The 60,948-nt window shown below is 29.9% G+C and overlaps 1 protein-coding gene across 1 annotated transcript; it reads left to right on the forward strand.

The window, feature by feature from the left end:
• Positions 1–30,639: 30,639 nt before the first annotated feature.
• On the forward strand, positions 30,640–36,214 carry LOC129317556 (probable disease resistance protein At1g15890). Its single transcript, XM_054961867.1, has 4 exons — positions 30,640–30,911; positions 34,891–35,082; positions 35,262–35,465; positions 35,677–36,214. Exons 1-4 carry the CDS (start codon positions 30,640–30,642, stop codon positions 36,212–36,214), a joined length of 1,206 nt encoding a protein of 401 aa, XP_054817842.1.
• Positions 36,215–60,948: the final 24,734 nt, after the last annotated feature.

The raw sequence follows: 60,948 nt of genomic DNA on the forward strand, positions 1-60,948 counted from the left end.
CTGCTAGTGGGGACTCAAGAGATCACCCATATTGATGATACATGGCTTGAGACAATGGTTTAGAAGTCTCTATTTTAGCATTGAGCTTGCTCTACTAAGAGAAACTGAGAGTGTATGAGCATAGTGGATTGATGAGTATGAATTCATGTATATGTATATTTATTCTATTTTATTGAAATCTAGGATGCTTTATCTCTCATTTATGATTTTACTTGCTAATCAATAATTAGGATTTATCCAAGTTATTAGGACTATGTCTCACTTTGTTACCTTTGTACATAAGTGAAGAGAGTACAAGAAGGTTGGGAGAGGAGGTGAGGGAAGAGTAGCCTTACCTGGTAGTGGTATGACTACCATTGTATATAATGAATGTATAATACTGTTGTTAGAATTTAAGTTTCTAACTAGGATGCATGAATATATGTGATTGTGTATATGTGAACTTGCTGTTGAGAACTCGCTTGTGTATATGATGTTGCATCTCATCGAGTGTATCACAGTAATAAATATATGGGTAGGCCCAAATGCTATATAAGAAAGTTTATATTATGTTATATAACTTATTTAAATTGTATTGAATGTGAATGTGTTGTGAAAATATGTGTATCTAGATGGATCTTGACCAAATAGTAATATTTAGCGCCATTTGTATGAGTCAAATGTATTTATGGTTCCTGACTATATGGTGAGGCTTAGCCCCATATGTGAAAGTCAGATGTTTGAAACTGGAATAAGTATATATGTGTATGAGGTTGTATTTTTGTGCCTCATATAAGTTTACAAGAGTAAATATCACATTGAGAGGTCAAAATGAGTATTAGATGTAATATATGTGTTATAATGTGTCAATCAAGCATATATAGTCCTTTTGGACTTAGTTCAAGGCTCAAAGTAGTTTAATGAGGCAAGATGTGAGAATTGAACATTTAGGATGCTAGTTTTGAAAGAAAAAATAAATTTTTACACCTGGGTGTTCAATTTAAATCTGACTATTGGATCGTGTCCAAAATAATCTCATTAGATAGGAAATGTTAAAAGCTTCATGTGGGTGCTTGAATCACTCCAATTGAACATCGAGTGTGGAATTGACACATGGCAAAAGTTTACTTTTGTGAATTACCTTTTGACAGTAAAATTTCTATCATATGCACTGTAGCATATTGCGTGTCACACCATGATGCATGGCACAGTGAGGGGAGCCTATGGCTCTATGCCATGGTGCATGCTGCGGCGCATGACCCTCTTTGAGATAAAAGTTTGTGTATTATGATTGTTTGCTGGGCATAGTTATGCTTCTATTAGCCCTATTATTTGAACTTATTTTATATGAAGTTAGGATCCTGCATTTTGAAAATAATTAAGGGTTGTAACTTTGATATTGTATTGTAATGTGTGTAAATAGGATGGTAAAGTCCTAATAAGTTAAGGGACTTTACAGTTTGGTATCAACTTTCTTTGGTTTTGATATGTTTATGGATTGCATCATATTAGTTGGCAACTCTTATACATTCATTACTCTTTTCTAGCCTTTGACATCTGACTTTACTCCTTAGGAGGGGAGAAAGGCACGTAAAGCTACAATTGCATTATAGTATCTATGAGGGGGCTCGGTAGAAATCCATGACACACATGGGGTCAAAATGTCTAAGATGTGCAAAGTCTGGGGGTGTCGCTAGAACAACCCTAAGGGAATGACCTGATAATGGCCAGGATGCTAGAAGTGATGCTGGACATTCAGCAAAGTCTAGTTGGCTTTGATGCCTTGAACCGTAACAAGGGTCAGGAGGATTTGAGACTAGAGCAAGAAATGAGGCTTGAGGTTGAAATGAGAATAGAACCTGAGCAGCCACCTGAAGTATAGTTAAGTAGGCCAGCAACCTCCCATGCTTTAGGGAGTAAGCAGTAATCGGTAGGGAAGATTAGGAAATTTCTATAGACTGAGTTTGGAGGACTTTCTCATAGCTGAATCCGCCAACCTTCAATGGGAGTATGACAGAGGGAGATGCAAAGAATTGGGTTGAAAAGATGGAGACAATATTTGAAGTTACTCTGTGTTCCTCCGAGCAAAAGGTAGTATTAGCCACAATTTAGTTGATAGAAGATGCCAAGAATTGATGGCATTTTGTGAGGCTTTCTAATGGTAGCCGACTCAGCTAAGAGCAATTCAAGGAAAGATTCTTTAACTACCATTTCCCTGTGGCATTTTGAGATGAGAAAGAAGCCAAATTTTATGCTTTCTAGTAGGGAGATATGGATAAGGAAGCTTTTGTGAAGAAATTCAATCAACTTTTCAAGTTTGTGACCTATTTATATGAGCGGGATAGCAGTAAGTAGAAGGTAAAAAGGTTGATCGAAAAGATATACCTAGAGTATAGAAGGCAGATAGCACTACTGGGAGAATCTACTTATGAAGAGACATAGGTATAATTTCTACTCACAAGCAAAGAGTTAAGGCTTCATTTAACTCTGGAGCCACTCATTCCTTTGTATAGCATGATTGTATGAAAAAGCTAAAATTTCCTGTGTATGAATTACCTTATATAGTTAAGGTGTTTACGCCATCTGGGTTACTAGATAAGACCAGTAAGGTATATGAAGGGGTAGAATTGTGCTTTGAGGGCATGACTTTTATAGTAGATCTGATCCTGATCCTTGTGTAAGGGTTGGATGTGATCACTAAGATAGACTAGTTAGTAGGGAATAATACTACCCTAGATTATGCCAGAAAAATAGTGTTACCATCAGTGCATGTGACGCCTATTGTGATTACTACCAGTCAGCCAAGGTTATTGTCAGTATTACAGGCTGCAAGTTTAGTTTTTGAAGGTTGCTGGCATATGTGGTTTTCTTCACAGTGGAAGGCAGTGGTAATGGTAATGTTGATGAAATCCAAGTTGTGAGTGAGTTTTCAGAGGTATTTGCGGATGAGATTTCTAGTTTGCCACTAAAACGGGAAGTAGAGTTTTCCATCGATTTAGTATCGAGTACCGAACCTATTTCAAGAGCTCCATATCAAATGGCTCCTTTAGAATTAGTAGAACTTAAGAAGCAACTTGAGGAATTGCTAAAGAAGGGCTTTATATGCCCTAGTGTGTCGCCATGGGGTTCGCTAGTCTTATTTGTGAAGAAGAAGGATGAGAGCCTACGCTTGTGTATCAACTACAGTCAATTGAACAAGGTGACAGTAAAGAACAAATACCCACTTTTAAGGATAGATGATTTGTTGGACTAGTAAGTGCGAGTTTTAGTATTTTCTAAGATTGACTTGCGATCCAGGTACCATCAATTAAGGGTGAATGCAGAGGACGTACCTAAGACAGTGTTTCGTACTCGATATGGTCATTTTGAGTTTTTAGTAATGTCGTTCGGGTTGACGAATGCACCTGCAGTTTTCATGGACTACAAGAACTGTATATTCCATCCCTTCTTAGATCAATTTGTTGTCATGTTCTTAGACAACATACTGATATATTTAAAGGATGAGGAAGAACACGTGAGACATTTGAGGACTGTACTAAGGATTTTGAGAGATAACTACTTATATGTCAAGTTGAGTAAAGGTGAATTTTGGTTACGAGAGGTATGATTTCTTGGACATGTAGTGTCAACTGAGGGGATTTCAATGGATCCCCATAAAGTAGATGTGGTGTTACAATGGAAATTTCCAGGTTTAGTAACTGAGGTATGATGTTTTATGGGTTTGGCTGGATATTGTCAAAGATTTATTTAGAGATTTTCACATATTGCTATTCCTTTAACTTGGTTAACGAGAAAGGATTAGCCTTTGTGTGTTGATCCTATCCTAGGATTTCTACTACACAAACATCCAAATCGAGGATGTCATTGCCTTATGCAATCACAGCAGAGCACCAAGTATGAAGGAAAATAGAGTTCACATGATGATATTCTCATCAAGAACAAGTAGTAGATGTTAGAATTTTTGAATTAATTTCTGCCCATGATGAGTCATAACTCTGGTCATGATGAGTTGACCATAATCTAATATTAATGTGTGATTAATAGTTAGAAAAAGAAATAATCCTCTGTCATAATTGTGATTATTTCAATAAGCATATTCCCTCCATAATGAGGTGAACTACTGCATTTTGGATCTTCCTTTTATACAAAGGACTCGCTTCAATATAAATAATGATCAGAGACTAAAGGTAAATTCCATTCATAGGGCGAACGGTTCTCTAGTTCACTCTCCATCTCCCTCTTTTTCTCTTCAGTGAATCTACTATGCACCATAGTCTAGACTCTAATAGTCTACACTCATGTGGGTAGTTAAGTAGATTCTGCAATGCCAGGATCTAGTAAGACTCTAACCCAATTCCTTTATTTCAGCATATTATTTATTTTAATATTCCTTCAGCATGCAATATGAAAAGTCACTCAATATATTCCTTGGGGGTGCTATATACTTTTCTTCATGGTGAACAAGCAATATAAATTTCTAGAACTCTTGTTATGTCATGTATATGGTAAAGGAGAGCAAAGAAAACAAACTCAACAAGTGATATTAATTAGAAAAGAAGCAAAGAATATGGGTACAGTAATGAATTAGCGCATAGGAGATGGAACTTGTTGCTTTCCATCTCAATTGTATTTTCCCAACCACATTTTCTTACATGCTAGGTGGTGTAGAGAATATTGGGAAGAGCGGCCACTAGTCCGCCTCAATGAGTTTTTCAAAACACTGTTAGAGCTAAGAGTTTTGGTTCTTGAAGGCAAAATATATCCTTGGCTAAGTAGAGGACAAATTTCATTCTTCGATTTTCCAATTAATCTCCATTATTTGCACTTGGAAGGACGGGAATTAGGTGATATAACTTCTGTAGGGAGTTTGAATAATCTTCAAAGTCTTACATTAAAGGATTGCTCTTTCAATTGCTTACCACATGAAATATCTGAATTGGAAAGCTTCAAACTGATGGATTTGCGTGAATGTGGCATTAAAAGCAATCCCTATAAAGTGATGGGAAGATGCACGAAATTGGAGGAATTATTTTTTATTGAAAATAAAGGCCCATGGATTGATGAACAAGAACATTATGCTTCTGATATTTTTGGCACAAAAGGTGATGTTGCAAAATTGCAAAGATATGGCATACAAATTGGAAATTATTTTTGGTCTGAAATTAATGATGATTTCTGGACATCAAATAGAAGTATATGCATTGAACATTTTGATGTCTCCACCACGAATGAAATAATGAAGGATCTAGTGCGAAGGGCAGAGAGTCTTTGTTTGAAAGAAATTCATGGAGGAGCAAAGAATGTCATTCCTGAGATGATTCAAAGAATAGGGGGACCAGACGCAGATTTGAGTAACTTCATTCTGAGTGATTCTCAAGACTTGGAATTCTTTACTGACATTGCAAATGAAGGGACTGTTCATTTTCAAAATGTCTTGTGGAAATTGGTTCAATTAGAAATATACAATATGGGGAGTTTAAAAGCATTTTCAAAAGCATATCAGATGCTAAATATGTGGAATCTCAAGATATTCAAATTATACAACTACCTATTGTTGACTCATGTCTTCACATTTTCCTTTGCTCAAGGTCTGGTGATGCTGGAAGAGCTTGACGTCCGTTTATGTAATGGAATGAAATATATATTGGCAGATCAAGAAATGCAGCACAAGCAAGAGAAATCTAATTTAATGTTCCCGAAATTGAAACGACTCAGTTTTTCTGATTGTAGAGAAATGGAATTCTTAACAGCAGCCCAACATGCTCAGGGATTTGTTGAAGACTTAGAATATTTAAGGATAAATGGTGCTCCCATGATGAAATATGTGTTTGTTCAATCTAATCTTGATGACTACCATTGCATGGAGCTTCACAATCTAAAAGAGCTACGTCTTCGAGACTTGCACAATCTAATCAACATTTTTCCAGAGAATTATTATTCAAGATGCTATTCTTTGCGGTACTTGACATTGATTGGCTGCACAAGGTTAAACATAAAGTCATTAAGTGATCAACTTGTTGGTCGTGCTTCTTTAGAGGTATTGCTCCGTACCTGAATCATTTTTCTTCGTGATTAAAGTCTCCATTGTATATATCGAGAAATTAAACTAATTTCTTATTTAGGAAGCTGCAATATCTTTTTTCATGCTTTTTTTCTAGTCATATTATATGTTTATTATAAGATGTATATGTATACCATTTGCAACATTAATTATTTTCAATAATTTTTTTTGAATCCATTGAAACATTAAAATATAAAGTTGATGTTTTTTTCTCTTGTGGTTATTTGTTTAGTTAGAAAGTTTATCGTGACTGCATTTCTTAACTATTTCATTTTCCTTTAAAAAAGATTAAAATTAACTGTTTATATGGACATTCATATCCTTCAATTATTTTGGTAAATTACAGATAATTAATGTATTTAATTTTAATATTATATTTATCTATATACATATGCTCACATTGACCGGCCTACGTTTGAGCTAGTGGGGACAATTGCCCTCACAAGTCCGGAAAATTTTACATACTAAGGTGCAAAAAAATTGTATATGCCTCCCATATTAAAAATTTTCATTTGTAAAAAAAAAAATCACTTTACCGCCTTATAAAAATTCACTAATCCTATATAAATTTGTATGATCTAATGACTAAAAAAAATATCTCATTAAAATATAATTTTTAAATTTTATTATAATTTTATATTAGATGCATTGTTATTAGTATTTAATTTTATTATGTTATATCCTTAATATGATTTTATAAATATTTAATTTTATTATGTTATTTTATATTAGTATTTAATTTTATTATGTTATGTCCTTAATATAATTTTATGAATATTTAAAAATATTTTAATAAAAAATATAAATATTTATTTTAAATATAAATTATGCCTCCATTAACTTATTTTTCTGGGTCCATCACTATTTGCTTATTTTATTTGTTTAGTTCAAATAAGTGTATATATATATATATATATTAGGACTTATTCTTCTAGTGGACTGAGATGAAAATAATGGTTTTGTAATATATGAGGGTGAATTTCATATTATTTTAAGTTCAAGTAAAAAAAAAACAAGAACTAAAACACATTATTGTTTTAATTTGTTAATGTCATTGGTTTAAATTTCAAGTTCAAGTAATAATTGAACAAATATGACTTGAATAATGTGATTCTTTTTTAAATTTTTTTAAAAGCATTCTTTTTATGATCATTTGCACCTTTTGATAGGAACTGAAATCACTTTCCCTAATCACTTAAAGCACCCAAATGAGTTATGAAGCCACTCTTCTGCAAACTCTTGAAGTTATTAATGTTCAAGATTGTCAAGAGATGGAATATTTGTTTCAACTACAGGGATTTGCCCTCAATGAAGAGCCAACACCATTGGTATCATCAATCTTAACAATATTGCAATTACATAATCTTCCCAAGTTGAGATATATATGGAATGAGGGTCCCATGCAATGTATCAGTCTCCAAAGGCTTCATTTTTTAGAAATCAAGGGATGTAAAGAATTAAAAAGCATTTTCACAGAAAGTATCATGAGAAGCCTACCATGTTTGGGGACAATAACCATAGAAAAATGTGATGAGTTAGAGCAAATCATTGAGGAAGGGGAATCTTATTACCATTTGGAAAGCACTTCAACTTCTTCCGCTCTTCGTGTACATAGCTCCCAAAATAAAGGTAAAATTAATCACCTCTTATATTTTCTTATTGGGCTTTTAGTTTTTGGACTCATTAATTTTAATATTATATTATGAAAAATACTTTAAAAGACTATAAAGTAAAATTAAATATAGCAATGTAAAAAATTAAAAAAGAAGTAAATAATGAGATGGAGCAAAATAGGTGTGACCTTAAGTTTTTGAAAGTACTAAAATTTTGAAATTACTTATCTATGGATGAATATGGTTTCAGCAGGGACATCAAATTTGTGCCGTCTTTCTAGGTTGTTTGTGAGAGATTGTCCAAAGTTGAAATGGTTGTTCACACTACCCACAGCTCAAACCTTAACATCACTGCAAGAGTTGACAATTGAGACATGTGAAGGGTTGCAATATATTATGAAAGATGAGAGAGCTAAAGACAATCAGAAGATCACCGAGGAAGTAATTGATAATCATGATAGGCAAGACATCCTTCCACATCTCTCACACCAATTTTTGAAAGATCTACCAAATCTCATTGAAGTATACAAAAGGTTCCAGTTCCAATATGTGAGCTATCATGAAGTAGTGAATTGTCCAAAGCTAATTCCACAACCATCAATAATAGGTGCGCATTGTCCTTCATGTTTATGAATTCCCTTTTGCTAATTCCAATAATTATATATGATTATTGATGGAACAAACAAGATAAACAACTCAGACCAAGTATTACACTCACATACTTTTGTAAAGCTTTAAGCCTTCAACTTCTTGCAATCTCAAATCATGTATGCATTTACTAATTTCAATCATGACCTTTTCTAAGCTAAATGCATGGATACAACAACCGAAGATGAAAACCAGCAAGTCCGCAAGGACTTTGAGAAGGACAGAACAATTGAAGAAGAAGGAGAAAACAAATTAGTTCCATATGACCTCAATAAGGCTGCAAAAAACATCATTTTAGAATTAGAGTATCCTCTCCAAGAAACTTCTTATTTCAACAGTGAAGCTGGTCCGTTAGGTGATACTTGTGACTCCTATGTCTAATTATGGGCTACTTCTCCTTCATTATACTATCTTCTGTGATTCTTTTGTTGACTTCAATTTGTACAAAACAGGAAGCGTTGCAATCTCAGGTCTGCCATGGAGGCCATCCTTATGTGAATCCTCTGTTCAAGCTCTGCCACTTGAATAGCTAACCCATAACTTCCTCTGTTTATGGAGAATAATAATGTGGTGCTTTTGCATGTGGATACTAATGGCTCTGCTATTTTTTCCTCACACAAACTTTTGAATTTGATATGGGCGTAATAGTTTTAAGCAACTGATTTGTTAATAAAAGGCATATATAATACCATCCAAACTGAGTAGGCTATGGAATTATAATGTTGTATGATATTGTTTCTGTGTATTGATCAGTTATTGATATATCCTTTCATACAGTTGAATGAGATTGAATAATATGGATACTGAATAATAGTTATGGATATGAGTCTCTTGAATCTTACTTCATGCTCGGTTGTTGGGAACTGCACTTCAATTTCTCTCCTTTTGCTGGTCATTTTTATTCATTGATATTTTATAAAAACAAAGGAAAAGAATCTCGAAAAGCAACGCATCAACGAGAAGTAAAGAATATATGGACATGCAGGAGAGGTTGATGAAACTTACGTTATCTTTCAAAGTCAAAATGAATGAAAACTTACTTTTGTTTAGCTATTTGTGTTCTCTACATGTTTATGGTTCTCAACTGTTTTCCATGTATTTTCTCTTTACCAATTGGTTAATTCTTCCAAAATTAAATTAGACTCAGAGACATTCACTCTTCAGTTAAATTACAAGTGTTCCTTCGTGCTCCCCAAGTCTGCTGTGGAGTGGACAAAAAGTTAATTATTGTAGCAGCTCTAAAATTTTAGAAATATGGAGTTATATATACTTAAAAGAGATGCTTAGCATCTAGGAAAAATGATAAGAAAATTTCTTTGAAATATATAAATAATAATTTGATCTCTTAAAATGCCATAATTTTCTTGAAGTTCCTAGAAACTTTTCTATCATTAATGAATTTATATAAATTATTAAATTACCCTTGTTGAAAATAAATTATTCGCAACTTTCCTTCTTATATTCACAATAATGTAATAGCAAATAAGGAATTTAACATGTGAAGTTGTGATTTGCTATTGCATTGTTACGAATATAAAAAGTAAAGTTGTAAATCATTTATTTTCAACAAAGGCAATTTGGTAATTTATATAAATTCATTAATGATAGAAAAGTCCCTAAGAACTTCAGGAAAATTATGACATTTCAAAGAACCAAATTATTATTTATATATTTTAAAAGGATTTTATTATCATTTGCTCTAGTATCTCCACGATCCTTTTTTAATTTATTTATTTTATATATATATATATATATAAAAGTAATATTATATTCCTTATAGGTGAGGATAATCTGAGTCTTTTTAATTCTCATTTACAGTTTAATCTCCATTGTTAACTTATTGTGTAGAGTAATATCTTTTGCGATTCTTTTAATTCTTATCCTGAACGTTGGAGAAGCTATACATGGTTGGTTTTCTGTTGCTGTATGTTCACAAAAATATTTGATTTTGTTAAAAAATATATTAAAAAGAAATCTTATTCCAAGGACATCTAATTTTATTGTTGACGTGAAAAATCTCATAACCAATAATATTGTAATTCAAAGATCCATAGAGAGGTCTGGCTGCATCATTTCTCAAGCAAAGCCATAGGAATACTGATTATACAAGCCATGTTCAAGGGACAGAGTTTGAACAGAGGACAGAAATATTATATTGTTGCTTCACCTAAATCATATTTGAGCAATTTTTGGATATAAATACTATTGTTATCTAAAATATTCTCCAGATATCTTTTATTATTATTATGTATATATCTCAATTATTATTAGGAGATATTATTTGATATTATTATATAATTATTAGTCATTACTGTATTTTCTATTTTCTTTGTGTATATAATGTAACCTTTATCTCAATAATAGATATTTTCAATCCTTCTTTAGTTTCTCTCTCTGGTCTCTAATAGCTCTCATGGTACCACAGCCATATAATATTTTTCCCACGATAAGTTAGGTTTTGAAAAGCGTTAGCTTTCCTTCGTAGGAGTGTTGCCATCTTTTCATCACGAGTTTAGATCTACCTTAAATTTATTTTCGCATATCTACAGGCAGCTTTGGTAAATCAACATTTTCAAATGTGTTAACCGTTGGATTGTGCTGAAATTTGGTCAGCAAGTAAAGAACATCCAACACGTCATTATGAACGGTCAGATCGTTGACTAGTTTCCTGGTGTGAGCGCTATGCCATTCGCATTACAGTCTTTGGTTTAGATGTTTTTAATCCTTCATTCTCTTTTATAAGCCTTTTTTTTTCCTTAAAAAAATGAAAAATTCAGATGTGGCTCAATCTGTATTAGTTACTTTGAATGGTTGCAATTACCGTCTTTGGTTGGAAAAATGTGATCTTGCTCAGCCTACTTTAGGATCCTCTCCGATTGTACTTGAAACTTTGTTGCGCACATTCATCTTCGGTTCCTCTAGCCCATCCGCTGCCTTATCTACTCTCACTGATAAATCCACTTGGTATTTTGACTCTACTTGCTACAATCATATAACAGGTCACAAAAATTTCTTCTCCTCTATGACACCTAACTCTACTGCCTATCCTATACACACTACTAATAATTCTCAAATGCCTGTTAGTCATATTGGTACTGTCTCCTTGCCTTCCCTATCCATTCATGATACATATTTTATTCCTACCATTAACTTTAACCTTCTTTCTGTTGGACAACTTATTGATATGGGTTATGACGTGTTATTTAATAAACGTGGTTGTGTTGTGATGGATTCTCAAACAGGACAGGTTGTCGGGACCAAGCACAAAGTTGGTCGCATGTTCGAGCTCACTTCAATGCACCTACCTGAGATCACTGTTCCCACATTGTGTGTTGCCTCCACATCCTCTTCTCCTAATTCTTCTCTCGACCTATGGTATCATCATCTTGATCACCCTTCTTTGAGTAAATTGTGTCCTTTAATTTCTAGTGGTCTTTTAGGTCATGTTCATAGTCATTCTTTGCAATGCGTTTCTTGTCAGACTGCCAAACAACCCGTTTTGTCTTTTCATAAAAATGATTATATTGCTGCTTCTCTATTTGATTTGATTCATTTTGATGTTTGGGGCCCTGCACCTACTCCTTCTATGGGAGGATCCCAATATTTTATGATTTTTATTAATGATTTTTCTCATTTTACATGGATTTATATGATGAAACATCGATCTGAGTTACCTAAACTTTATATCAAATTTGCTACTATGGTTCACACTCAGTATTCTAAAGTTATCAAAATTTTTCGTCGTGATAATGCTTTGGAATATCATGACTCTAAATTACTCACCTTTCTTGATTCTCAAGGTACTATTTCTTAATATTCTTGTCCTTATACTTCTCAACAAAATGGTTGTGCTGAGCGGAAACACCGTCATATTCTTGATTCTATTAGAGCATTGCTCATTTCCTCTTCTTGTCCTGAACGATTTTGGGGTGAAGCAGCCTTAACCTCTGTCTTTTGCATCAATTGACTCCCATCTCCAGTTATCGATAACATTTCTCCTTTTGAGCGTCTCCATGGTTATCCTCCTGATTATAGTCTTTTAAAAGTCTTTGCTTGTGCCTGTTTTGTTCTTCTTCTGTCTCATGAGACAAACAAACTTCAAGCTCATTCTCATGTTTGTTGTTTTCTTGGTTATGATTCTGAGCATAAGGGTTATCGTTGTTGGGATCCTCTCTCTCATCGCATTCGTATTTCTCGGCATGTTGTCTTTTGGGAAAATATCAAGTTTTCATCTCTAACTAATTTCTCGTCATTCTCATCTTCTTCACCTCCTATTTTTACAGATATTTCTACTAATCTCTTTCCTAGTGAATTGATTACAGATTCTTCTATTGAGCTCATTTCCATGACCGACGCTGCGCCGCTCCAGATATGCCTACTGTCACACCTATTGCTCCTCCAGCACAAGTCACGCCTACTGAGCCCATATCGTCCACAGACTCTCAACCCAATCGTGTGAGAAATTCTGCCTCTTACCTTAATGATTACCATTGTTTTTTCACCATTCTCCAATTTCAAGAACCCAAATCCTTTAAAGAAGCCTCTCGTGATCCCCTTTGGCAACAAGCTATGGATGATGAATTGCAGGCCCTAGAGAAAATGCATACTTGGGATCTCGTTGATCTTCCTTCTAGTAAAACTTTGGTCGGGTGCCGATGGGTCTACAAGAACAAGACTCATTTTGATGGCTCTTTGAAGCAACGTAAGGCCCGTTTGTTGGCCTAAGGATTCACTCAGGAATATGGTGTTGACTATGAGGAAACTTTTGCATCTGTAGCCCGTATGACTTCTGTTCGCAGCCTTCTAGCCATTACTGTTGTTAAGCACTGGCCTTTTCACCAAATAGATGTTAAAAATGCCTTTCTAAATGGAGATTTAGAAGAAGAAGTGTATATGAAGCCTCCACCTAGGTATCAACATCCAAAAGACAAGGTCTGTCATCTTCGTTGAGCTCTATATGGGCTCAAGCAAGCTCCACGTGCATGGTTTGCTAAGTTTAGTAACACTATGAATTAATTGAATTTTTCTTGTAGTCCTCATGACTCAGCTCTTTTTGTTCGCTCTACTGCTCATGGTATTGTTTTGTTAATACTGTATGTTGGTAACATGATTATTACAGGCAATGATAATACAGGAGTTCATGAGCTCAAGATGTACTTAGGCCAGCAATTTGAAATGAAGGATCTTGGCAGATTGAACTATTTTCTTGGGATCGAGGTCTACCATGAGAGTAATGGTATATCTCTCTCTCAAGTCAAGTATGCTACCGATTTGATATCCCGAGCTCATCTTTCTGATGAGGAGGTTGAAACTACTCCTATTGAACCAAATGTTCACTATACTTCTACTGATATTGCTTATGCAGTTCATGTTGTTAGCCAGTTTATGTCTGAGCCTCGCACAACTCATTATGCAGCAGTTCTTTGGATCATTCGGTATATTAGAGGCACTCTGTATCATGGGTTTCACTTCTTTGCTAGCTCCTCTCTTACACTGCGAGCTTACTCTGATGCCGATTGGGATGGTGATCATGATGATCGACGGTCTACGATAGGTTTCTGTATCTTCCTCGGTCATTCCCTTATCTCTTGGAGAAGTAAGAAGCAGACATTAGCCTCTCGCTCTAGTGTTGAATCAGAATATCGTGCATTAGCAGACACTACTGCTGAGGTACTTTGGCTTCGTTGGTTACTTGATGAGTTGGGAGTATCTCAGAGCTCCTCCACAGACATTTATTGTGATAGTCAAGCTGCAATTAAGATTACTCACAATGATGTGTTTCATGAGTAGACCAAACACATTGAGATTGATTGTCACTTTACTTGACAGCATGTTGTTCGGGGCACCATCTGACTTGTTCCAATTCGAACCAAGTATCAGCCGGCAGACTTGTTTACAAAGTCTTTTCATCCAAGCCACTTTCAGTTTCTAGTAGACAAACTCAAGTTGCTTTCTGTCAAGCCATCTTAAGTTTGAGGGGGGATGTTATCTAAAATATTCTCCAGATATCTTTTATTATTATTGTGTATATATCTCAATTATTATTAGGAGATATTATTTGATATTATTATATAGTTATTAGTCATATTGTATTTTCTATTTTCTTTGTGTATATAATGTAACTTTCATCTCAATCATAGATATGACATTTTCCAATTCTTCTCTAGTTTCTCTCTCTGATCTCTAATAGCTCTCAACTATATATATATATATATATGTATGTATGTATGTATGTATGTATGTATGTATGTATGTAATCTAATATTACATATATTATGTGTTCTATTAATTAGGTAGGTACCTGTATATAGGAATAAATGAAGGTTCAGGTTTGTCCCTGACAATTAAAAGGAATAATTGAAGGTCTCAGAGTTATGGTGGAGCGAAGGTTTCAAGTGGGTTGACATTAATACTGACTACACTGAGGCTATTAACTTGATTAATAGATTAACTTCAGATGCTCCAACAAAGGGGAAAATAACATAACTTTAGAGAATAATTAATTTACTAATCGAAGGAGCTGTAGATTGTTAGCTATATCTGACAGATCTACCAAATTTTGTCGAAGTCTACAAAGGGTTTCAATTCCAATCTGACAGATATCATCTCCTGCATAAGAATTTATCGCAATGAACTCGACCTAGCTCTACCTGTGACAAATTATTTTTTCCTTTTAATAATATATATATATATATATATATTAATTAATCATGTTTTCAAAGTTTCTTCCTTGCTTTGCTTAATTGCATTCATGTTCCATCAAACAAATATATATACATATGTATTATATAAAATTTAGTTAATATCCGGTGCTAACTATGAGAGCCTTGTTTTCATAATAGTGCCACCTTGATGGTGCTTTATACTTTTCTTAAGAAAATCAAACATGAGAAGAGATTCACGAGGGTTATATATATATATATATATATTTATTTATTTATTTATTATAGAATAAATTATATATAAGTCTCGTAGAATAGACTTATTTATAAATAAATCTTGTAAAATGTAGAAACCACAGCTAAGTCCTTTAAAACTTAAGTGTGTAATTTGAAATTAAAATGTAAAGATAATATTGCTCTTACTTGTAATGGTGATTAATTGAAGTATTAGATATGTGATAAATTATATTTTTCACATCATTTTATTTCCCTTTATTATTAATTTTTAACACTTGTTTTGGGTATTTTGAGCATTATTTGGATTTATTGAGCTTAATTTGTAATTTTGAAAATAGCTTTTCAATTCCTAATTTTTTGTCTTATTTCTTTTTCTTATTTTCATTTTCCATTTACATCATACATACATATGGTTTAACCTCATTTTGCTATACTAATTATCTTTTTTTTTTTATTTTTCTAGCATTTAAATACATTTTTATAAAAATTTTATCATACTCACATATATGTGTAAACTTATATAGACTCAATTAACTTTAGGACACTTTCATAATAACTCATTTTTTGTCACATTTTAACTTCAGCAAACGTGTCCTTAATCCTTTTTATCTCACAATGCAATTTCCAAAAATGGTTCACTTTGTTTTTTTTTAAGGAAAAATGTTAGAAAAATCCATTTAAATTATGTAAATGATATATTGGTCCCATGAAATGGCATAATTTTCCTAGAGTCCTATGGAATGTTTTTGTCATTAGGGAATTAAAGGAAATGACCAAATTGCTCTCAAATAAAACAAAAATCCCAAGCCTCAATGCAGATTCATTCTTACGTGTTCTGCCTTTGCTTCATCTTCTTGTTCTCTTCTTCTTATCTTCTTTGTGCTCTTCTTTTGGTCCATCTCCTTCTCCTTCTTCTCCTTCTTCTCCTTCTCCTTCTCCTTCTCCTTCTCATCTGTCTTATTTCTTTTTGAGTTTCTATACATGGGTGATTTATTTTGTTGAGCTCTTGCATGTGGGTATATGTAAGCAATAATTCTTTCTCTAGATGCTTACCCATGGATATAAATGATATATCATTTTTAGTTGTGCTGTAAATGCATAAACCAAAGTTGTGAATGACCGATATAAAGTTGTGAATATAAGAAAAATAGTTGTTATTAAATAAAACATAACAGATATGTGATTATGATATTTGAAAAATAGACATGTTGATGATTGGTTATTTCATTGTTTGAGAAATGACTTCTTTTGCTTCTAGTTTTGGAAAGGAACTATTTTATAAAAAATATTGAAAGTAAAATACAATATGATGGGGAAGTGTGAGGATAAAAGTGATAAGAGAAGGGATGACAATAGACGATTCAACCCTTCATATATTTTTGTCAAAAGGGTTGTAGAGTATTTTGATGCAAGTTGTAGATCATGTAATTGATAACAAAACCTTATATAGATGTCACTTTCTAGCGTTTTCTTTTCATTTAAATTAATGAAAGTTGATATTTCTTGGATTAGGGTGGTAACTCATTTGTGCTGATTTAGTCAATTTATAGAGGGTATTGATAAATTACAATTCCTTGTTGCCTTGTTGTGAATTTAGGGATAAAAGTTGTTAATATAGGAACAAAAGTTGTGAATGGAAAGTTACAAAGTTTCAACACTTAATGCATATCAAGACCTACATATGCAAAGTTGTGAATGGATATTGAATTGTTGTGAATTTAATAATAAAAGTTGTTAATATAGGAACAAAAATTGTGAATGGAAAGCTATGAATTTTCAACACCTGATGCATATTAGGACTTGTTAATAGCTATTAAATTATTGTAAATTTAAAAACAAAAGTTGTTAATATATAAATAAAAGTTGAGAATAAAAAGTTGTGAATTTTTAACACATGATGCATATCAAAACCTGCAGATCAGGACTTACAAATAGCTATTAAATTGTTGTGAATTTAAAAATAAAAGTTGTGAATGAAAAGTTATAAATTTTCAACACCTGATGCATATCAGGACTTACAGATCAAGACTTACGAATAGCTATCAAATTGTCACAAATTTAGAAACAAAAGTTGTTAATATATGAACAAAAGTTGTGAATAAAAAGTTGTAAATTTTTTAAATTTGAACAAAAGGGTAAAAGTGTCATTTCCTATAACTCCCTAATGACAAAAACATCCTTTGGGACTCTAAGAGAATTATGCCTTGTCAATCTTACTCCAGTTTGCTGAAGAGTTTGCTGTTCAAAATTTTATCCTCTAGAGCTGCCATGGACACGTTCTTCAAGCTATTTGAAGGAGTTTTGAAGCTTAAATTCATACGTGGCTAGGCTTCTTTCTTCCTTTGGAGACAGACACACTTATAAGCTCTACTCTAATCTTCTCTTTTTACCTTTTTAATTCATGAATTAGGACTGAATTTGTTGAGATATTAATTATATATCGTTAAATCATAACTAATTTGACATACTTGAGGTTTTTGAGATTAATTTTGGATTAGTTTGTTTGCTAGACAAATTTAATTATTACATTCCTTTGTTGAATTAAATTTTTACTTGTATATTTATATAAGTGAGACACAATTGTGCTTGTTATATTTGTTAGTTAGTATTCAAAATCTCAATTGAACATAGATTGTGTTATGGTTGGGGCAAAGGTTAGTAGATGTCCAAATTAATCTATCAAGCAATTGGGTAATTTTTATAGCATTAGGTTATTTATTGTTGTTAATTGGTCACTGATGATAATAAGTATCTTAGTGTTCAACTTAGGAAATTCCAAGTACCATACACCCAATTAATTAGAGAGGAATTAAAATAAAAATTAGGAGTAAGGATTAGATAGCCAAGTCATCTAAGGGAAGTTTATATTATTAATTTTACTCACATTTTTACACACTCTTTTTATTTCATTCATTTCAATTTAGTTCATTAAAATAAACAAAAAAAATAGAAATAACTTTTATTGATTTTTTTTAGATACTTTGAAAAACTCTTACTTTGCTATTTTATAAGTTTTATTAACCATTAGAATTTTAGAATATTAACTCCTTGAAAGACATGGTCTTGGTTGACCCTAAACTACACTAATGTTAACTTTGTTAATTTGAGTCTACACGATAAAGGGTCATCAATATGTGAAATTAAATTTATAAAAAGTTGAAATGATAACTGTAAATTATAAATGAATTAGTTATAAACAATTAGTATTAAACTTTGTTAGTAACACATGAATGATTTAACTATTAGATATGTACATTGTAGTTGTAAAATATTAAAGTGATAGTTGTAAATTACTAATAAGGTAGTTGTAAACAATAAATATAAAACTTTGTTAGTAACATATGATTTGTTTAACTATTAAATATGTGAAGTTATAGTTATAAAATGTTAAAGTAATAATTAAAAATTATTGATGAAGTAATTGTATACAATTAGTATTAAACTTGTATCGTATGATCAACTTAATTATGATATGTTACAGCTGTAAAAAGTTGAAGTGATAGTTATAAATTATTTGATTAATACAATGTATTTTTAATAGGGGGATTATTGTTTTTACATCCTAATTTTGAATTATACTTAGGTTTCAATGAATCTAGCTATAGTTTTTGAATTTTATGAATTTTTTTTTGTGAATAAGTTTACTCCACAAGACTTATATATAATTTTTTTCTTAATTAATTAATTAATTACATTCATGTTCCACAACACACAAATGAATGAAGGAATGTATTATATAAAATTTAGTTTTCTTTTCCCATTGAGTTAATAGGAGAGAGGGAGAGTATTTATTTTGATCCTATTTATAAGCTACCTCAATCATTATTATATTTATCTTTATCATTTTGTCCTTATTAAATGTTAGAAAATTTATTAAATGCTAGAATATTTTATTTTAAAATAAGTATTTTTAATATGGATAAATTGGAAAACTTATTAAATTGAAGCTAAATTAAAAATACTCGTGGCGTAATTAATTAAATTTAAACTGGAACACTCTATTTTTAATATGTATTTTTTAATATGCATGGAGTAATTAAAAATTACTTATGAGATAGTTATATATAATTAGTACTAAACTTATATCACATGATCAACTTAACTACGATACATGAAGTTACAGCAGTAAAAAGTTGAAATGATAGTTATAAATTACTTGATTAATATAATATATTTTTAATAGGGACATTATTATTTTTACATCCTAATTTTAAATTATACTTAGATCCCAATGAATCTTGTTGTAGTTTTTGAATTTCATGAATTTTTTTTGTGAATAAGTATGCTCCACAAGACTTATATATACTTTTTTTCTTAATTAATTAATTACATTCATGTTCTACAACACACAAATGAATGTATTATATAAAATTTAGTTTTCTTTTCCCATTGAGTTAATAGGAGAGAGGGAGAGTATTTATTTTGATCCTATTTATAGGATACCTCAATAATTATTGTATTCATCTTTACCATTTTATCCCTATTAAATTTAAAAAATTTATTAAATGCTAGAGTATTTTATTTTAAAATAGGTATATTTAATATGGATAAATTTAAAAACTTATTAAATTGAAGTTAAATTAAAAGTACTCATGGAATAATTAATTAAATTTAAATTGAAACACACTCTTTTTCATATTTTTTTAATGTACGAGGAGTAATTAATTTCACAATAAAATATTTTTTTTAAAATTTTAATATAAACTGGTAAAATTTAATAAAATAAATTATATTTCAAAATTGATTTTCTGACATCATTTTGACATTTTTAATTCATCTACCTTCTACATTAAATTTTAATATTTAGATATCTTATAATACATAGAATCACTGTTGTCAAAATCAGTTGACTATAGGATGGTTTGTATGAGATTAAAAATAAGTAATTTTTAAGCAGTTTAAATATTTTATAAAAAGAAATTTATTTTGTAAAGATTTTGTAAAAATAAAAAATTATTTATAATAATAAAAAATTAATTGTTAATTATTATTAAATTTTATGATATTTTCCTTAATTTTTTATAAAAGTAATTTATTATTATATTTTTTTAAAATTTTATAATATCTTCATGTATCCTGTCTCTTTAAAAAATTATCTCTTATCTAATCTATTAGATTATTTTCAAAAGCTACTTAAAGTAGCCTATTAAAATGATCAAAAATATACTTTTTATCAAATTTTGTTTATTTTTAAAAGTTTAAATAAATATCATAAAAAATCACAAAATGAATTTAAAAAAAGTGATTTTTTTATAAAATAAGTTAAAGCAAACTACCCCTAAATGAGTATGGCAAGAAGAAACAATTCAACTTGCTGGTAAAAATGAAGTGAATACAAACTCGAAGTGACTTGATGTTAACTCGTGTGCACTCGTTAACGGGGACATCAAATAAGTTAGGCTTCTAAACCAAATCTGACAGAACAAGGGCTAAATTGATCTCTCCTAGTCTAATATATCAGGTGGTAACTATGAGAGCTTTCTTTTCATAGTAGTACCACCTTCTTGACGGTGCTTTATACTTCCCTTTCATGGAGAAAATTTGTATATTTCAAATTATGGTAAAGGAGTGCAAAGAAAAGAGAATCTCAACAAGTGACATATTAGCAAAGAATCATGTTCGAGTGGCTCATACTATACTTTTACTTAATTAGGAGATGAAAAACTTGTGCCTTTCCAGAAGCAAAATGAAAAATGAAAAGAGAAAGAAAAAGAATAGTAATTACTTAGAGATTTGGAGCTATTCCTTCCTATGTGCTCTCTCCAATCATCAAAAAGAGGTTCGTGCATTGTTGGCACCAGTAGGTGAAAATATAGTTTGAGTCATGCCAAAAGATGCTGTCTTTCAGAGCTATTCTACTACATCGGGTTGATTGCGCGGCAACTTTTCATGATTAAACAGACTCTTCGTGCAAAAAATAAGGACACAGAACAACAAAAATTCACATAATATACTCAAGCAACTACACAATGAATTAATATGATAGAAGATGAGATAAATGCCAAGAGTATCAAGGCTTTATTTGAACCTGTGGCAAGCACCGCCTTTTATAGGCAGATCTTATAATGCTAAGCAATAAAACCACCTTAATCATAATTAAAAAAAAACAGTTTCATATAATGATGTTGTTTAAATTATATGTTACAAAATAATAAATATAATTAAATAATAATTAATATTATTAATTTATAACAATTCCTTTTGAAATACTTAAAAAAATATTTTATAATATTCAACAATCCTCCGCATATTTCAAAAGGAAGGAAATTTTTTTTAAAAAACTATCTTATACAAATAACTTTGTATCTTAGCAAAATAGTTTCCAAAATTTTGAAAAATTACCCAAAATCACGTTTAACTTATGTACAATTGTATGCAAGAGTCCATTTTTCCTCTAAACCCATTTATTAGCTCAAGTTCACATCTTAGTATCTATAAACTAAAGCCTTCATTCATTTGAGCAACATGAGACTTTCCTTTTTAACACAATTGTAACAATCCCCCACATGTGTCAAAAAGACCACTATCATCTAAGTTACTAACACGAAAGATAATCACTTCAAATTTGATATCTTTCAACTTGAACCAAACTTAGAGCAATAAAACTTAGCACATAGAAATAACTTTGTTATTGAACCAACAGATCTTGGTCGTGTGCTAGAGGTCTTATTAGTTAGATTATACCCCCACAATTTCCATCGTTAACGACGGTTTTGCACGTTATTGGCCATTCGCACACATGGTTTTAACAAATGCACTAGAGATTTTGCCACGATCTCATAGGAAAGGCCTCACTCCATATTCGTATAAGTGATTTCATCAAGTGTATCTGCAATGAATACACCATCCAAAAGGACTATGAAAATTATTAAAAGCTTTCGCTCAACCTCCAATTAATGCATTCTAATAAAGCCCTTCTATATTCAAACTTAAAATTCATCATTTTTTTATTATTTCTTTCAAAGCATTCTACCTAATCATACTATTGTTTGAAATTTTTATATTCTACAAACAGTATAAATTTTGATAAATTATTTTGTCTTATTAACATTGTTCAACTTCATGATTGTATCATTAAAAAAATGTGTTATTTATTTTTAATTTAAGTTCATGTTTCATTATTTCTTAATTTTTAAATTAAATTTATTCATTCATGTCTTAATCTATATATATATAATTGGAACTATTCACCAAAAATTTCTTTGGTCTCAAATATTGTGGCTAATCTTGCGCTTTCAACAAATCATTGAAGGGCTGTTTTGAAGCACATTGTGATTATCTTTTTGGTAAAACTATGTGCTGTATTTTGTAATCATGAATTAGTGCTCCTCGTGCACCATAATTAAGTCCTAATTTTATTTTGTTAGTATGTAAATTGTTAAAATGGAGCTAGTCTCCTTGCTGGTTTGGTTGACAGGTTTTGTTATTATAAAAATTTCAGGTGATCCAAATTACAGGAGAGATTCTATTAAAATTTTTATAAAACACTTAAAAATTTACAATCTTTATTATTATATTTATAACTTATATATTGACATTTTAATATAACTTCTTGTTAATCAAGGTTTATGGAATATGAATTTACCTCATATTTCATACCGATTATACCTTTAGTATTAGGGTGTGAAAATGAAGACTTGAGGATTAATTTTCCCTAATAATTTTATATGTGACTTTTGATATCTTAAAGTGATTAAAAATTTGTCACTATCTTCACTTTTTGGATTTTATATAAATTGGTTTTTTCATTAAATCCTAAAAAAATTAGGCTAATATTTTTTTGGGTTAAAAAAATATGCCCCAACATGTGATTACATCCTTGTAGTTTATTGTGTTTGAAATGAGTCCTTATAATTTGATTAATTAAATATATCTGTCCCCACAAGTTAAAATCCACAAATTTCGTCCTTAAAAAAATTAAAAATTAAGCAATTTTATATTTTATTAATTGATTAAATAAATTTATGATTAAATATATAAATTTTATAACTCAAACATAATTTACACAAGTATTAAACCAGTGTTTTCTTTTTTAGCCAAATTGTTAAATCAAATTTCAAAAGTGTTTTTTTTTTGTAAAATTAATCTTTCATTAAGAATTTAAATTTTTATGGATTAAAATATCTAATGGACCAAACTATAAGAATTTAATTTTTGGAAGAATAGTGAACTATATGTACAAATGAAGGGGGTAATTTAGTTCATGGAGTTAGGAATCATGATTTATGAAATTTTTAAAAGTTGTAATAATGCTCACATTTATAGTATATATTAATAAATTTTATCATACTTATCATGAGGATGAAGGATTGTTTAGTTTATTTTTGTGTTAATTTTTTCAATCAATTCCATCCCATTCATTTTTAGTAACCAAACATGACCTAACTAATAAAGGGTAAATCAAATTGTGTGTATGCTTGTCTGAGAAAATAAATCTACAATTCCTTCGATTTTATTCCTCTCAATTTTAAATTAAGTCTTTGTAGTTTATGTTGTTTGAATTGAGTTCTGAAGATTGGGCTTCTTTAATTCTATTTTCTATTTTGACGTTCTTAAAATAATTATATAGAGTACAGTATTAGAACAATTTTAGGAAACAAAAAAAATTAATAAAATCTGTTTGAATCATTAATATGAAAAACATATCTAAAGAGGTGAAATAAAGAATGAAAGAATTATTTATCTTATTAACATAATTATCATATATATAAAAGTAAGGTTAAAGGCTATGAGAAAATGCCACGTGTCTATTTTTAGGTTTCCTATAATTCTATGCTTCAGAATATCTTTCTTCTGATTCTGTACTCTGAAATTAGATTTGAGGTTAGGTTTGAGCTAATTATTCTTTTTTTAACGTATATAAAATATGTTATTCAGGTTTAGAATTAGATATGGGATGACTTATTAATTTTTAGATGTATATAAAAATTATTTTTTACCTATTTGAAATTCAAATCTCATCATATTTGAATTCAAATTAATATTTATCTATTTAAAGTTTTCATCGACTCTAAAGATATGCCAAAAATCTAGATTTATATAATTGAGTATATATATGCAAATACATTGGTATTCCAATTTAGACTAATATTTATCTATTTAAATAATTAGAAAAAGGGATACGTGTTTGAATATTTAGACTTATCCTCATGATTTTAGAGAATTATAAATATGATAAAGTATAGATATTAATCTATTTAATAATTTGGATCTCATAATGTTAAATTTCACATATTATAAATTTTATAATATATATTAATTTATTTAACAATAAAGTATTTAGAACTATCGTTTGTTATTTATGAATAATATTGAGATGTTAAATTTTGGATAATACTAATATGTTGAAAAGGCCCTCATGAAATTTGTTAAAATTTAAATACATTAAATTTATATATTCACAAAAATAAATATTTAATATCTATCATCATGATTTTTTAAAAATTATCCCCAATTTTCCCTTTCAATTCAACCTTATTCAATTATAAATTACCACATTAGGTCAATAGCACATTTCACACCTTCACATCCATCTCACCTCTCTAATCGTGTTTTGTTTATTTTCCTTACGACTACTATTCATACTATCAATAGCTTCTACATCTAATATGCATGCAATTTGCATCATTAATACAACAAAAAAAGATTGGCGTATTATGGTTTGGGTAATTTGTGTTTAGAGATTGTTAGGTAGAAATATATTTGAAGAATCTAAGAGTGTTGAATTGGTCTTCCAGAATGTTTGAGTAAGCATTTATGTTTTTTGTATTTGTTTTTTATAATTTGGATCTTATCAATTACATCTAATATATGATAATTATACTATCTATAGGACAATATTACTATAAGGTGGCCAGATCTTTGCAATTATTTGGAAACTTTTTGTAAGATATTTTGGAGATATGTTGCATGTCTCACAGTGTTCCAGATCATATCAGACAATGAATATAGTTATCTTTATAAGATTAGCTTCATGTTCTTTATGTGAAATTGCATTCTGAGATGGATTCCGTCCATTCATCATTTTGGGTTTAATTTTGTTAACATTATAGAATTTATAGATAGAGAAGCAATGAATGATAATTACTTTGTTGGTATATATTTAAATTTTCTAAATTTATTCTTTGAAAACTTCATTTAGCACATTTAAGATAATAGCCTATTTTAATTCTTTATTATCAATTCAAAAAATTTAATTGTAGACTGTCTAATATTATTTAATATATAAAGATTGTGTACATATATTAAATAATCTTATTTTATATAACAAGTTCTCAACTATCTGATATAATATATGGAATTAGTTTAAGATAATTAGAAAGAATAGTAATGATAATTTTATTTAATATGTCAAGTTTTTGAAAATAATAAATTTTTTATTTAATATGTGTGACTCACTTATCAAATAAAATAAATAAATTTGAAAGAATTGTTTATCCTTTTAAACAAATTTATTTGATAGGTTTGGAGTGTGAAGTTAGATTTGGGATGACATATATTTTTATTTATTTTTTATTTTATTTTAATTATATTTATCTATTTGAATTTTAAATCAAAGAATTTCAAATGGATTAATTAAATTATTTTGTATTTTCATACAATTATAAAATTGAATTTTAGTTATATTTTGACTAGTGCGGTTTGAAAAATAAAATAATAAAATATGTAAATCTATTTATTTTAATAAATTTAAATGGATAGAGAAATTATATAAACTTGGATTTTTTATAAAATATTATATAATTCTAATCAATCTAAATATAAATATTAATTTTAATGAACTAAGATTTTTTAAAAATTTAAATGTTATATATATATATATATATATTTTGTATTAGATATTACAATTTAGTATTTTTAAATTTAATTATTTTTTAACCATGATTTTCAATTTAATTTGTTTTATTTTATTTTTAAACATGAATTTTTGTTTTAAAATTAAATTTTGGAAAAAAATTATTTTATTAAGATATATTTTTAGTAATTGAATTTATTTATTTTTATTATTTATATAAATGGATTTTTTTCATTTATATATTTTTATTTCATGTATGCAATATTATATGAATTTTTTAAAGTCACCAATAACAGTTTTTGGATGTAATTCTATGGTTCATATCAAAATAAAAAAATATTTCAATTAAATTTTGAATATATGTTAAATTGCAACTAATTAATTTCAAATTATATTAATAGTTTTAGTTATAAATACATTTCTATCAAAGTATTTTAATATTATATTTACATTTTGGATATTTTAGATAGCCATGAAGATATATAATTTAGGTAAAATTATCAAATTTAAATCAAATTTTCCTCCCATTTAGATATTATACCAATTACAAATAAGTGGTGTTGCCTACTATTTTCTTTTCACACTTATAGATTTGATTAAGGGTTAAAGGGCAATGTCATTCTAAACATTAATAAAAATTAATTTTGAATATTAGTTGAACAAGAAATTATTGTAAAAGATTCAAAAATATAAACAAGGACCAAAAAATACACAAAAGGACTAAAAAAATTTTCTTGGTCTCTTTTCTATAACTTTTAAGGTTCTTTTTCATAAATTTTTAGTAAACTAATGATCAAAGTTATTATTAATTAACTATAGGAGTAATATTACACTGTTTTTAAAGATTGAAGGAGGCCATGGCATCAAAAATAAATTTAGAGTATTAAATACTTTTGGACCTATAGTTCAAAGGCAAATTTATCATTTAACCCTTTAATTAATTTTGTAAAATTCTCGAGTCTTTTTTGGATGATTGATTTATATAAATGTAAGATTTTATTTTGATATTCTTCCAATAATTTTGTACTTTGAAAATCAAGTTTGATTGTTAATTTGTGAATATATTTGAATTTAATTTTTAAGTATTTATGTAAATAGAACAAAAAGACAATGATTATAGTATATCTTCTAAAATATAATTTTTTATCCCTCTTCATCTATATTTAAATCTTTAAAACTCAAATTATTGTGAAATATTAGAATTTGATGAACTTTTATAAAATTCAATATTCTCATAAGGTTAAGATATTTATTGTTTCTAGTGTAAAGTTTGAAATCTAAAAATACTCATATCTTCCAATTAAATAATGTTATTTATATTTTCTTATTAAAAATAGTATTAATTAATTTAATGATATTGTTACTTAAATAATCATTTTATTTAATTAGTAAATATTGAGATTTGAAATTCAAATATGTTATCAAAATAAGTTAAAAGTGAAAAACATATCGACCAATTGAATGTACAAGAAATTATCTCTAAAATATATCTTTGTTAAAATAATTCTCCCAAATTAATCATAACTTTGAGGAGTATTTAAAATTTTGTCAATGCTATAATTTGAGTAGGATAAGTTAATAATATTGGTCAATATATTTAACTATTTTGGATTGCCAATATAATGTAGTTAATAAAAAAAAGGCTTTAAGTTCTTAATAAAAAAAAGTCTTTAAGTTTAAATTTTGAATTTTAAGCTAGATAAATTAAAATTTCAATATAGGATGATTAGAAAAGATTGTCAATTTTAATTTGAATCTTTATCCATGTATATATTATAATAATTAAAAAAGTAGAACACATTAACTTTTGTGGAAAAAAACAGAAGATTTATGATGATGCTATTGAATTTGATGAAGATGTTTTTTTTTCATGTATGGATATGGTGGTGTTAGGAAGACATATGTTTGGAAGACATTTTTTGCTTCATTAAGATCTAGAGGTAAAATAGTTTTCAATATAGCATCAAGCAGGATAGCTTATTAGGAGGACATATGACTCACTCAAATTTTATATTCCTCTTTCTATGACTGCAAACACTATACATAGCATGAAACATGGGAGCAACTTGGCTGAATTATTTGTTCATATATCATTGATCATATGAGATGAGGCTCTAATGACACACAAGTTTTGTCTTAAAGCTCTTAATACATGCTTAGAAGATATTCTAAAGTTAAGTAGCCTATTAGTTGGTGATCTTCCTTTGAAGGAAAAGTTGCTATGTTTGGTGGAGACCTAAGGCAAATTTAGCCTTCCTGTTATTCTAGGTGGGTCAAGAGAAGATATTATTTTTGTAACCATTAACTTTTTGTTTTGAGACAATTGTCAACTTTTGACACTAACAATAAACATGAGACTTCTATAAATAAATAGTGGAGTATCTATTAGTGTTCTTTAGGATTTTGCTGATATGATTATCTCAATTGGTGATGAAACAACTGCTAGAGCTAATGAAGGATTTATGGATATTAAGATTCTAGTTGATTTGTTACAAGATGGTTAAGGTAATCGTAAAAGTCTATTGTTAATTCAACTTTCCTGAATTTCCTTGCCAATATATATAATTCCTCATATTTTAGAGATAAGGCTATATTAGCTCTTATGTAGGTTGTAACTGAAGAAGTAAACATATACATGTTATCCTTGCTTCCTAAGAGAAAGTTGTATACATGAGCTTTGATAGTGCTATTAAACATGCTTGAGATATGAATTTACTTAATGACTTGCATTCTACACACATTTTCTAAATTAAATTACAATGTCAAACCTCCTAAATTATGAAATAAGGCTTAAAGTGGGTGCCCCAATTTTAATGCGAACTGAAACATTGAGAAGTTTATGGGTTGTGCAATGGTACACGTCTTATAGTTACACAAGCTAGAAAATATGTTATTGAAGTCCAATAAATGTTTGGATCAACTACAAGGATGAAAGTATGTATACCAGGTATTGCTATGTGTCTATTTGATTTAAGGTTGTCATTTATTATGAGAAGGAAGCAATTTCTCATTATGTTAGTCTTTGCAGTGCCCATTAATAAGAGCTAGGATTTGATCTTATGTCATATTGGTTTGTACATAACTTATTCTATTTTCGCCAATGACCAATTATATATTATTGTTTCTCATGTTCAAAGCATGGAGAGTCTAAACATATTAGTTCTTGATGAGGATAGTCACTATATAGATATAATTTTAATGTCATTTACAAGGATGTCTTCGATAATTTGATTTACATAATTATGAAATTTTATTAATTTACCTCCCATCATATCCATTTACACAATATGCATGTAGTTTTTACCATTTACTTTACTTTAATATGTATATATAATATTAATGATTATAATTATTGTGAACATCGTATTTTGTTCAGACATTTTTTCAAATTTAATAATAAATAATCAAAAATATAAAAATAAAATTTAATCCTTTTTAGGATTATATTTTAACAAAATAAAAAAAATCTTGTTTAAATCTTTCAAAATCTCTCTCAAATTATCCCAATCATTTAAAATATTGAAAGTCAATTTTTGAGAGTTAATTTTTCTCTCTTTAAATCTTATTTTCATTTTAATATATATATATATATGTATATGTATTAATAAAAATTATTAATTAAAAGCATAAAAATAGACTGGATGAAAATCACAGCTTAAGGGGCAGGGAAATACTTGGTGAAGCACAGTACACAGACAAAAGAGAACACACACACGTGAGACCGGACAGACACAGAGAACACACACATGCGAGACAGAGCAGACAGGGATCAAAGCAAAAATGCATAAGAAAATTTAGACGCAAATACACAGCAGAGCAGAGTGAGAAAGCACGTAGACCCTCTCCTCACACGTAAGCTTCCCTGTTTCTACTTTCAAAGGGATGGAGAACTGAAGGAAGGGAGGAGCTGGGAAGGAAAACCGACAAAGAGAAGAGAGGAGGAAGACTGGAGGAGGGAGAGACGGAGAACAAGTGAAGAACTAAGGAGAGAGATCGAGTGCATAAAAACCGGATGAGAAAACAGAGACAAAAGAAAAAGAGAAGAAAAGGATGGAGAATGAGAAGGAGATGGAGAGTGAGAGATGAGCAAAAAACAGAGAAAAATAAAGGACGAAGGAAACGCTGAAGAGAGAGAAGAGATAGAGATCAGAAGCAAAAAATAGAGATTGAGGGAGAGAGGAGACGGAGATTTGAGGGAGAGTTTTTTTTCTGGAGAAACAAAGACAGAGAAAACTGGAAGAGAAGACAGAAACCAGATGAAGAAAAAATGGAAGAAAAAATAGAGCATGAACGAGAGAGAAAGAATAACAGAAATCGAGAGTAGAGATCAGAGCAGAAAAGAAGAAGAGACCGAGAAGAAGAGAAGAGAACAAATGAGGAGATCACGAAATGGCTTCTTCATCAATGGCATTAACGATGTCTCCTTCGGTAACCCGTGGAGACATAAGTACTTGAGGTTCTTGAACTTCCTTCACATTCCTCACTAGTTCTTCCAGACACAGGCTTGTTGTTAGGGTAGGCAAAGCTGCTCTTTGTATGACCAAGAGGAACAGATCATGAAAATCACTGGCACGGACTCACGGTTTTCACAGACGGATGAGGACCACGAGTGCTTAAGTTTATTCTATTTTATTAACTACACTAATGGTTGTCCATATTATTCCTGATCTGTTGAGTGCGAAAACTCATGAGCTGATTCTCAAGAACAAGGTTGAGGAGCTCGACAGGGAGATGGGACTTACCCTTACACAAAAAGAATCTGGAAGGCATGTTAGAATGTTGACCCATGAGATTAGGAGCACTCTTGACCAGTATACCATTTTGAAGACTACACTTGTTGAATTGGGAAGGACTCTGAGCTTGGAAGGATGCGTGCCATCAAAAAGTGGTATTATAAGATATCCAACATGTCTAAGGTACATTTAATTTTGCATGGTTGATTCTTGAATTACCTTTCAAACTTTTTAATTACCATGATTTAGAGTAATACAACGTGAGGTGACATGGTTGAGGTGACATGCTGTACATTAATCATTGTTCATTTGTAGTAGTTTATTCATGCATACCGATAATCGTGGCTAATAACATACATATACATCATGGTGCTTTATATTCCCATATGCTGTCATGATTTTCTTATAAAATGAAAAAGAAAGATAGAGATATATATATACGTATATATATATACTTATGGTTTATTTGTAGTGTGAGATTTCAAGAGTCTTCGCAAGCATTTAAATTTAAAATGATCTCATATTGTGTAAATCAATAAGATTTCACAGGTATGAGAATCAATCTCATAATAAATATTTAAGTCTCATGTGAGATTTCAAGAATCTTCGTAGAGACTTAAATTAATCACGTTATTGTGTAGGACAATAAATCCTCACAGATATCGTAATTCACAATTTATATGGTAAATAAATAAATGAATTTTGTAAATAAAATAATAAATGTTTTTATGATTTTAATTAATTAAATTAATAAATTTAAATTATAATCATGTTGTCTAATTAAATCTTTTGGTCATATGAGATTTTTTTTGAATATCTGTAGACCTTTAGGATAATCGTACTACCGTGAGAGTCAATAAGGCTTCGCAAGTATAACGATTAAGATTTCTGTATTTAAATATGAATTATACAATTATGTATTAAAATATATTTAAAATATACAATATTTAATCATTTATGGTGTGAGGATTTTGAATCTTCACGGATATTTAGGATAATTATATTACCATAAAAGTCGATAAGGCTTTACAGGCATGATGATTAAAATTCTTTAAATATATATATGCATGCTTGAATAAATTATTACTAACATATAAATAAATTTAATTTTTTTATTGTGAGGGATTTTGAAATCTTCGTAGGTATTTAGAATGATTACATTATCGTATGAGCCAATAAAACTCTACTGAACTGTGATTAAATTCCCAATCATAAAATATAAAAAAATAATTTTAAATCCTTTTTTTCCAAAAATTTAAAAATTAAGAAAATAATTAAAATTAAATTACTTTTTACAATTTAAAACACACATATCAAAAATTTTAGAAATTATTTTATTTGTAAAATGGTGAATTATTTCTAATTAATTTCTCTTAAAAAAATATTTTCACCAACAAACTTTTTAAGTCCGAACTACGTGGACTTTGATCCTCACCGCAGTGTACGTAGGCCTCAGAGTAGAATTCTAAGTCAAGTCCTTCCTCGTAAATAAATAAATATTTCTCGCTTAATTCTTATTATTTTCATATCAAACACATGAATATAAAAGGGATAATTAAAATAATTTTAAACTATATTAATATAGCACAACAAACTTCAAGTAACCGTTCTCACAAACGGGTGTTGTGGGGTGCCTAACACCTTCCCCACACTCAATCGACTCCTGAACCTATTTTTTATTTTTACAGACCACCCTTATCCTTCTTTAAATGGTTTTTCAAGATTTTTCTGAAAATCTTGGTGGTGACTCCCATTTCTCTGGTCTTCCTTCCGAAGGCCGGAACATCTGCTCTTACGCCATCTGCGTCGCATTTTCGGGTGCGACAATTATACTGCTCCACTGCATATATGATGATATAAATGGATAAAATATCTTTTACAAGTTATTTTTTGAACTTATTTATAAAAATTGTAGTATAAAATTCATATATTGTACGAGTACTTTACTAATAGTTATAAATGAAAACATGATATTTTCTATCTTTTCTCTTATCTTAATTTAATTGGCAGCACACAAAGTGACAAAACGTTAAAAAAAAAAGTTGTGATTTCTCAGTTTTTCAGAACAACTTTTATATTTTTTGTTTTTCAAAACAAATAATAGTAAACATATTTTCGAACATGTTTTTAAATAATTTTTTTTAAAACAGGTAATAAAAAAGTCACAAATCCCAACATTTCTCCTTTATTAAATCAATTTTACAACTATTAAATCAGTCTGTTTCTTTTTTTTCAAAAATATTAAATTAAATTTTATATAAACTTTAAAATTTTTTATTTATGAAAAATTAATATTTTATTAATAATTTTAACCTTTAGAGTTTAGCATTAACATTTCACACTACAAGGGCTTAAGTCAAACAAAGTAAATTATAGGAACCTAATAAAAGATTTAGAAAAACTATAAGGATGTTGGAATTAAATTTTCCAAATTATTTTGCTCCCGACTTTTGGCATCTTAAAGTAATTAAAATTTGTCACTATCTTAATTTTTGGATTATATTTTCATTAGTTTCACTAAGTCATACAGAAATTAGGCAAATATTTTTTTTTTGGGTTAAAAAATATGGCCTCACATGTGACGACCATTACCTTCACATGTTTAATATTGATGCTTCTTACATAAATAAAGCATTTTTAAACTTTCTTCTGTCTTTTAATGGAAAATTAGAAATGGGTCCTATGCAAGAGATTTATTGTCTTGTGAATTTTTGAAAACACTCTCAAGCCCCACGGGATTCGTTTGTAATTAACTTATCATGTAAAATGACACAGATGCTCTTGGATCACACTACTTTGGTCAACAGCCATTGGTAGGTCACAAGGATCACATTTTTATTAAATTTAAAATAAATTCACATTTTAAATTATTTTTCAAAAAAATATTTTTATTCAATTATTCATATTTTATTAAATCAAACATCACAGATTTACAAGCAAATCTTAAGATTCACAGCTCAAACTTTTTGAATTTACTAGTCAACTTCTTTTAATATTAATAAGTTAATACATAATAGCCAACTTCATAAGTTTACATGCTGAACTTCACAGACTTATAATTTAGACATCTTAAATTTATTTTCAAATTTATAAACAAATACTTTAACCTTAACAAGTCAATATTATAAATTTAAAATCAACATGGCAGATTTAAAGGTGAATTTACATAATTTTTGCAATGGTTATTCAAATTTATAAATTGATTTACAAGTCAAATTTTATATTTATAAGTCAAACCTAAGAACTTATAACTTAATAAGGTAAAATGCTTAGTTTATTTGTAAATTTAATAAAATGATTTGAAAATTTCGTAAATCAATTTCTAAAATTTGAAGAACCAATGCAAAATTTATATAAACTCAATTGTAAATATAGGAGGTTGACTTATAAATATAAGAGATTGAATTATAAATATTAAAGTTCTAATTTTTTTCAAGAGATACTTTTAAATTTAAGAAGTCTAACTTGTAAATCTGCAAAATTTAATTTGTAAATATTAATATTTCAATATTGCAAGAGGTTTACTTGTAAATGTAATAAATTTTACTTATAAATCTTCAGCATTTACTTGTTATTCTATGATGTTTGACTTGCAAAAAATAAAGTATTAATATTTTAATAAAAATATTCTTAAAAATATTTTTGACCAGTCAACATCTGCTGGAGGTCTGTCAACAACGATTAACACTAATAAAAGGATGTGAATCTAAGAGCATTTGTGTTTACATAGTAAATTAAATGTAACCAAATCCCATAGAACTTGAGAGTACTTTTACAAATTTAAGGGACCACCCTATAGATAATTTTGTTATATTGGACTCATTTGAAATTTTTCCCTTTCAAATTCTTCTAAAGTTCATTTACAAAAAAAATTATTTTTGTACTATATATTACTTAGTATCATTAGGCATTGAGTTCATAAGAATTTACATAAGTTAGGCTCTCTTCATATATTTCATTGAATGGCTAAATTTGTTAGGTATCAACAGTAGGTATGCTCGTAAATGTTTCTTATTTATTTATCCATTTATTTATGTTATATTTAGGATAAAAAGTTACCTCTCACTACTATGGAGATATGCACCTCTGTTATATTAGAGATTGTGAAGAACTTTATCAATGAATCGATTCACTAAGCAAATTATCTATTTTGATTCAAAAGATATGTTGAAGATCTTGTCAAAGGAAAAGAGATTCTTCTAGCACAGAGAGAAAGCATACATGATCATGTCACAAAAGCCAAACAAGAAGCTCAAAAGATTGATATTCTTGTTACGAAGTGGTTGGATGAGGCAAACACTCTTGTAGTTGATGCAGTGTTGTTGGAAGAGAAGGCCAAGGCAAACAAGAGTTGGTGCTTTGGGCATTGTCCCAATTAGATTTGGAGATGTCATCTAGGCAAGCAGATAGAAAATAAGACAAAGGAAATAGCTTATCAAGGACACAAATGCAGATTTGAGCAATTTGCACACCCTGCTGCTACCCACTAGACATAGCTTATTATTCTTCAGAAGGGTTTTTCTTGTTTGATAGCACCAAATCATCATATGGAGAACTTCTGAAGGCATTGAAAGATGATGATGTTTCAATGATTGGATTGTATGGAATGGGTGGTTGTGGCAAAACCACCTTAGCAAAACAAGTCAGTAAAGCGACAAAGGATCTTTTCAATAGAATTGTCTTTGTTGTTATATCTAGTTCTGTTGATGTTTCAAGATTCTCTTGCAAGTCAACTAGGTGTCACCCTTGAAGGACATGACAACCAAGCAAAAGCCAAAAGGTTGTCGTCAAAACTAGACAATGTAGGAAATATTTTAATAATTTTGGATGATGTGTGGAAGAAGCTTGATTTAGCCATCAGAATTCCCTTTGGTTCCAATTTCAAGAGATGCAAAGTTTTAATAACTACATAGCGTAAAGATATTTGCGCATTAATGGATTGCTAAAGGTCTGTTAACTTGCATCTATTGAATGAAGAAGAGGCATGGAGATTGTTCCAATATCATGCCAAGATTACTAATCTAACCCTTGAAAGAATGAGAGATTTAGCAAAGCAAATCACATACAAGTGCAAAGGATTGGCTATTGCAATAGCAAAAGTCGCCTGCACTTTGAAGGATAAAGGTATTATTGAATTGGAAGAAGCTTTAAAAACATTAAGAGATTCTGATTGGATGAATATCATAGAAGGTCTTCGAGATCCATACAAGTGCTTGATGTTAAGTTATCAAAACTTAAATGATGAATATGCCAAGTTGGTTTTTTTGCTGTGTGCTGTATTTCCAGAAGATTCTGAAATTTATGAAGAACATTTAGCAAGATATGGGATTGGGTTAGGCTTTTTCAAGAGCCTGAATTCGTTTAGAAGAGCAAGGAAACCATTTCATATTTCTAAAGAAAAGGTCATTGATTCTTGCTTATTGATGAGAGTAGATAATGGGAATTGTGTGAAGATGCATTACTTGGTCCGTGTTGTAGCCTTATAGATTGCCAAGGAAGAGAATAAGGAAATAGAAAATCCCTAAAGGAGTGAAGAAATAATGAAAGTGGAAGGGAGTGCAGAAGATAATAGAATAAGATATTTATAGTTGGATGAAGTGAAATCATTTCCATCTCAATTACATTTTTCCAACCTTGTTTTCTTAAATGCCAGCTGGGGTTTTGAATGGGTAGAGTGGTCATATGTTCTCCCAAATAGAGTGTTTTGGAGAACTGCTAGAGCTAAGAGTTTTGGTTCTTAAAGGAATAAGACATCTTTGGGACTTGGAACTTACAGGACACATTTCATTCCTCAATTTTCCAACTAATCTCCATTATTTATGCTTGGAAATATCGGAAATAAGTGACATAACTTGTGTAGGGAGTTTGAAGAAACTTCAAAGTCTTACATTAGTGAATTGCTCTTTTAATTGCTTACCAAATAAAATATCTGAACTGGAAAGCTTCAAATTGTTGGATGTGCATTAATGTGACATCGAAGGCAATCCTTATAAAGTGATGGGAAGATGCATGAAATTGGAGGAATTGTATTTTATTGAAAATAAAGGCCCATGGATTGATGAGCAAGAACATGCTTTTGATATTTTTAGCACAAACGTTGATGCTACAAACTTGTAGAGGTATAGCGTAGAAATTGGAAAATTTCCTTGGCAGGTTGGTGATAATTTCTGGAGATCCATTAGAAGTATAGGCGTTCAACATTTTGATGCCTCCACCACAAATGAAATGATAAGGGATCTAGTGCAAAGAGTAGAGTCTTTGGTTGGATGAAATTCATAGAGGGGCAAAGAATGCTGTTCCTAGGATGTTTCAAAGAATAGGGGGAATGGAATATTTGACTAAGTTGATTCTTCGTAGTTCTCAAGACCTGGAATTCTTTACTGACATTGCAGATGAAGGGATTGTTCATATTCAAAATGTCTTGTCAAAATTGATTTAGTTAGAAATTTACAATATGGGGAGTTTGAAAGCTTTTACAAGTGGCATAGTCTGAAAGCATATCAGATGCTAAATATGTGCAATCTCAAGGTTTTCAAATTATACAACTGCCCATTGTTGACTCATGTCTTCACAGTTGCCTTTGCTAGAAGTCTAGTGATGTTAGAAGAGCTTGAAGTAATTGACTGTGAAAGGATGAAGCACAATCAAGAGATGTCTAATTTTGTGTTTTCGAAATTGAAACGACTCTCTGTTTCTAATTGTAGAGAAATAAAATACTTAACTGCAACTCTACAAGCTTGGGGCTTTGTTGAGAACTTGGAATGTTTGAGTATAGTTGATGCTCCCATGATGAAATATTTGTTCATTCAATCTAATGTAGAACGGTGTGATCATAACCTTGATGAGTTTCAGTGCATGGAGCTTCACAATCTAGAAGAGCTATGGCTTCAAGGCTTGCCAAATCTAGTTAGCATTTTCTCAGAGAATTATTATTCAAGATGCTATTCTTTGAACGCCTTAGAGTTGGCTGGCTACTTAAGGTTAAACATAAAGTCATTAAGTGATCAAGTTGTTGATCGTGCTTCTTTACAGGTATTGCTCCATATCTGAATCATTTTTTCTCCATGATTAAAATCTTCATTTTATATATCGAGAAATTAAAATAATTTCTTGTTTAGGAAGCTGCAATATCTTTTTTTCATGTTTTTTAGTCATATTACATATTTATAATAAGATGCATATATACCGTTTTCAATATTATTAATTATTTTGAATAATTTTTTTTAATCCAATGACACATTAAAATAAAATGTCGATGTTTTTTTTTTTGGTTATTTGTTTAGTCAGAAAGTTTATCTTGTCTGCATGTCTTAACTATTTCATTATTTAAACATTAACTGTTAAAGTGGATATTCATATCCTTCAATTACTTTGGTAAATTACAGGTAACTAATGCATTTAATTTTAATATTATATTTATCTATATACACATGGTCACATTGACTGACCTACGAAAAATTTCATTTAACCCCATCGTTTTAAAAAAGTTCACGTACCCCCTTACAAAAATACATTTATCCTATATAAATTTGTATGACCTCATGACTAAAAAAAAATCTCATTGAAAGATAATTTTTATTTTATTATAATTTTATATTATATATATATTTTTATTTAATTTTATTATGTATGTTCTTAATATAATTTTATAAATATTTAAAAAATTTATAAAAAATATGAAAGTTTATTTTAAATATAAATTATGGCCCCATTAATTTATTTTTTCTAGGTCCATCACTGTATGCTTATTTTCTTTGTTTAGTTCATATATATATATATATATATTAGGACTTATTCTTCTAGAGGATTGAGATGAAAATAATGGTTTTGTAATATATAAGTGAATTTCATATTATTTTAAGTTCAGGTAAAACAACAAGGAATAAAACACATTATTGTTTTAATCTGTTAATGTTGTCATAGGTTTAAATTTCACATTCAAGTAATAATTGAACAAATACTACTTGAATGATATAATTCTTTTTAAACTTTTTACAAAGAATTTTCTTTATGATCATTTGCATCTTTTGATAGGAATTGGGATCACTTTCACTTGTCACTCAAAACACCCAAATGAGTTATGAATCTACTCTTTTGCAAACTCTGGACGAAATTACGGTTGAAGATTGTCAGGAGATAGAATATTTGTTTCAACTACAAAGACTTGCCCTCAATGAAGAAGAGCCAACACCATTGTTATCAATCTTAAGAGAATTGTATTTATATAAGCTTCCTAAGTTGAGATATATATAGAATTAGGGTCCCATGCAATGTATCAGTCTCCAAAGGCTTGAGCGTCCAGAAATCAATGGATGTAAAGAATTAAAAAGCATTTTCACAGGAAGTATTGTGAGAAGCCTACCATGTTTGTGGAGCATATCCAAAGAAAAATGTGGTGAGTTAGAGCAAATCATTGAGGAAGAGGAATCTTATTGCCATTTGGAAACCACTTCAAATTCTTCTGCTTTACCTCTACATAGCTCCCAAAACATAGGTAAATATAATCACCTTTTATATTTTATTGTTGCTTTTTTTTTAATTTTTTGGTTCACTAATTTTAATACTATTTTATGAAAAATACTTTAAAAGATTAGAAAGTAAACTATAGTCTTCTAAGAAAATAAAAGAGTAGTAAATAATGAGATGAAGCAAAACAGGTAAGATCTTAAGTTTTTGAAAGCGGTAAAGATTTAAAATTGCTTATCTATAGATGAATATGGTTGCAACAAAGACATCAAATTTGTGCCATCTTTCTTGGCTGATTGTAAGCGATTGTCCAAAGTTGAAATGGTTGTTCACACTACCCACAACTAAATCCTCAACATCATTGTGGAATTTGAGAATTCAGAGATGTGAAGGTATGCAATATGTTACAAAAGATGATAGAGCTGAAGACAGTCAGAGCACGAAGGAAGTAATTGATGATAGGCAGGCCTTGCTTCCACAGCTCTTTCGTCTATATTTGATAGATCTACCAAATCTCATTGAAGTTAACAAAGGGTTTCAATTCCAATATGACAGATCCCATGAATTAGTGAACTGTCCAAAATTTGTCCCACAGCTACTAGCAGGTGCATGCTTTGTCTTTCATGTATTTATGAATTCCTAACCTTTATGCTAATTTCAATAATTAACTAATTATATATGATTTTTTATGGAACAAACAAGTTAAACAACTCACAACACATGTTACACGCTCACATACTTTTGCAACGCCTTAAGCCTTTAATTTCTTACAATCTCAAATCATGTTTACATTAATTTATTTCAATGGACTTTTTAAGTTGATGAAGTGACCGAGACAACAACTAAAGATGAAAATGAGCAAGTCATAGGAGACTAGAGGACAAAATAGTTGAAGAAGAACAAAAGAAATTGTTACAAGGCAGCAAAAAACATCATTTTGGAATCAGAGTTTCCTCCCCAAAGAGCTTCTAGTTTCATTAGTGAAGCTGGTCCTTCTGGTAATTCTTGCGATTCCTAATTATGATTTATTATTAACTGCTTCTTCTGAGTACAATGTTTTGTGATTGTTTTGTTGATATTATTAATCATGTGCACAATTTGTAGGTGAAGTAGCAGTGGAGTTGTATAACACAGAAGGAATCGCCATCCCAAGTTTGCCATTGAGGCCATCAATATCTGCATCCTCTGTTCAAGCTCTGCCACTTGAAGCTAATGACTCATAAGTTCCTCAATTGTTGGACAAACTTTGTTATATGATTATTATTATGATGTTTCTGCTCCTTTTTAACGAAATGATTGATACACGCTGATGAATTTGGCCCGGGTATTGACTTTTCATGAAACTCGTTTGTCAATAAATTAAAGGCATAATATGATCCATCTTGGATATGTATTATGCCTTTAAACCAAATCCTATAGGCTGCGGAATAACAATATTGTTTGATATTGTGTCTTTTTATTAATTGTTCAGTTATTGATATCTCTTTTATCAACATTGGAGAAGCTATATATATTATAATTATATTGTTGACTTTGCGGTGCTTCATGTTCGATCACAAAGTTTTGGAGCAGATTATGCTTTACTATGACGAAAACGATACCAAAATATATATATATATATATATATATTTATGGATATAAGTCTCTTGAATTTCTCTCTTTTGATCACTTTTATTCACATATTTTTTACAGTATTAATAAAATAAATCTTAACCCAGAGATATTTTATTGTTGATATGAGAGCTAAAAAATGACTGTTTATATCTTGGTCATTTGCGTTTGGGTCTTCCAACGTGCAAACAAACATGCCTCTAGAGGTCTGTTGTCTCATGATCTCTCAACAATCTACAATTGGTTTGGTTAGTTAATCCTAAGTTCTCTGTATTCCAATTAATTTAATTCATTAAAAAAAGGTTTATTAGGCCATTTAAATCTTTCTCATTGTTTCGTTAAAACTTGTTTGTGTGGATTCAGCTTATTACTCACTGATTGTGTTGGGCACAATCATCAGTGTTGGCCAACGCAAAAGAAGTTGCAATCCCAAGTTTTCCATTGAGGCTTTCAGAGATATCTCTATCCTCTGTTCAAGCTCTGCCACTTGAACAGAGTTTAATATAATCGACATTCTAATGATTCTTCTGTACGCTTTTCAATTGGCTAACTGATGACTATGAATTAACAAACAAATGAATTTGAAATATAAATTAAGCATATATTTTGCTACTAGATATGCATAGCGAAGGAGTTGCAATCCCAGGTATAACTTTTGAGCCCGTCAATATCTCTGTTCTACGTTCATCTGTTCATGCTCTGCCATTTGAAAGCCAAAGCATCAAGTTCGTTTGCTTTTTTTTTTTTTGGTTAAGTAAATGATGCTTGTGGACTTGAAAACAGATGAATTCGGTATATTAAGCCAAACAAGTTTGTTATTTTATTTCTGCACCTCTTGCCACACTTTTGGATTTAAACGACCCATCTTTTATTGTTTGGACTAATGTTATCTCGACCGGACAGATTCAACTGTTGCCAGCCTGTGGTCTTGTCTAATCGGGAGGTGTAAGAACCAAAGAAGAGTGAACTGATCGAGAACATGCCAAAACTAATAAAAATAGGTCAAAGTTGTAGAAAACTAGTCAAAGCTGTTTCATAACTTTTTTAAAAAAAAATTGTAACTCAAAATTATTTTATTTGTCTTGTTGTTGGTTTTTCTTTATTGTTATACATACATACATACATATATATATATATATATATATTTATTTATTTATTTAACTATTCATGGTGATTATAGTTAATAATGAAAGCTTATTTCAGTTTGATTAGACAATGAATGAGACTTGATGATTTTGGTTACTTGTAATGGGTAATAAATAATTAGGTAAAAGAGTAAATTGATTTCTGAACTTAACATCTAAATCCTAAATTCATTTTCATTGTAATATACCCCTTCAATTTTTAAAAATAATACAATCAGATCTTTATTATTAACAAAAAATTAATTTTTACATCAAAAAATAACCTTAAAAATTACATCCCATGAATCGAGCGCATGCTTGAAAACTTCCTCTCATGCATAATCAACTTGTGAATCCATATTTACCTAACTCATTTTGAAAATGCGTGTAATTTGAATAGTCACACAATATATTATTCCTTGAGGGTGCTCTATCCTTTTCTTTCATGGCGAACAAACTATGCAAATTTCTAGAACTCTTGTTACGTCATGTATATGGTAAAGGAGATCAAAGAAAACAATCTCAAGAAGTCAAAGACGGAGATGGCGCGCCTTCATTGCTCCTGGTTCTCTCGTACCAATGTGGTGAGCGGAGTCCCTAATGAGATTGCCTGACCTGGGCACGATGTTGTGGATGCAAATATTGTGGATGATATTGGTGCCCATGAACAACGATATGCTAGCGCCTTTGGTGATCTGGACGTTGGCTTGAACAATGAACAGTGAACGTTGGCTCCATCGTGCTCTGTTTCATAGTCATAAAACAGAGCAAGCTCCCCTAACTCAATCTCCATTCATCGAGTATAGCATGGCAGCTGGCGCTGAGCAAATGAATTCGAATGTTGTGACTCAAAAGCGCATCATGGAGTGAGTTCACACACTTCTGCCAGTCGTCTGGCATCATCATGCTCCTCCTCCTCAACTCTCCCCATTTCATCTTCTCCTTCTTGAGAGCTTCCTACATACAAGCATGTGCTGTTATTGATCCCATCTCTGTTCTCCCCTATTTTTTCCCTTAAAAACAAAGATCGGTTAAAGGTCATATTATTCACTTTGAACCGAGAAGGATCGAGAAAGAATGGTCGGAACTATTGTTGATGGGAAGAGAGATGGAATGAAGGATCTTGGAATACCACCGTTCAAGCACAGGATGACCACTGATTCAATATTCAAACCAAAAAAAAGAAAAGCCAGATCTTGCAAAACAACCACGCAACGTCCGGATCTGCAAGAATGGGCTATGTAGATGAGGGGATCAGCACTATGGTCACTTTGAGCCATGCTCAAAGTGCAACATATATGCTTACGTGTGAGTTACTATTTATCCGTTGATTGGGGTCCGGGCTCTAACTAACCGAGTGGTATTTTGTGATGTAAAGCTAGCCTTCAAGTATTATGTTTTTTTTTTCATTTAAAATTTCACTATCAAAGAGCGCATATTGTATCTCTCATCGTAGGTTGAGTTCTGGACACATCTCAATTAATGAGCTTATGCACAAAGACTTAACTTATTAGATGATACACGATCTTGATTTAAACAGCTAAAGGAGAGAGGGGGAGAGAGTGGAGAGAGAAAGAGAAAAAAATTAAAAAATAATTGCTAAGACTCACTTAAATATTTTATAATAAAAATATTAAAAAATTTTAAAATAGGCACCTCTAATAAAGAAAATAAATGAAGAAAATGAAAGGTTGATAAATTTAAAAATTTTAATGGTTAAAAAATAAAATTAATTTTAAATTTAAGTTTAAAATTATTTGTAACTTTTCATGTATATTTCATGAACAAAATTGCCCACCAATCCCATTAATTTCACTTTGTTTTATGTTAATCAATTCAGAGACTCCTCGTTTAACGTCTTTGTTTTTCTTTCTTTTAGACTTTGAATCATTTTTAAATTTTTTAATCTATTGATTTTTTTTTTGGGGAAGAACTATGAAGGGAAAATAGTAATGAATGACCATTAAAATAAATTTATATTAATCAAAGATTAGTTGCTATTAAAATTTAAATAAAAACAAACCCAAATAGAATATTATTAATTTAGAATAAGTTATTATTAAAATTTAAATAAATAATTATTGATAAAAATTAATTTAAATTAATAAGTATCCATTCTGATTTTCACAACAAGTAATTTTTAATTGATATAAATTTTTTTCAGCAGTTTTTGATTGATATTTTACCAACTATATATCCACACACAGCCACATATTTGATTACTTTTCATTTTAGTTTGTTATACAATTTTCAATTTTCATCCTCACATATTGAGAGCATTTTTTTTTTTTTTTACTGATTTACGTTTGTAAGTGTGTGTGAACGATTTTTGGTTGAAGGGATTGCTCTCGTTTACTCTTTTTTAGGTAAAAAACATAAGATATTTTAAATCTTTTAAAATATAATTATTATTTTTTTAAAAAATATCTATATTAAATACATTACTTTATATTTTTTTAAAGTGAAATACTTTATTAAATAGAAATAAGTATGAAAAAGATAAAGTTAGTTTAATGATAAGTAACTGTTTTATTTGAACAAAATTTAATTAAAAATAACTTATATTTTTTAATAGAGGGAGTATTGCTTACAAAGAAATTTCATTTTATTTCCAAATCTCATCAATATTACAAACTTGTTATCTTACCAAAAGAAAAATTACATGTTGTGTAATTATATATTCTTTTACTTTCTCATCAATACTTAATCTTTTATGCAATTTTTCTTGGCAGATCAAGTGTTTTTGTCTTCTCCAACTGAGTGAAGATTACTTCTTTTCTTTCTTCTCGGTGATATTCATTTTCTAAATCACAAAAAAAAAATGAAAAACAAAAAAAATGTAAAAGGAGAGTGCTTTGTGGTGCACCATTGAGACCTATTACAAAAAGGTACGTTTATATTTTGGTTAAATTTTTATTGATATTTTTATGTATTTATCCATTCTTATATAATAAGTTTTCATTTTCAACCTTCTGAGCTAGGTTAAATTTAGTAGGATTTTAAATTTGATGCACTGACCTGTTTTACTTAGTAACTAGTGAGACAAATAAGCTCAACTTATTTAACCCTTGAGTCAAACAACTCAACCAATTAAGTTAGATGGATTAGCACATATAACTCATCATAATATTAAATATAAAAATCCAAATTAATAATTCATAACATAGAATAAATATCTGTAACGAAATCTTATCTTAAAAAAATCCTTAGTTATATCATTAAAAATATTACAGTTAATTGTTAACTCTATTATATAGTTGGAAACTTTGTCTTTTGAATTTTATGAAACTTAACACATGTTACGTTTTTCAAAAATCATTTTTTTAATTTTCAGTTATTATTCAATTCATATTAACAATTTTCCTTGTATTTTTTGTACAGTTTCTTCAATTGGCTACTTGATCATTTCAAGGTGCTAATAGTTCCCAAAAGTACTAGCACGTGGACTCTAATTTTTTTTTTAAACATATTAATTAATTGATCCTTCTTTTCACTGATTATATATTTTTTTAACAAGTGAAAAAAATTGAGGTCTTCCACTCAATTTAAGTTTTTCAATCCACATTTCTATTTCTAACAACAGGTAAACTTAATTGACTAGATCTTATAATAATTTCTTTCAAGTATTTGTTATCAAGTATTTAAAACCAATATTCAAAATAATGGATTTAAATCTCATTCAAAAGTAACCTATATTATTAATTATTTTAAACACTAAGATTTGCTCTCTTTTTTAAAAAAAATTTTAAAGAAAAGCTAAGCCTGCACGTAGATAAAAAATTGGAAGAATCATATTCAATGACATGAGGAAAATGTCATTTGTATAAATAAAAACCAACAACAAGTCATTAGAGAGAAAAAAAAAAGTTTAAATTCTAATGTTAATAACAATTCATTTCATATTAACATTTGTCTGTAAATAACATTTTTTAAAGGTCTTTCAATATAATTTTTCCTAAAAAATTTTGTTGAGTTTTGTGTGGTTATTTTTTATTTCATATTTTTTAATTCTCCTTGTCTTATCCATGGCATCAATAACCTCAACATCATATTTTACCTTCTAAATATTTATTTTTCTTATCTACCAAAAATTAATTCCTGGCTATCTCTAAAAAAAAAAAATTTACAGTCAATGATTAATATTTTGTTATTGACAAAAACTTTTCTGAATTTTATGAATATTTAACACATCTTACCTCCTTCTTCTTCTTGTTTTTCTTTTGGCCCTCCAATTCCAATTAGTGTCTCTTCATGGAACATCACTTTTTTAAACTTTTTTAAAGCTTGATTGATAACACATCTAACCTCTTTTCTTATGCCCTACTAATCATTTCCAAAAGTTTCATTTAATTTGGATACTTCCATCTTGACAAGGTAAATTTTACTGTTTCTTAGACACGATTTGTTTTATATATATGAACCATTTATCTTGTACTCTTCTTTTTAATTGATTGTTTAGTCTTTGTTATGTAAAATATAGGATGAATCAATTTTAATTAATTTATTATGAACTAACATAAATTAATTTATTCAATAATCAGCTTTGTTTTGATGGAACCCTAAATTGCAAAGCACGGTAAGTTGTATGAGGCCAGTTTAACTAATAAAGGGTAAATCAAAATTGTGTGTATAATTATTTGGAAAAAAAAAATAACCTACAAGTCTTTATAATGTCTTTCAATTTTAAATTAGATCTTTGCAGTGTATTTTATGTAAATTGAGTCCTTATAATTTGATTCATTAAATCTATCCATCCCTCAAGGTTAAAAACCCCAAATTTCTCTATTTTAAAAAATAAAATTTAAGCTGTAGATCCAAGAGGGCTTGGACCCTAAACTTTTTTTTTTGTATGATATTTCATTTCTAATATTTTAAAACAGTATAATATTGCTTTGTCACAAATAAATATTAACTTTGACTATTAGTTAATAAAAAAATTTTAAAAATAACCTAAAAAATTATACAAAATGACCAATAAAATTATAGAAAATGATCTATAAGATAACTAATAACTTAAAATGAATTTACACAACTATCAAAAAAAAATTTGGTCAAAAATATTCAATCAATTCTCCTATAAACTTCACGAGTGTTTTTTGTTTTGAAAATTAATATTTCATTAATGATCTTAATTTCTAGGGATTAACACACAGACACAGACACATATATATGTACCTAATAAATCCAACTATGGAGGCTTGATTTAGATAAAATAAAGTACAAGAACCTAATTTAAAATTGAGAGAAACTATAAAGACTTGAAAATTAATTTTCCCTAATAATTTTGTATGTAAATTTTGATATCTTCAAGTGATTAAAAATTTGTCACTATCTTCATTTTTTGGATTCTATTTTAATTTTTTTTCATTAAATCATAAAAAAATTAGGCTAATATTTTTTGGGTTAACAAATATGCCTCCACGTGTGATTGTATCCTTGTAATTTATTTTGTTTGAAATGAGTCCTTATAATTTAAATCATTAAATATATATGTCCCTACAAGTTAAAATAAAGAAATTTCTTCCCTAAGAAAGCTAAAATTTAACCAATTTTATATTTTATTAAATGATTAAATAATATTAGAATTAATTATATAATTTTTAATTATAACTGAAAAATAATTTACACAAGTATTAAAATCAATTTTTGATTTTTTAATCCAAAACTGTTAAATCAAATTTCAAAAGTGTTTTTGTTTTGGTAAAATTAATCTTTCATGAACAATTTAAAATTTTAGGGATTAACATATCTAGTGAATCAAATTATAAAAATTTAATCTAAATAAAATAAACCACACAAAATTATTTAAAATTGAGCGAAACTATAAATATTTTAGGATTAATTTTCTCTAATTATTTCTATGTGACTTTTGATACCTTAAAGTGATTAAAAATTGCCACTATCTTCATGTTTTTTATTCTGTTTTCATTAGTTTTTTTTTTCACTAATTCACACAGAAATTGGGCAAAGTTTTTTTTTTGGTTAAACAATAGGGTAAAGGTGCAAATTTATCCTAAAACTTTTCCTCCAGGGGCGCTTGGTATTTTGAACTTTTTTTTTTTGAGTAATGTTGCCCTGGAACTCTCCAAAATATTGCAATATTACTCTGCCATCAGAGTTGACTATTTGTTGACCATTTTTTCTAACTGAACTTGCCACATGGCATTTTTTAAAAATTAAAAAAATAATAAAGATATAAATTTACCTTGAAATTTTTTCTTTAAGGTTGCCTAGTATCCTCGACTTTCTTTAGGAGCAATGTTACTTTGAAACTCTTTAAAATGGTGCAATGTTGCCCTACTATCAAATTTGACCGTTTTGTTTAACTTCACTTGCCATGTGGCATTTTTAAAATTTTTAAAAAAAATAAAAAGAGCTATTATTCATCCTCATCAGCTTTTTTGTCTTCATCCACAATACTAAAAATGCAACATAACCCAGAACACTAAGATAAAAAATCAAACTTAGATTTTCAACATAAAAAAATCAAGAAAAACAATCGAACCTAGATTTTCAACATACAAAAACAATCAAAGACAAGGGGTAGGAAGGAAGAAAATAAAAAACACAACTCAAGAATCCAACAATTCATGAATAACATAAAATATTCAAAAAAAAATAAGAACAAAAAATTAACAACTCAGATTGACCAATTCCAAGTAAAGAAAAGTAAACATGATCAAATCGACACAAGAATCTCTACAAAACTAAGCACTTTCAACAAAAACTCAGAACTTCCAATTCTAATAGTAACAATTTTCAAACCCGTGAACCAAAAATATTAGAAATCTCATGGAAGAAGCTCTAGCCCTTCATTGGCCTTGGGTTTTTCATGAGCATCATTGGCTACTCACTTTTATGGCTCCTCATGTGAGCGACGGCTATGGAGCTTCTCATTTAGCTCTTGTCTTGCAAATGTTGACAATGGAGGAGAAGAATGGCCAATTGTGAAGGAGAGAGAGCAATGTGCATTGAGACACAAGGAGGGAGGGGATGGCAAACTAGTTACCATGAACTAGTGAGCGATGTGGATGATTGAAGAAGTCAGAGAGCTATGGGTGCTTTGATGGAGGCCACCTACATTTGCATTTTTTTTAATTTTTAAAAAATGTCATGTGGCAAGTGAAGTCAAATAAAATAGTCAACTCTAATAATAGGACACCATTGCATCATTTTGAAGAGTTCTGAAGCAACATTGCTACAAAAAAAGTTGAGGATACTAGGCACTTCTAAAGAAATAGTTTCAAGATAAATTTGTACCTTATTATTTTTTAATTTTTAAATAATGCCACATGGCAACCACATGATAAGTTTGGTTAGATAAAATAGTCAACTCTGATGGTAAGGCAATATTATACCGTTTTGAAGAGTTTTAAAGCAACATTGCTCCAAAGAAAAGTTCAAGATACTAGGCATCCTTAGAAGAAAAATTTCAAAGCAAATTTGCACCTTTACCCTAAAAAATATGCCCACTCATATGTGAGGACAAATACCATTAAGTAAATCTCTCATTGGAAAATAATAAAGTCAGTATTGCATATTTAAAATTGATGCTTCTTACATAAATAAAGCATTTTAAGACTTTCTTCTCGTTTCTTTTTTAAATGACCCCCAGTTCCAATAAGTTTCTTTAATTTTCATGGAACATCACTTTTTCCTCTTTTTCTTTTTTTTTTTTTTGTACAGATTTTTGGATTGGCTACTTTACGATCATTTGAATATTTTCGCATGCCTTTCAAATCATGGCCAAAAGATTCACTTAATTATGTAGTCCCTCTTTTAGTGATAATGTCTCTATGAGTTCTGTTGAACAGAAGGTGCAAACTGAAGGTAGTGGCGACTGGCCTTTAACAGTCCCCAGGGAATCATGAGCTTAAAGGGTTAGGTGCTCCCTTGGCAGTTAAAAACCTAAAGGAGGCTTGCAGAAAATTTAGGCCTCTTTTAGTATTTCTCATGGAAACTAAACAGCACCAGAGAATGCTTGAAAGAATAAGAAGAGAGCTTGACTTTCAGAAGGTTTGTTATGTTGATTCTATTGGTATTGGAGGGGCCGAGATTGGTAGTGTGGTAGAAGGATGAATTAGATCTGGATATAATTCAGGCGTCCAGGAATATTATTCATGCGAGGGCCAAATGTAATGTGGTTGAGCTTCCTCAATTTATTTCACTAATTTACGGTCCACCAAAGGAAGCTGAGAGGTTAGTTGTGTCAAGAAGATTAAGAATCATTGCTGCTACTGTTAGTGATGCTTGGCTATGTGTGGAAGATTTCAATGCCATCTTGAGTCAACATGAGAAGATTGGAGGGAATGTAAGAGCTTCCATGAAAATTTTAAATTTTCAAAGTATATTGTTTGACTGTAATTTAATGGAATTGGAGTTTAAGGGAGCACGGTTTACATGGGCTAATGGTAGAATGGGAGAGGCTCATATAAACTATTAAAGAAAGGATTGATCTAGCTTTTGGAAATGTTGAGATGAGAAGTTTGTTTCCAAAAGCTATGGTTTTTCATTGTCAACCTGTAGGGTCAGATCATCATTTGTTAGAGGTGAATTTCTGTTATCAAGATAATAAAACACCAAAGAGGTTTTGATTTGAAGCTTTTTGGTGTGATCATGAGGAGTTTAAGGAGGTAGCGAGGAAGGGATGGATTTGTGGTACTGAGTGGGATGAGAATAAGGTGAGGGAATTGATAAAGAGAATGAATACTTGTAGAAGAGATTTAATTGAATGGAGTAGAAAAACTTTTCCAAATAACAGAAAAATCATTGATGATTTGATATAGAAAATTGAGAAATGTAAAGAGGGTCCTTTAACAGTAGAAAAAGCCACTGAAATTGAGAGGATATTGATAGAAATGGGGGAAGTGTGGTTGAGAGAAGAGAATTATTGGAAGTAGAGAGCAAGGATTAAATGGCTTCAAGCAGGTGATTCTAAGACTAAAATTTTTCATCTGCTAACTATTAGAAGGAGGGCAAGGAACAAGATCCTGAGACTTAAGAAGGGTGAAGATGTATGGCTGGAGGATGAGGCTGAGGTACCAAATGAATTTGCTGTGTACTATCAGAATCTTTTTACAGCTTCAAGGCAGAGAGATGAGATTGGCTCTTAGTTATGTGGAGAGAAGAGTCAGTGATGATGACAATGCTTTATTGCTACACAAAGTTACAATAGAAGAGGTAAAGTCGGCTTGTTTTCAGCTTGGTGGACAAAAGCCTCCCAGACTAGGCGGATTTTTAGGTCAATTTTATCATCATTCTTGGGATGAGGTGGGTAGTTTGGTGTTTGAAACTCTTGAAAAATATCTGGAGAAAGGAGTTAGTATGGTGGATATTAATAAAACTGATCTGGTCATGATTTCAAAGATTGATAAACCTGAATTTGTGACTTGATAGAGGCCCATAAGTTTGCGTAATTTGTGTTATAAGGTGATTGCTAAAGTGATAACTAATATAATGAAGAGTATTCTTCCAAAACTGATTTTTGAGAATTGATGTTCTTTTGTGGAGGGATGATTAATTCAAGATAACATGATTGTTGCACATGAAGGGTGTCATGCCCGGTCCGGAATTTCCTGAGGAGGAAAATTGAATAAACAATAAATGTTTAAGAGTCGTCACTAAAATTTTAAAAGGTAATTTTAAAAACCTTTTTGACATGTGGTTTATGTATAAAGAAAAGGATAAGAGAGTCGATTATGTGTAAAAAAGGTGTTAGACACTCCACAACATTTATTCATGTGAATGGTTACCTTGAGTTAACTATATAAATTTAAATGGCCTTAAAAAATACATTAATTATCCTTAATAAAAAGGTAAGAAAATTAAGAAAGTAAAATTTTTATTTATTTATAAGTTGGACTTGACCTAAGATGAAACCCTAGGGCCTACGTATCCTTTTGAGAATCAAAACCTATGTAGTTCGGGGTAAAAATGCTTGCTTCTTGATTGGGACTTTTTAAAGAAAAATATTAATTTTTAATTTTTTATAAAATAGTTTTAATATTGGTTTGTAGTTTTTATTTAAGAAAATATTTTATTTCTTTATTTGTGACAAAATTCTGAGAGATAATCTTGGAAAAAAATATTTTGGTAAGATTTATGAAAATTTCATGTATTCAAATCAATCTTCCAATATGATTTATTTTATTTTATTTGTTATAGGAAAACCTTTTATTTTTATTTAAGAATAAAATATTTTAAAATGTGTATTCATGATAATATCTCGCTGCTTAATGTAAGCTATTTGACTTATAAATCTATGATGGCTCTAAAAGTTTTAGACAACTGATGATTTCAAAACTATATACATGCGAAATTTATCACTATGTATAGAATAATAAATTAATTAATTTATAAATTTATAATGACTTTGAAAGTCTTAAGTAGTCAAAACAATATAAGTTTGTGAGGACTCTAAAAGATCCATGCCTCGAATGATTTCAACAATACCTTATAAAAGAGATTAATAAAATACTGACGTAATGTTTAGATCTTGCAATCTCTTGGGGGCTCTCACATGAATATTCTTCTTCGGTATTCCTTCGAATTTAATTATAATACCCAACACTTCCAAGCGGTTTGAATAATGCACTCAAGCTAAGAAGCATCACAGAAGTCCATAACAAATTTACGCAAATCATTTATGGCAGGAAAATATCATAGAGCGTAAGCAAAGGTAAGGGCAAATCAAATCATGGCCATATAATGCATATTGAAACTAGAGACCTCCAAGTGGAATTTTCTTAACGTGAGCATCATATTAATCACCAAGCCACACCTTTTGTCTAAGGATAATTAATAACCACACTTAGCAAGCATGAGACTGCACGTGCATAAAGACAAAAGGATCAAGGGAATATCTATTAAGGGAATATGTAAGCCATGAGGGATTTTATGATTGTCACTCAATCCCAATATAATAACGTGTAAGCGTTTGGAAGATGAACTTTACCTTCGATAGCTTTTGTCACTTCAATGTCTTCTCATTATTTTCTTTCTTGCTATTTTTATCTCATAATTTTTCCTTAAGTCTCTCCGACCCGCTTACTCTACCTTTACTTTTCTTTGTATATAGATTTCTATATTTAAGATTTCTCTAAAATCTCAATTGTATTGTGATCTATATAAGTATTTTTATATATTGTTATATTTTTGTTATTTAGAAATTAGATATTAATTGTTATCTTAACCATTATTTTATCTTGATTATTGTATTATTTTAAAATCTTCAAATCTTAATATTAAATATTAGATTATATTATCTTGAAATCTTCAAATTATTATGTTATATTATATTTTGATTATTATATTCAAATTATTATATTAAATTGTGATCTATCTTGATTATATTTTTTTCATTATCTTCATATCTAATACCTTTTAATTTTTAATTTATTTATTTTTTGTTATAACCTATTTTCATTCTTATTATTTTTCTTTTTATTTTATTTTATTATGGATGTTATCTTATTTATTTATTAAGGCTTGGACAAAATACGATTTTCACAAAGAGTTTTATTATTTGAAGAGGAAGAAGAAAGGGGGAAGTATTAAGTGGTAGTGAAGATGGATATGAGCAAAGCTCATAATAGGGTGGAATGGAATTTTTTCAAGGGAAGTCTTGCTAAAAATGGGATTTGATATGGTGTAGGTTCAAAGAATTATGGGCTGTGTTGAGTCTGTGCGATATAGTATAAACTTGTCTAGTAAAAAGGTGGCTAACATTGTACCTGAAAGAGGTGTGAGACAAGGGGATCCTTTGTCCCCTTACCTCTTTATCATTGTAGCTAAGGTGCTTTCTAACATAGTAAAAAGGCATGTAAAATTGAAGAGGATTGATAGAATAAAGCTAGCCCAGCAAAGTCCTATTTTGTCACCCTATTTGTTTGCAGATGGTGCTTTATTCTTTGTAAGAGCTAATGAGAAAAGTTGTAAGGATTTGAAATTAATTTTTGAAATATATGGAAATACTTCAGGTCAGTAGGTGAATTTGGATAAGTCTGGCCTATTTTTCAGTAAATACTAGGGAGGAGGTATGTACCTGGTTAGGAATTGATGACAAATTAGATCCTAGTATTTGCTTAGGTTTGCCAGTAATGTGGGGCAAATTTAAGAGTAAAGCTTTGGCCTTTGTTAAGGAAAAAATGGCGAAGAAGGTGCAAAATTGGAAACAACAGTTTCTTACTCAAGATGGAAAGGAGATTTTGGTTAAGACAATAGCTAATGCAATGCCTACATATCCTATGACTTGTTTTAGATTCCAAAGAAGACTTGTAAAGAATTTTATAGAATAATTTTGAAGTTTTGGTGGAGTAAAATCAAGAGAGCGAAGGTGTAAAGTCTCCCTTACTTAACCATGTTTAACTCCAAAATCAAGGTAATTAAAGAATTAATCCTTAAAGGATTATCAAAGTTGTAAAATTTCATAAGAGAAAATTTTCTCAAATCATTTACAATAAAATCCTAAATTCAACATTTTAAATCTCAATCGATAATTATAATGTTCAAAACAAAGTTTGAAAATAATACAGAAGCTTAGAAATTAAATGGGACCTAAGACAATAAGTTTTAAAACTCAAAACAGGATTTTATACAGAAAACGACACATGTGCCGAGGCATACGATAGATGCACCACTGCTCATCCTTCTTTGTGCCATGCGCCGCGGCGTGAGGTGCCATAAGCCGCTGCGCATTGTATAAATTTGATAGCATCAATGCTGTCATTTAATAGCATAGGGAGCGAACTTCCAACGCGTCTCAAATCCCTATCCACATTTGATTGAGGGGATTTTGATATCCACAAGGAGCTTTCTCCTAGCTTTAGTTAATAGCATTGGTTTCACACTCAAATTCTTTTTCTATAAAAAGTTAGACACCAAAATCCATTTTGACCAATTTTCACAAAAATCTCACAACTTTGGTATCCCAACTCAATCATAAGTACTATAAGCTTACACCAACTATCCGACCATACTTAATGGACTCTAGCAAACCTGTGCAACACACCACATACAATCAAAAACACATATATCTTAAAGTCATTACTTAACCCCAAATTTCATAAAATACAAGGGAGAGGAAACGCATGTACAAAATCATCATTTTCATTTCAATTCTTTCAAAATACACATGTTCCTACTTGCACAAGTATTTTTGCCCTATCTATGGGTTTACAACCAAAATTCACTAACCCGAGGCACAAAATACACAAGTTATATACTATGGTAATGCAAGTAGTACAAAAACAATAACATGTAATCCTAGTTAGCAATTACACAACATTAATACACAAGTAAAGTAAAGAGGCATGAAAGTAGGATTTTACCACAATCCTACACCTCAGAGTACTTTTTCCCCTACTCTGATCCAATGAGCTAGGTCCTAAAATATTGAGAATTGAGGGGTAAGTACAACCACTTAGTAACCAAGTTTTACCTAATCTTTGTAGTTGCATATCAATTATAAATATATGCAAATAGGCAAAACAAGCACAACATAACACATACGAGGAACTTGACCATGGTTTGCAAAACTAACAACCATGTGACCGAGTTTAAAAATATATATATATATATATATATATCCATTTTTAAATTGCAATGCACAATATAGGGTCGCAATACTACCAACCATGCACCCCTAACACATACCGGACCATAATACTGACAACCATGTGGCCAAATTTATATACATGATTATATGCCAACCTTATACTCTCTTATTACCTTTGACATAAAACTGGTGGCTATCACATAGCTATGTCCTTCACGAACTAACCCAGCCTTCCACTTGTAAGGAGCTACCGAGCCAGGGTTAATTCACTCACTTATATAATCCAGTTTTTCCCAATACTAACAACCAAAGGGCATCGTACCCTTAACCTAGCTTCCTCATAAACTAGTGAAGACTAGTTAGATTCGAGTCCCTCGTAGAATAAGTGAGGCAGTCCTGAATCAACCATGGAATAAGGTTTACCTCCCAATTCTAACAGTCGGTGCCAAGATAAGTTTCCAATTCCAACAGTCATTATTAGTATCACGTAGATTTAAACCAATTTACTCCTCTCCCTAGGCGAACTCCCACTAATGATCATGCTATGCACATTTTACATATAATATTCATTTAAAAACAACCAATTCATGGTATATAATTTCACATACTCATACTCACATACTTCACATTCTCAACACATGATACATCACAATTTTTCACTCACCATAACATGCCATAGTTAAATTTATAAATCACAAAAGGTGGCATGATAAGGGTTTTCCTTTCCAAAATACCATTTCACAAGTCAAACACATGGCCAATATGCATCATTAAGTTTAAATCATCAACCACATTTCACAAACATAATTAACATTCAACTATAAAATTAAGTTTTCCTTGGTTACCTCAAACCTTTGAGAGGTCGAAGATTTACCCCTCATACAAAATACTTTCAAAGCTTCTCCCAAGCTTAAATGGTGCCAAATTTAATCCCACACTATAATCATAATCAAGAATATTATCATAATCCCATCTTGTGAGTTTTACCAACATAAATCTCCGCACACTCTAATCCATCAATCCATAAATTACTATATATTCATATCCAATAGGCTCTTTAGATTCCATTAATTCACATTATCATTGATAACACTTCAAACCACCATTAATGGATATAAACCTCTCCCAACTACCACATTTATGTCAATTTTTGGGTATTTATTATCCTCATGGACTAACCACTTCGACAATCACTAATGTGGTGTTCCAATACCTTAAACAACTCTCATTATATCCATTTTAATTAATGAAATCGGACCCATACTCCTATGGACTGCAAATAAACTTTCCAACTTAAACCCTACCATAAATCTTCATAAATGAGGGAGAGAAAGGAAGAAGAAGGCTTAGATTACTTACTTTAGGTATTTGGGAGCTTCAATTTATCCTTAATGTGATTCTACAACGTGCTTTAGCAGAGCTGAAGTCGAGCTCTTTGGTTTTCTCCTTCCTCTCTTCTCTGCTTTTCGAACAAATATGAAACTGATATATCAAAATTTTCACCATGCACCGTGGTGCACGATGCCCTCTGCTACTGCTCATGGCACAGAGAGACCCGTTACATTCAAATTTTCCCTGTACGTCACAACATGCGGCACAGAGGGAAAACCTTCATTCTTTCTTTCTCTTTCTTTGCTCGGGTGGCCTGCCTTCAATTCAAACCCACTTCTAAGGTTGAAATCACAACAATCTACATAAATTAGGCCCCTCTAGCCATACACCTCATTAACTCACTAATCAAAATTATTAGGTTAACTAATCACGATTAAATTTCCCCGATGTTACAAAAGGGATCTATTGAAAGGCTTGGAATACTATGACTAAACCCAAGAATATTGGTGGTTTTGTTTTGAGATATTTTTTTCATTTTAGTTTGGCTTTATTGGGAAAAATTGCATGGAGGTTGGTGCAAAAGCTAGATGCATTATGGGTAAGAATTTTAAATGGTATATATTATCTTAAGTGAGATTTTTTTAGGCTAAAAAAGGTGAGAAAGCATATTGGGCGTGGTCTAGTTTGATTGAAGGCAGGGACTTTATTAAATTTGATGCAATATAGATGAATGGTGATGAGAGGAAGGTGAGGATCTAGAAAGATGCTTGGGTTCTAGGAGTTGATTTAAGGGAGTATGCTAATGAGCAAGAGAAGAAGAGTGATGTCATGGTGGCTACTCTGATTAAAGAAGGGAGATGGATGCTTGATCAAGTAACAAACAAAGTTCCTGCTTCTGTTTTGGAAATAATTAAGAAGATCCCTTTGTCTAGTATTAGTGGTGAGGACAAGTTGAGATAGGCAAAGAGCAAAAATGGGAATTATGAAGTCAAGGCTGGTTATGCAACTTTCATAATGAAAAGAGATAGTGTAAGTAGCTTAAAGGCTAGTTGTTCTTTTATTGTTTCTGAGGATATTTAGATGTGTATATGGAAACTTAAAGTTCTTTCGAAGGTACATCACTTTATTTGGAGGGTTGTAATAGGAAGTTTGGCTACTAAAGAAGCTTTGTTTAGAAGGAAGTATGGGGTGGATTCGGTTTGTAAATCTGTGGTACTGATGCAAAAACAATAGAACATTGTTTGTTATTATGCGAGTGGGCTTAAAGCGTTTGGTATGGTTCTATATTTGCTTTGGTTACCAAAAATGGTGTATTTTCAAGTCTGACAAATGGTTATGGGAGCTTATTGGGTCTAAAAATAAAGTTGAAGAGTATGAGAAAGCTTTAATAGCCACTATTTGCTGGTGTGTGTGTGTGAAAAGATAGATGTAGGGTGGTCTTCCAAGGAGGTGAAATTGATCCATTAAGGTGATGTGTAATGTTGTACGATTGGTTGAAGAGCATTGGAAAGGTAATGGGTTTACAAGTGGCTTGAAACATATGAGAAGAAAGCAGGTTCGTGGTCAGAAGCTTCTTGTTGCATTCTCTTTTAATGTAAAGGTTAACATTGATGGAGCTTATCATGAGAAAGAAGGTAGAGCTGGTATTAGGGTGGCAATAAGAAATAGTGCAGGAAGAATGATTGATGGTTTTGTTAATAAAGTAAATGCTTCATCTGCTTTTTTTGGTTGAAGCTTTGGCTGTGAGAAAGCCTATAAGTATGATGAGTAGCTTTTCTAATGCACAGGTTATGATAGAATCTGGTTATGAAGTTCAGGTGAGATGTTTGAAGGAGAAAAGGGAGGATTTATGTGAATGGCGTGTGTAGATAGTGGTAGAGGATGTCTTGGCAATGCTAGATAGATAAAGAAATGTTAATATTTCTTGTGTGCCTAAGTCTCTCAATAAAATTGTTGATTGGATAGCAGTGAAAGTTTCAAAGGAAATGTGTCCATGAAATTGGGTGGCAACACCCCCATTCCCTCTTACTGGGCTACTGTGGAATGATAGCATGCTAAGTCATTGTTCTTCTACTGATTGTAGCAAGCCTTGTGGTATAGGTTGAGATTGTTTCCTTTTATTAGTTTGCTATTCTATTGCTATATTTGTTTTTTTTTTTTTTTTGTTTAGTTGTTTTTGTTTTTGTTTGGTTAGATGTGTGTTAGTTTGTAACCATAGGTTTTTTTTAGTTTTTTTTTTTGGCTTCGGCCTATTAATTTGTGTAATTTCTTCACTTTGACACTAATAAAATTGACTTTTTTGACTAAAAAACAATCTTCACAAGGTCAATTTTCCTATTTCTCATTCATGATTTGTTTTATATTTATGAACCTTTTATCTTGTAGTCTTCTTTTTAATTGATTATTTAGACTTTATTATGAGTAGGGTATAATATAGGATGAATTAATTTTAATTAATTTATTACGAATAAACATAAATAAATTAATTACTTGTGCACTTTTAGACTTAGGGCGTGTTTGGATACGGAAGAAAATTGATTTTTAGAATTAAAAAGTTGATTTTACAAATAATTACCCAAACACTAATGTTTGAAAAAATTTATTTTTTCAAAAAAAAAAAGATTTTCTTCCAAAGATCCAAGAGTTAGCTTTTGTGGTGGAATTATAAAAGGCATGTGAGAAAATTACAAGAAAGGCCTAAGAAAAAAATTACAAGAAAGGCACAAAATTTAATAAAAATAAAATTAAACTCTAATCTCTTCTATTTTTTTTTAATAAAATTCAAACTTTGGATCCTCAAATAGCATAAGTTCCTGTCAGCCACCACCCTCCACTTAGCACTTGTTATAAAACTAATTTAAATAAAATGTTAATTGTTAGAGGAAAATTAATTTAATTTAATTTAATACTGAGGGTCATTACAAAAATTTTTATAAAAGTTCAGAGAGAGAGAGATTTTACATCATTTGTTACATTATTATATTTTTTATGTTGTCAAAAATTTTAAACAGTGCTTAACATATTCGTCAGATATGATTTATATTCATGATGTCATTAGATATCAACTTATATATTATCATCTTCATTAGTTATTATAAAATTAATGTTTGGTATTTAAGAATTAAATATTTCTCTTTTATTAAATTTATTTGAACTAAAATATATTGAGTTATCATTTATGTAAATTATATTAATATAATATAAATTTTTATAATTAATCAGATATATAATTTAAATAATATATTTTAATTTTTAAAATAAAATTTAAAAAATTTAATAATATTAGATAAAAATTTATAAATAATTTAATTTTGAAAAAAATATCCTTTATGGTAATTTATACAGCTAAAATTGATTCTGAATAAATTATTCAAATATCTTCAATTCTGTTAAAATTAATTTTAAAAAATAGTATTCAAATATATTGCGTTATAACATAATCAATTATAATTAAAATTAATCATTTAATCAATTATTTTTAAAATTAATTATACTCAATTAAAATCAAAATGGACCTTTAATTAAATAACCAGCTTTGTTTTGATGGAACCCCAACTTGAAATGCACAGTAAGATTTAGCATGACACTAACTAATAAAGGATAAATTAAATTGCATGTATAATTATTTGAGAAAATTAATCTACAAATTATTCAATATAATTTCTCTCTATTTTAAATTAAATTCTGGTAGTTTATTAACATAATTGTCATAAAAAAAATATAATATTTTTTATCTTTTCTCTAGTTTTGATTTTATTTGCAGCACAAAAAGTAACAAAACATTTAAAAAAGTTATGATTTTTTAGTTTTTCAAAATAATTTTTAACTATTTTGTTTAGATTAAATGACAATTTAAATCTTAAATTATAAGGTAATTGACATTTTAAATTATAAACTTGTGTTTGATGTATTTTAAATTTTGAATACTTACATACAGGATAGTAGGCCTACCGTTAATTTGGACTGGATGTCTGATTTTTTGGGTTTTGCGGCCCACATAACGCAACCTGACATCTCCCCTGTGCTCTCTAGTCTCTCACTCTTCCTCTGTCTCAGCATCTATCTCTCACCATGTGAAACACACCAAGCAAAACCTCTGCACCTCCGTCGTGTCTTTGTCCACTCTTGAATT

Source organism: Prosopis cineraria, unplaced genomic scaffold (assembly GCF_029017545.1).
Source record: "Prosopis cineraria cultivar Desert tree isolate PC_DT_omini unplaced genomic scaffold, ASM2901754v1 PC8, whole genome shotgun sequence".
Taxonomy (NCBI): Eukaryota; Viridiplantae; Streptophyta; class Magnoliopsida; order Fabales; family Fabaceae; genus Prosopis; species Prosopis cineraria.

What these genes read in the sequence shown, in the direction of transcription:
- LOC129317556 (XM_054961867.1), top strand. Translation starts at nt 30,640, where the DNA reads ATGGTTGTCCATATTATTCCTGATCTGTTGAGTGCGAAAACTCATGAG. An exon ending in AGATATCCAACATGTCTAAG is followed by an intron (nt 30,912 to 34,890) that starts GTACATTTAATT and finishes TTGATTCAAAAG; the next exon opens with ATATGTTGAAGATCTTGTCA. An exon ending in GCCAAGGCAAACAAGAGTTG is followed by an intron (nt 35,083 to 35,261) that starts GTGCTTTGGGCA and finishes CTTGTTTGATAG; the next exon opens with CACCAAATCATCATATGGAG.